Source organism: Trematomus bernacchii, unplaced genomic scaffold (genome assembly GCF_902827165.1).
Source record: "Trematomus bernacchii unplaced genomic scaffold, fTreBer1.1, whole genome shotgun sequence".
Lineage (NCBI taxonomy): Eukaryota > Metazoa > Chordata > Actinopteri > Perciformes > Nototheniidae > Trematomus > Trematomus bernacchii.
Window position 1 is genome coordinate 988,581 of NW_022987573.1, and position 60,948 is coordinate 1,049,528.

Sequence of the window (60,948 nt, forward strand, 5' to 3'; positions counted from 1 at the left end):
TAGTCAAAGAAACGCCCATTCATTCATTCATTCATTTTGACTGACTGCATGAAGAAGATCGCAGGAAATTACGACCGAACAGCTAAAAAAGACATCTCACACCGTGTCAGATTTTGCTTATTTTGGGGAGGTCGAGATAAATCATATTGTTTGGTGAATGCAGTTTGAACCAGAGTAGCAGCATGGAGGTCGGATCGTCACTAAAATAAATAAATAAGTGGTCCGAAAAAAGTTAATGACAAAAAAAATACACATAACCTTCCTCAGGCAGTGTGTTTGTCCTGGGGACAGGAGACACCCCCTTGATGAGAAACTGTAAGAAATGATCGGGGAATCCCTCCGGAGTGGAGTCATGACGACTGGATCTGAATTATTTTGTTGTATTTGGTGGTTTGTGTTCCAGCTGTCGATCAGCAACTATATATCCATAATCCACCAGTTAAAGGAAATACAACTAATGTGTTGTGTTATATTAGCTGTACAATTGACCACATATGGTGTTCTTAGTTTCCATACCTCCTGTGTTTTACGAGCGACTTATCAAGTCTTGGCAAACGGCATAAAACACGATTAAACGTGATAGTATATAAAACCATGCTCGTATCTACAACCTATAGAAATGCAAAACGGCGTCAGTTTAGACGTAATTCTGTCCTCCTGCTTACCGCATCATTTATGAGAAAACATTTCATAACATTAACACAACATATTCGAGGTGGTTTTAAATAACATATCCGTATTTATTTATTTATCCAAGTTATGTTTTTGTGTGCACTGAGGAGTCGCAAACAGGCGTTTGTTTAATCATTTTAAGATTGGCTTTAATCAATGTTTGAAAATGAATTCTTCATATGATAAATGAGAGGTAACATTTATTTCCACATATTTCTCTCCATTCTTCCTTCTGCCAACTGTGTCGCAGTTTCTCGTCTCTCCCGTTGTTGTGCTTAGTGCGTACGCATGGGTTAGAGTTTGCGTGGAGGACCGCACATTTTCCCGTCAAGTTAGTATTTTATAAATCGCAAACATTGCGTAGAAACTGGCGTACGCCATTTTTTGAGCGTATATCCCTTTATAAATGAGGCCCCAGAGCAGTGGCAGACTTTTTATTGTACTAAATTGTGCTAACCAGGAAATAAACACCATATGCATGGAAATCCCATGGTAAATCTGCAGCATAAACGCACCCACGCATATCTGCAAACACATTCTTCACACATAAAATAGCTAAGTCCTCACATTCATACATTTGCATATCCCATTGAAATGCATGTGCAGAATCAGTGTTAACAGCAGTGGCGGCCGGTCCATAGGGGCGCTAGGGGCGCCGCCCCACCTCTTCCCATATTAAAAAATAAAAATAAAAATAAAAAATATATTTTAAAAAATATTTTTTTTTTTATTTTTTTTTTTAATGAACAAGATAAATATTATATAATTGGTATCAGTAAAATGTATAATCTACAATAAAATCTCGTTTAAAATTGTGTTACGATGTCTAAAGTTACTGATAAGTCACATGTTTCCTGCCTGGCCTTGCCCGTGTACCTTCTCTCGTCTGGGCGCTAAGAGAGGAGCCCTCAACCAGTGCAGCAGCAGCCACTAGCAGCTGACTGTTGCTATCTGTAACGTGTAAACTATGCCGCGAAAACATAATTTCAGCCAATCAGCGTCGTCAAATATGATGGTCACAGGGCTCCTACGTGAGCGCCCGGTGCAGTCTGTGAGTTGTTTGGACTCGTATCCAAGGAGACAAAACAGGAAGCTGTCATACACTCTGGAAGCTACCATTTAGCAGCTAATGAAAACTCAGTTTTTGACATAAAAATGGAATTATGGATCATCAATCATTTTTCAAAGTGACAGACACATTGAATTAATTTATGGATTAACCTTCAGCTGCGTTTTTCTCGTTTTTGATCAGAATTGTTATTCTGCAAAAGGTGAGCATATCTCCATGTTTTGCTACCTAAAGCTACGTCGTGTGATGTCTGTATTTGCTTCCCCTGTCGCGAGTTCTGATCGCTCAGTGATGATACTTATATTTCTAGAATATGTGGAATCTCAGCTTGTAAGCTTGTTTGTGCATATCCGATAAGTATATCGATTGATTTATACCTAGAGTGCGTTAGCATTTTTTCGCTCAGGGCTCATTTAGACGCTTCTTGTGAGACTTGTGTTTTGTTTCGGTAAACATGGTTCATATCATCAGTTAGATGCGTTTCCTCTGAGTAGGACACATGAATAGTTTATTACATTTTAAGAAGCCCTGAGACACAGTTTCGTGAGAAAAAAAACGGGGGAAAAAAGCCCCTTAACAGGTTAAATGGGAATTAAATCAGTGTTCCCAAAGCCCCGGTGTTCTGCAGTTTGTGTGGGCCTACTGTACTGTTGCACAGTTTATGCTGTAGAAACTATGTCCAGGACAAGGTGTTTGGAAGTTTTGGAAGATTTATAGCTAACCACACTGAAGTTATGGAGGTATTGATCAGTCTTCTCATATTTTTAAGCCTCAAATTGTCCTTCTCCCCCCCTCTAACATCACCAGAAGTCATGATTTAAGGGGTCTTTTCTCAAAAAATATTACCGGGGGAGCATCCCCCCGGACCCCTCTAGTATTGTTTGATCACCATTTCCACAGCCCCACCTAAAATATTTTCCACCAGCCGCCACTGGTTAACAGTAGATGACCGCTGATTATATATTATCATCTTATAACACCAGGGAGTTTAGTCTATCTTGAATGCAACTGTATAAGGTAATTGAATCCTAACATTGAATCCAAAGGTAAACGGTAGCACACACATAGATCTTCAGGATAAAGTTGAGTTATCTCAATTTGACCAATGTACTAGTATACATATAGATTTATTAGTTAATATATATTTCTGTATCCAGTCTATGGCTTCTGAAAAAGTATATCTTCTGAAATGTTCTTAATGACAAATATACATGGGCTAAATTGTATTACCATGCTCTTATAGTATTATTTATGCTGTATAACAATGTATTAAATTGCATGTAAAGATGCCTATTTTATGAAGTAAGAGGAGGAACTTTATTTATGTTGCTCTCCTCTTGCAGGACGGGCGTTGCTTCGTTTGAATGGGGAAAAGCTAGAGAGGATGGGAATCGTCCAGGAGACGCTGAGGCAGGAGGTCCTCCAACAAGTCCTCCAGCTGCAGGTCAGAGAAGAGGTCCGCAATCTGCAGATCCTTAGTAGAAGTAAGTAACAAGACGGTGTGTGTGTGTGTGTGTGTGTGTGTGTGTGTGTGTGTGTGTGTGTGTGTGTGTGTGTGTGTGTGTGTGTGTGTGTGTGTGTGTGTGTGTGTGTGTGTGTGTGTGTGTGTGTGTGTGTGTGTGTGTGTGTGTGTGTGTGTGTGTGTGTGTGTGCACAGGGAAAGAAGGAGAGCAGTTTGGCTAAATTGGGTGGAGGCAGTCTGAGACCACGCGCTCATACCGTGACATACGTGGAGTTGGACATGGACGTGCAATTGTTTGTGGCTGTGTGGGGCTTTATTGATAGGAGCCCTTGATTTGCTGCCTTGCCGCTGAACGATGGCTTTGGTAAACACTTTTATTATCCAGCCATCAATAAATGGCTCAGTCAATCACCGCTGACCTTGATTCAGCAGTTTCCTTCTTGAAAACCTGTTTCAGCTGTCGTTGTGCTTGTTGTTGGTGATTGTTGTCTATGTTCATTCATGGCTAGGCTACTCATCAAAGTTACATTTCCACACAATTTCCTTCCTCTCGTGCTGGATTTCAAAAGTTTAAATCATTCAGTTTTGCAATGAAATGTCAACCAAAAGTTCCTGGATAGATACATAGGGGTTATCTTTTGGAGAAGTCTACTAAGTCAAAATTGTATTGACTTTTCAATGGTATTAAACACTTATTAAGTCATATTTAATAATTTGATGGATGAGTAGTGTCATGTTTTTTTTTCATCATTTGTGTTCTGAGCCAAATGCTCTTTGACTTCCAGCTTTTTTACTCCCTTATTACTTGGGGACAATAATCTTCATGATCATGACCTTTTATCAGCAGCAGCATCATGAGCTCATGTCTTGAAGGAAGGGATGTGCAGCATTGCTTTAGTGGTTTCCAATGTACGTCAGTAATTCAGTTTTCAAACAATAATGTCTGGAGGTTTTGTCTGCTCTCTTCTTGTTAATGGGGCACCATGGAGTGCAGAACATTTTCTGCAAAAATAATTAAATGAGAACAAGTACTTAAAAATGTTCTCCAAATTGTGCATTCTGTCTTGACATAAATAAGCATTATTAAATGCAGTGCAATGACGTGTTTATGCCACCAACTGTTCATTATGAACTGATAATGTGAGGGCTCTTACAATCACCGGCTTCATTCAAACAAGTAAATGAAGTGGTCTTTGCAATCTGTCATGCTCACACTCTCATTTTCTGATCATTCATGTTGCTCGTGCTGCTACAGTTTCTTTCTCTCCACAGTCTGCATGGAGATAAAAGCTTGACAGAAATTATATAAAGAACTCTTGGTTTGATGCCCATTTTAATCTATCCATGACCCTTTGGGACCTGAATGTGTTTTGTAGTGACAACATCAACAGTGTATGGAGCCAGAGATTTTGAGAGCTCCACAACCCCACAGCAAAATGAGAAGTGAGGGTGAGGAAGACGGAGATCGGTAGATGTGATTTAAAAGATAAGAAACCTAGTGCTACAAACCTGAGATCTATGGAGACTTAGCAACTCATAGATATGGGCTCCTGACTGTGAGCTGACATTTAGAAATGTAATACATTCATCCAAAGACATGGAATAGCACAATATAAAATAGTAATAGAACCATTTAGGAAAATAACTACTGCAATCAAAGAACAATCCTTAACTGTCTGAATGATGAACAAAAAACAGATACTGGACGTTAAGTTATTGATTCTTACATTTACAAAGGCCTTTGATTAGAACCACTTGAATCTCCAATTGCAATTACAGAATAAGATTAGCAGTCATACAAGAAGAACAGCCAATATATGAAGGACTTAATTGGGCTGTTATTCAATTATAATCGACATTAACAAAGACCACACAAAAATCACCCTTTCTTAGAGCTAATGATGATACTGACAATCACAGTTGAAACTGACTATTTTGCTTAAACGTTTAGCATTTCTGCCTCAAAGTTTCACAAGAAAGTGAGAGAAACTTAATGATGTACAAATTGGGATGGTATGCAGCAAAGGCACCTGACCAGTTTTATGTGTCACTTAATGTTTAAATATTGGATCACCAGAACTACCTCAGTGCTAATTTATTGTTTCATATCTTTCGTATTTGCTCATTCCTCTCAAACTTTCCATTGCATTCATGCCAATCCAGCATGTTGAATTTAATCAAACTGAATTAAATTGAGGGATGGAATGCAATTGACTAGTAAGAAGAAATAATTAAAAAGTTGTCGGACACTTCTATTAATAGAGCAATGCAAATGCAATTTGCCAGTTCACCAGGCTCTGACTCTAAGCTATAAGGGCAAGCTAAAACACCTGAGGTTCACAGGGTTGGAGGGTATTCCGAGGTGATAAAAGAAGGACGGTGTGAAGCAGCTGCAGCGGTGATAATGGGGGTTGTTTTAACTGCTGAGTGTGATGAGGTGGTGATATGGTGTTGGGTGAGGGCAGAGAGGACACAAGTGTGAGTGTGGACATGAAAAAAAAACATAATGACCTGTCCTGTCATTATCTACTACAGCATGACAACTGACACGTCAGCTAAGTTTATGCAAGCGTCAGGCTTACTCATGTCTCTGCTTCACTATACTTTTAAACTACTTAAACCCAGCATGATTTTGGCAAATTGCAAAGTGGCTTTGGGGATGGAAATGTGAGTTTGACTACAACTTTGGTCCAGACTGAAAAATCGTAGCAACTATTGATAGATTTCTTAAAACTGTTAAACAGACATTAATGGTCTCTCTACTGGCTTTTGGGCTCCATTGACTTTTCTTCTATCATCACAAGATATTTGCGGTTTTGACTCAAATGTCTCAGAACCACAATGAATTGTAATAACTTTGAGAATGGTCGTGACAGCGCCATCCTCTGGTCAGCGTTTACATTTGACCAATATTTAGTTTTCTAACATATCTGTAAAACTAAAGAAAGTTAGCCAAATTGTGTTTACTTTCTTAAAAACATTAGTATGCTAAACTGAGAGAGTAAACATGGTAAACATGGAGCATGTAAACTGTGCAGCTTCACAGAGCTACTAGCATTGCTGTGGTTGAGAGACTGTAAGATTAAGAAGCAATACATGTGCTGATTTTATTAGAAAAGATTATGTTTCAACAAGAAAATCGTAAGTGATGTGTTTGGAGAAGGGATGGTGATGGTGAAGGTGAAGTGGAGGGATGAGGGCTGGAGCTGAGAAACAAGACGCCACTCTTCGCACAATAACTAAAGCAGTTCAAACTGTAACCTAACACACACTTTCAGCTGTTGTCCCTGAAAGATTCTCCCAATACATTTTCAATTCTGGTGTGATTTAGTGGAGCCTTGTGTCATACTGCCTGTCAGGTCTGATTCATCTGCAATGGATTTACCAAAGATTAAATATTGATCCCACAATAACTGTTGAAGGGAAGATGAAAAATACAAATAAGATTGAATGTGATGTGTGTTTGTCTCTGATCTGAGCCGTGATAGCACGATTCATCACGACCCTTGCAAGACTCAGGGAGCTTTGTAAAAGCTCTTTTCTGTGATTTCTTAAACCTTTACAAGCAGTGTGAGCTCTCCTGATGTCTCTCGAACTCCTTTTGAAAATATAAAATACAAAATGATAAGGACAAATGATAGAAAAGTGAACTAAAACACATGAGAGATGATTTTAATTGGAGAGGGAAGAACAGGAAGAATAGCTAGCACACAAAAAGAGGACACCACTGTGAATAGAGGTGAGATTTGTAAAGATAGGGAAAAAACAGGTGTAGAGATCGACATATTATAAAGAAATGAGACGGGTAAATAGGTTAGTGAAGGAGCTGGAATAGCGAAAGAAGGCATGGTCTGATTTTCATCCCCTCCTGTGGTCCCATACTTTCCGCTCCATGCTAATCTGTCTGAAGCAGGCTCACTGGCTCGAAGCACTGTAATAGCATTTCACACTCAACATGGAATCACATTTCTTCTCTTGAAAATGATTGTTGAAAATGTTGTTCTCCACACAAAAAATGAGAGTAAGAATTCCCAAAAATGCATGTCTGTGACTGCATTTTTTTATAATCTCCAAAAGCATTATTTTTTTTGGTCTGTCTCATGAATAGAAGTGCAACACTAAATCACTGCAGTACCCCTTTGAGGTTTACTGTTGTGACTTCTTAGGTTTGGTGCTTGTTGTCTGTTGAAGTAGCCTCAGGCTCTGAAGAGCACATGAAAACATTTTATACATATATTTTATCAGATCACTTCTGAGAATGCTGTCCATGGGGTATTTCTCGCTGGCTTCTCTAGCACTAGCCACCATGAATGGAAACATGTTTTTTTGAGTTTGATGTTCTACACAGAGTTGTTCAGCAGACATTTTCTGAAAGGAGCAGAAAATCTGAATCACATCTTATTTTCATTTTATTTCATTACTTCATTTTGGACGTGACTGCAAAAGTTTCTTAGAGTTCTTTCATGTTTTCATATGAAATAGTGAGAGTCGCAAGACTAAACTCATACTGCACTCAGTACATTTGGATTGTTTTCCATCTTAACTGTGAATATCAACCGTCCTATTTGCCTTTAGTGGGATGCATTTTTGCTGAAGAACTTTTGGCACCCGTTGTAACTCTAAGAAACTTTTGCAGCCACCTTTCAACTCAACAGGGGCTTAGTGTTTGAAACTAAAAACATAGATGCTTGTATAACAATCCTTTGAAACATACAGCAAAGTTTTAGGTCCTGCTTGAACAACACAACTTACTCAAAGTAAAGTTGAATAAATAATGCATAGATGATATTCAAATCAGATCACCTCAAAGTATTTTGCAAGTGTAAATATTCTATAGTTTACAGTGCATTGTTACACAGTATATTCTTTATTTCCTCTTTTCCTCAACCGGTTTATGGTTGTGAAAGCAGATATAGTGCATGTACAGTATCTTGTATTATTTCTTCACCTACAGTATGTCATGTATTTTCAGCAGGCTAAGCAGTGTTTATCAGTTATTCAGTGAGAGGTAAGGATGATGTCTTCCACGCCCCGGAGCCATAGCTCTCTTGGGGCAGTGTGAACCATGCAGGGGTTGTTGTAACATCTGGAAAGCTTTGGGAGGTAGGATTCAGGTCAGAACCCGGGGGGACCTGCCCTCCTTCTTCTGCTCAGCCTCTGGTTGTTGGTGTATCTTTACAATAAACTGTCAGTCCCTCCTTCCTTCTCAACAAATCCAATTTTCATCAAAGTCATTCTATGCCTTTGTTTGTAGCCATATGCCATGTTTCATGCTTTCTGTGCTTATAAGCTGGAACATTGTGACAAACCTTTGACCCCTACCCTAAATCAAAGATATCTTGACGGCAGCACCTTGGTTGCTGGGGGAGATTTGTCTTGGTAACCTTGTTGCTCCTGTGATGTTACCCATCGCTGCAGAGCTTTACTCATGTGGCGCCTGCCAGCTGAACTGCAGCTCTGAATTAAAATATGAATAAAACTCTGAGCTTGACAGACAGAAAAAAAGAAGGAACATGACATTTCTCTTCAGCTCAAATTTTGCCTGGGTGCTGCTTTCCTATCCACTCCTCCTCTGGTGCACCTAGGCTGTGATGACTCCATCGGGAGCTCATTTAAAAGGTTTTCCATCAGAGAAGTTGTTTTCTCTGTGTCTGTACAAGTCTCTAGTCATATTAGTGACTCTCCGTCGTTTCCTGGTTCAGCTTCACTCCGGTGCCGCGTTACATCTGTCTGTGTCTAGAGACAGGTGGCGCGTCTTCCTGGGCCTTCAGGAGAGGGGGGCTTAGAGCTGAAATGCCAACAGTCTGGGAGAGGAAAGTCTGCTTCCCGCCGACTCCTAGTGTCATCTCAGGATGGAACGAACTGGCTCGTTGTCAGGGAAACCTCCTGGTTGCATCTCTTGTTTCCATATCAGACAGGAGATAATGACATTCAGGAAGAAAGGACTTTTATTACATGCTGATTAGCTTAATGTCATCATTTCCGTCCTTTTGTACACACAGAGCGCTACAATAATGATGTATTAGAAGCATATACTGTCAGATGTATAGATATAGGGAATCTAGCAATACCCCTGTGCTTAAACATTACACTTTTTGAAGAAAATCTCTATTATGTGATTACTAAACATCGTTATATTGATGACAGTTTAGGCTTTTCCTTTAACAGTCTTTTATGTCATTATTTTGTTGTCACTCTGCCAACATTAGCGACAGGCGCAATCTTCACGCACAACATTACTCTCCTACTACAGTCAGCTATTTGTCGTGCTAAATTATTGTTTTTTCTATTAGAAAGGGAGTTGCTCTGTGATTGAGTGCAGAGTGTTGAAGGAAGAGAGGACAGCCACACTGGTTACTTGTTTGATGGCTAACAGAGTCTGGGGGAGTAAGGTGTCGCACACAGATTCAGGGAGGATATGAAGCCCAAACTCTCTCTCAGATGTGCTTTCAAGGCAGGATGTGTTTCAACAATTTCATGGTGCATTAAAAGAGACAGACCAATGCATTTTGACCGTGCAATGAGGCTACAATAGGGCATGAAAAGAGCACACTATTTCTGCACTTTCACCTCAGTTTTTTCCATCTTTGTGAATCCTAATAATGTACCCCCTCTTTTCTCTCTCCTCTCTCTGCAGCCTCCTTTGGAAACTTCTCTTAGCTCATCCATTTGGCAGCCCTTTCCTTCATCCCCTGTCACAATACATCTCCAGGAGCCATGGAAGAGCTGCTGTCTTCAGATATGTGAGCGGAGAATTGCAGAGTGAAAGGGGAAAGGACGAGCCTATAGACCAGATGCCAACCAGTCTGGAGGATTCTCATTGAAGGCGGCCAATTTGGTATACAGACACTGAGACAGAGACAAAGCCCTGCTCAAGGCAGGGGTACCCACTGTATCATTGTGATAAGATGCAAGATTCACAACCCTAGTGATGATGTAGGCCTGTCACTGGTATATGCTTGATCGCAGCAAATCTCCTCTTGGTTTCATGTCACATTTGGATCGGACATTTTTCAGAAGAACACTTGGATTTATTTTATTATAAGCTGTTACATGTCATGTGCACAACCAGGATTCATGTTGTTTCCTCTCTCTTGTGGTTAAGGTCATTACATGAATCACTCATTGGCATGGATTTATATAACCTTAACCCTCAAGCTAAGTGGTCCTGAAAACATGAGGATGATGACTTATATTACACGCAATGCCAGCATGTGGCCATTTGACCTTCAGTTTAAATCAAACTCCTTTTGAAACTGTATCACCAAAACCTGTTCACTAAGAATTACATCTGATCTGGACTCAAGCCAATATAATCTAAATAAACTCTTCATCCACAGGACACACTCACATTTCCCTTAGGACTTAACTTTTGGAAATGTAGGTGTTCAGCATCAACAATAACACTTTAAGCTGAATGTCATTCCAACAATCCGTTCTTTTGTATTGCAACTAATCTGCAGTAAGAAATTAGAAACATATCTAGAGTATGTTGTAGAATAACATATTAATCTACGTACACAGTACCAGTACCTTAGTCTTTATTAATGGAATGGATCCAGAGGACACAGAATATGATAATCACCGACTGTCGACGCTTTATTAAGCAATAACTTAAATGATAAAAGGTGGAGATGAGCAGCACTGTATGGGATAGAAAAATTAAGATGCAAGTATTGGTGTCTGCTGAGAGAAATATAAATTGTATCTGTTACTGGGCAGCATTTGCCAGCCTCATGGCTTCTGCCCTTTGTGTGTGCTACTGTATACTGTATGTCATATCTCGCACACAAATACTAAGTATAAAGGACAAGGCTTTGTTTTGTTCAACCCACTGTCTGTCCCTGGTGTGACACTTTGATTTCAAATGCTCAGAAATTAGAATACTATGACAGCTACCCAGATGTAAGATTCCCAGAGCAACTCGAGCAAGCACCTTTGAGGTCACAGCAGAAGACAGCTATGTAGAATGAAGACGTTTCTGTCTCTTAAATAAATAAACTCAATAGATAAAAAACCTTTCAACAAACATAACCTAACCTTCTAACATACCTTCATTCGTTCTTTGACAAGGAGTCTTTGAGTAACGTCAGTATTTGACTGTTAAAGGGAGAAAAACACTGTATTATTTTTGGATAATGTGATGTAATGTAAATATGAACATTTTTGGGTTACTTTGTCAGATGATTGATGAGCTGTTTTAAATGCAAAAAAGGGAAAATGAAACATATTTATCTGCTTTACAGATATGAAGACATATGATGTGGAATATGATGAAAGCTGTCTTTTTAGAATAAATTAATTGAGATTCAGTGTTGGTCCTGTTTTATCATAGTTTTAACATGATGTCTACTTCATTTTCTATTCATTTTCTTTCACGAGAGGTTAATATGTACTTCAGCTTCAAGAGGTAGAACATATGTCTGATATATACATTTCAAGTTTTTCCAAATGTTTGGAAATCAGTTCTTTTAATCATCTCTTGAAACAATATGGCATATTGTATTCCAGTCTTTGAGAATTTGTTGTTTTGATGGCAGTGTTCCCATCATCAATGTGGATTGTATAAGAGAGTGAAAGAGTGTCCTCTGAGAATGGAAAAATAGCCAAGTCTCTGTGGGGAAGGATAGTTTGTTTATTTGAAAACTCAAAAAATATCAGATCAAAATAAATCATTAGACAATCCAAAAATCAATTAATCCAGGTTTCTTCTTCAGATTTGCTTCTGTCTTGGCATTGAGGGATGACATTTAAAAAAAAAATTTTGAGTAAAAGCAACCTATATTCAATTTCCTTACCATCTTAAAGGTGGGGTAGGTAATTTTGGAGAAACCAGCTCGAGTGCGCTAGAATTTGAAAATACACAGCCGGAAAAAATCTGCCACTTCCTTACAGAGCCCCTCCTCCAACACACAAACGCGCACATGACCAATGAGGGCACGAGATAAGTTTGTGCACAGATGGAAGGCTGACAGGCAGGTAGGCCCATATATATCTATGTATATATATCTATGGGTAGGCCATCCAGTTATTTTAGCCGGGCCGGCTAAAATGATTGGTCGTGCTTTTTACAGTATTACGGCTTCCACAGATGACATTTTTTTATGGATTTTTTGTCAAAGCACTTAAGATATTCATTGCTATCGGGATGTTAAGAGCATTCCATGGAATATAACAAAAAGTGTATCTCGAGCCGGTTTCTCAAACTTACCTACCCCACCTTTAAGCACGATATCCTTATTTTATTTTCTCAAACAGTACTTGTGGCACACAATTAAGTAGAATGTCCTCTTTTCAAATCCCAAGAGATCTAGAAATCCAATCCATATCCAAGAAATGCTGCACTTTTGCTGCTCTTTCTCAGTCTGAATTGTGTGAATTAATTATATTTGTTACAGAGGAAGGGTCTCAAATTTGCACCAGTGCTCTGACCTGTCATTCAGGGTGCTCGAGTCACGACTCAGTAAATTCAAAGTGGAGCTGCTTGCCTGAAGAGACACACTTACCTAGTCTCTGTCTTCTTACTCACGCACACACACACATGGGATCCAATTACTGAGAGACATGAAGCATCTCACAAGTTGATAACAAGGCACATGTATGATAAACAGATTCAGTGAACAGTGGCCTTCTGAACCCTGGCTGAGAATAAATCTACTGAGCAGATGGTTGGATGATGCAGTTAATTGGTTACTGTTTACTGTTAAGTGTCTTTTCTTTTTGAAATTCTGTCTTTTGCTATCATTCTCTAAAATGCAGAGGCTGTCCATCTAGCTTCTTTACTGTTAACTGCTAGCGGCTTTGATCAGCTGGATCTCAGTCCTCTGACAGCTCTGAAATAAAATGAGAAACACTCTGTCCTCTCTCATCAACTACTGTTGAGCAGCCCTTAAGCAGCTGCTCCAGTGGAGTTGCTCAGTGGCGCAAACAGCTGAAGACTGTTATTTCATGGCCAGCGCCCAAGTGTTAAAATTCAGGATACCACAAAGCAAGTCAGTATAGAAAAAAGTGCATGTGTGCTCACTCAACTTTCACTAGAAAGGTAAAATGATAAAATAACACAATCAACTGCTGGATGGACTCTTTAAGAGCCTTTTAGGGCGCAAGACCACTCCAACTGGCCAGTTTTAAAAACTATTAAGTAGCCTTTTGTTCACTCAGCAGGGGAGGAGAGGGAACATAAATCACTACCATGGTGAAAGGATTAATCACAGGTTAAACAAGGCCCTGCGTGAACTATTCATCAGCGACCATTTAAGGGAGCAAGAAGAAGCTTTAACTTTATCAGTTGGGCGGAGTGCAGAAAAATGGCAGTTATCACTCAGTTGAGAGTGAAAAACCCTCGGACTCAGTTTCATGAACCAGCTGATCATCCCTTCAAGTCTTAGGAGATGAGAGTTACACACATGACATTCCCATTAAAATCAACTACACATTTAAGGTGCAAAACATGCTACAGGGCCCTTGTTACCATATGATTTTAGAGCTGCCTGAAACAAATCACAGGACAACACTTCCCCCTTGTGGAAGCTTAATGCAAACAAATATTGACAAGACAGCCAGTAAAAACAACCATGTGTTTTGAAATATTTTATAATGTTCAACTATACAATAACTTTTTATCCTATTCTGTGAAATTCTTAACAAATAAAAATCAGTGGCATGATTAAACATTTGGAAACAGTATACTAAAAGACATAGCAAAGCAGTCTGCAAAAACAGGACTTTAACTTTAAGGAAATTCATTTAAGAGGTTGATACCTTTAAATACTTTAGTACAACGAAATATAAATTGAATGTACTTAAATACACGTTAAACTTGGGTGTATACATCACCACAGTCAATTTAATTCCATAAATTAGCCTCTCCTGCCCTCCACTGGTAATTCAGATTTTTTTTTTTTTACATAGCCTACATTACATCATGGTTTTAAATGATTTCCACTAATAGGAAATATTAGGTCATGACGAATGGCACCAATCAAATACAGGAAGAGAGAGACCTTCTGTTGTTTTACTGAAACCGAGTGAGTTGGAAATTATGCAATAAATGATTCATTTAATGAGCTGTGATACAAGGAAGATGTTGCTTTAAACCATATGTTAAACACTTATTAAAAATTTATATTTACATGGGAAAATGCAAGGAGTGTGCACATAGCCTGTAGTCCACTAACAGCAATTGAAAATCTAATATTTTATTGACTGTAGGTCTGTGTGTGTTGAGGTGCATTTAACATCAATAGGATTAATACATCTATATTGACCTTGAATTTTGGGATTGTGGTATTGATTCTTATAAAAGCATTTCTTATCTATAAGCCTATAACACTTACCGGATCTATTAGCCTATAAATAGATGATGTGAGTGAACTCATTATTAAGCACATTTGCTATTCCAGTGGTTTTTGGACAGGGCTACTTGACGTGACTGACTAAAGCCCTGGCCTTCAGTAAGGTAATGGCATCGAATAGCCACAGCCTGGACTCTAATCATCTGATTTGGTAAAGCCGCTATAGCTGGAGGACACATGGGGAGAACATTTGGCAGCAACTAGATTAAAATACTTGGCGAAGGTTGATTTGAGCAATTTCAGCCCTGACCCTTTTTCGTCAGGAACGAGCGTCGTTACGTCGGAAGAGCAGCACGAGCCGGTATGCAGCGAGTTTAATAGACAGAAACTCCAATATTAATCTACTCGATATCGATAATAATAACGCGAGAGTTTGCAAGTTGCCTCAAGACTGTAGTTGCAACTGTCAAAGGTGGAGTGGATACGCGCATGACCCAACACACATTACTGTAATACTGTACACGGCCGCCGAGATAATATCCGTATAAAAAACCGAAATAATCCCGAGGTAAGGAACCGAGGACTGTACCAAAACCGACTGAGGTTTGGCGTTTCTGCTCATTTTCCTTCGCTTCGTTTCCTTTTACTCTAACCAAGTGTTTCGCTGCCGTCGAAATTACTGCACTAAATTTATTTTTGTGCCTCCCTTTAGTTCCAGCCAGCGCAAGGATTTTTTTTTACTCCTCCTTCGTAATAAAGTCGCCATTTTGCTTCACTGCCTATATAAACCATCCCGTATTCTAATATTTTTCCTCAAGGATTCGAGGACCTACCTATTTTTCCTGGCTATTTCTTATATTTCTGGAGTGTTTAACGAGAAGACAGGGGTTGAAGAAGTGCCTCGTGGTATAGCCTACATATTAATGCAGGGAAGGAGGGGGGGCAAGGCAAAACGAAACTGGGAATGAGGTGAAAGTATCCAGGATTTCTTTTTATGTACAGACTTAAATGTAATTTCTCTTCTCCTCCCCTGCTCCGGTTTTTCTTCCACCTCGTCGTCGTCCACAGAGTGGGGAGACTGGACCACCGTGACGACTGTCCACTTCATTTCTGGCTCCCCAACCTCAGTGTGACCGCTCGTTGACGAACAGCAGGTGTGATTGCCATGTAACACAACATTGGTGGAAAAACGCCCACTTCGGTGTCTGTCTCCTGACCCCCTCCTCCTCCCTCACGTGGGTGACCCGGGGCCACCCGGCCCCTAGAGCTGGGTGACTGCCCGACCCTTCAGGTAGGTGTGGCCGACTCTTTATTTTTACTTTGAAACATAAATAGTCAGTGTTGAAAGTAACTGTACATGTACTCAAGTGCTGTACTTAACTACAGTTCTGAGGTACTTTACTTGAGTATTTCCATTGTATGTTACTTTGTACTTCTACTCCACTGCAATTCAGAGGTAAATATTATACTTTGGCTTTGACATTTATGTGATTTTGCAGAGTTGGATTAATTATGTGAAATATAGTGAACACTTACATAAGACTATAGTTACCCTGCAGTATAAAAAGTAATTAAAACTAGCTGCACCCTTACAAGCTTTAATAACACCTAAATGCATCAATAACTATGATCAAAACATATAATATATATTATCCTCAAATTGGCCAATCTGCATAATTACTGCTACTTTTAAGTATGTTTTGATGCTAGTAGTTTTGTACTTTTACTTGAGTAACATTTTGAATACAGGACTATTGTAAGAGAGTGTACACTGTGCTATTTCTACTTAATTATTACTGAATTACAAGATCTGAGTACTTCCTCCACCTCTGTAAATAGGCAACACGGTAACCTTGTTGTAGTTGACACACAAAGCATGGCAGTGTGCCACGTGCAGAGCTAAAATACTTATTTCCAGGTTGGTTTGTCAGCAGATTGTGAGAGGAGAGTGGGTGTCCCAGGTTTTGTTGTGTCTAGCTAGATGTAGTATGGGAATGTAGGACTGTCGTTTACTTGTAGAAATAATCTTTCATCAAAACACCAGCTGCAATGTTATTTAAAAACATGCAAAACAAAAAAAGTGTTATTTTCCAAAGACTTATTTTATGAATGCCACATTTGTCACATAGGAAACCAGAATATGTGTTGTACAAAAAGTACAGAGGTCAGTATTGAAACTCTAAATTAAATATGACAAACGTATATATTCTCTATTGATAATTGAGCGTTCTATATTCTTGTGTACTTATCTCTCTCACCACCACATTTGTTTATTTTAAGAAGTTGAATGCTCTTCTGTAGTTCTCTTCACACTCTTGACACGTCAGGCAGGAACAGGAAGGTGTCTACTATCGGTGTGTGCAATATTTCTGCAACTTGACTTGAACAGCAAGCTCACCAAATCTAATGAAGTTAAATTGATTACCTACTTCTAATAAAGTGAGCATATTGTCACTGTGACGGATGAGCCATCATCACTTCATGTACATTGAGCGTGTAAACAGACACTGAGTGGCCCCCACTGAGTGACCCTTTGTGTGCTGTTGTAAATTATTAGGAGAGTGACAAGAATGTGTGTTAGGAGGAAGCATGCTGGATCATAATCAGTCCCACTTAGCATAATTAGCAATTGTCAGCCTTTATCCATTATACTGTCCCATGCTGGTACTGAAAGAGGGTTCAGTACACAAAACCCAAAACTGACATGAAGGCTTATTATGGCTGATGGGGGCATTACGTTTTTAATGGATTGGCAGATGATGCCGTGTAATCTATCTAGCAGTTCACAAATGAAGAATAGCTCTCACTTACAGCAGACATAACTGAACTTTGCTTTTTTACCATGTGACTTAATCAAGAGAGGCATCACTTGTTTTCCTAATAAAGAAAGAAACCAGGAAAGTATTATTGAACCCCCGGTCCCCCCCTTTGGCTCACCTTTTGTCTAATGGGCAGAGCATGGAGTTAGTGTGTAAGTAAGAGTATTGATTTTGAAATGAAACATGGAAGGTCACACCCTCATTACCACTGCAGATGATGTGTGAGCCTCCACTCAGATAACCTTCAGTCCAATCACTCCGATGGACGACCTAAAGAAAGTGCATTGTAGAACAAGGGGACAGTATCAAGGGGGGGGGGGGGGGGGGCACTCATAATAATGTTCTTACAAGCAATAGAACGAAAAAGCATCCAAATATCGCCTCTAGCTATCACTCTCTCATGTGTGTTTTTGTACCCTCTCAACTACCTATGCAGGCATGGAGAGCCCAAGTGGCCACAGGCTTGGGAAGCTGTCCTCACCAGGGCTGCCAAGGGGCCGGACCCCCAAGCATGGACATCCCCAGGAGCCTGTCAGAACTGTGCCAGGCCCTGAAAACAACAACAAACACAGTGAGTGACGAGCCGCCACACTTAGTTGAATGGAAACACTGTGTGGACTTTAGATCTATGGATTTTCTTCAAACATTGTTTTAAATGTGGGACCTGGATACACGCAAATGTGAGGGTTGCAATTGTATTCTTGCTAATGGTTCTCTATATTCTAATAGCTTTAATTTGTAGGACTATTGTAATTGTGTTGTGGCGTATAATAGCTCCATGCTGGCTATTCAGGGCTGCAGTTTAGTTTCTTGAGGATTTGATCAACCTACCACACTAATAATCGTCTCTGTGGCTTTTTTGAATGGAGTATATTTTCAATGGTCCCTCAGCCTCTATGTAATTGTACCCCTCCCACCACATAAGGGCCTGAAAACGACACAATCTTCCTTTAGACTGCCCTACAGTGAGAAAACCATACAAATAAGCACTGCCAAGCACTGACATTAGTGAAACCCTAAGCCATCTGGATGGAGATGGAAGATTTTTGGAATGAGAGTGCCAAGCTGAGGAATTAAGTTTCAATCCAATAACCAGCAGATCATCATGACTTTGTTAATAAAGTGAGGCAGAGTAGGAAAACTGGAGCTGCTCTAATATGACCCAGTTGTTTTGGTTGCTACAAAATAGCCCCTCATTCCTAGACACACGCAGCCCCATCGCTGGCCTAGACAATTTGTTTCCTTTCCATATTAATATTCAGCCCTGTAGGCTGGATTTGCATGCCTGTGTGGGTGCGTGCATGTACGTGTGCTTGCTGTGGACAATAATACAAAGCTTATTTTCAGGACAGAACTGTGAGGGCACGAGAGGATTTGGCATATATATTTTTTTGAAGCCGTGTATTAAAGCATTTTAATGTATATTTTTATCGGTTTTGGTCTTTTGATACTTAGCAGTCTTCAACATGCTCACAGTATGGGCCCTAACTTTTTATTGTATATAAGCTGCCGGCCGTGGTGTTTTTGCTTTTGAAGAACTGATTGTAGCAGAACAGTGTATTTGAGTGACATGTTTTTCACAGCAGCCTCTCAGAGTGTTATGTTTTATAGACTTTTCACGCTTTATTACTCAATAAACAAGACGTGTTTATAAATCAGTCGGTGCGAAGTTGGTAGTGAGCGCTGATCGTTTCCAGACTGAAGGCTAAAAATGAAAGAAGCACACTTGGCTGAGGTTCAGTAATGAGTACCGCTGATGGTTATGGGTGCGTGCATGTGTGTGTGTTTGTGCGTGGTGTGTGTTCAGATGATGCTTTCACATGTAATGGTCCTGGTCTTTACGGGACTTTTTCTGGTAACCTAAGACAACCGCTGCGTTTCATTTTCTCTTTCCACAGTTGATGTGATTTGACTCATTAAAGTAGAGCTACTAAAAGCAACCAGTACAGTAATTATATCAGTGGATGTGATAGTGTACGTCTGTGCTAAATACAGCTTCCAGCACTATTTGATTGAACAAGATAAACATCTACTTGCCACTTGGTTGTGGTTGAAAAATGGTCTCGTTTGGCTGCAAAGCCGCTCTTATCTGGAACATTACCAGGGATTTCCCTAGCCTTTGGAGAGGCTTACTTGGTAACCATGCCAGTGGAGTTTTATGTGATTTTGAGGTTTGAAGATTCTCTAAAAAGATCCAGCAACCTTTAGGGGAATCACAAGGCCAATGGGACTCATGCAATAGTGACATGCAACAACAGGAATTGATTCAGACACAAATCAGCGCATAAGAAGTACATTAGGAGTCTTACATTTTCATCTAAAGAATGCACTCAATAACTGTGGCATTTAGTATTCCCTATCCACCAAACCAGAGCAGCTGTGTGTTATGATTCCACAGGGGTAGTAAACGCTGAAAAGATATTCATTGATTTTGATGGGACTTCTCAAGCAAAACACAAACTCTGCCTACATCTTAGTCTGTTTTCAAACAACAAGCCATCTTTTCAAACCTAGCCTCCTTTGCTCATTACTCATAAGTGTAGGTCATGAGCATTTGTAATGTTAATGATGAGGAGAAACGCTACAGTGCTTATCATATGGAGCCTGGAGCTAGCTTGACTGTCCCAGGGGAACTGTGATTCTCAGTTTGGAGAAACAAAGGCATCAATATCTGAGCTTTTCTGTGGAGCTTTTTCAGTGTCCATTGCACACGGTGTGCCCTTCAGATAACCAGGTACCGTATTATCTGCCCTCCTCCTGCTGCTCGGCTTTCATTTCTCATTACATGTCTCTGGAAAGTTTGAACTTTTCCACCTTGTTGAAAAATAAATCTCTCATGATAATCAATAAACGTCCTATTCGGAAACTTTGCATGATGTAACAATAAAGAAATCCTGAATGTCTGGAATGTTTTCTTTGTGCTATAGTGGTTTCTTGAAATCCCTCTCTGATTTTAAGCATGGATACAAAGACAACTGCACATCGGGGTTTGTGTGCTTTCCTAGAGTGGTGCGGTGGAGCTGTCACCTTGCCACACCAGACAACTTGCAGGAGAGGATGTGGTCCTTGAGGGTGACTTGCTCTGCCTTTGTTTCTCTCTTTTCGCTCTTGCTCTCACATTCCTTTCACATTAGCATCTTATTAGAGCCCTAGTTTTGTCATTTTTTCTCCACCAGCGGTCTAAGCTGTTAAACAACCCGTAGTGAAAGTATTTGAACAAAAATAACGCTGCTCTGCCAAATGCTCTCAGCAAGCCCTAAAATTAGGCGCCTTTCTGCAAACATTATTGCATAATTGAGTTGAGAATAAGCTTGTGTGTGTGTGTGCGTGTGTGTTTGTCGACTTACCCTCCTTCTTCTTCGATCGAGAGCAGTGCAGAACCTGATCCTTTGACACAATGTCCACTGAGCAGGCCATGCGTTCATGAGTTGTTAAGAGCTGTCTCATTCAGTCTGGTCTGCATAGGTTTCTATGCTTGTGGCTATGTGTTGATGTTAATTGTGATAGTTTGTGCCGTTTTTTGTTTATGTTTACATGTCTGCATGTGTGTGCAGAGTAATGAGTGTTCTCAAGTGACAGTCCAGTAACTGCAGGACCTTCATTTCAGGCCCACAGACACCATCAGCTGACCTTGCATATTTGCCTCAGCAGCAATGTCTCGCTCTCCCTCTCCACCTATTACCGCTCCCTCTCGATCGTCCCAATCTCTATGCATAACTGTAACTCCTTTCCATTGTATCCTTTCTCAAACCCCTCATCCTTCTCTCGTCTCATTTATTAGGGAGTTTAATCACCAGCACTATCCCGGCCACCTTATATCTGTTCCGTTCCGTTCCTGCGTCCGCGAGTCCCACACTTACTATCCCCATTGCCCATCCTCAAGCTTCTCACATTTTGTATTTCTTATATTTTGTAGTTCTCGCCTGCTGATGCTTTGACTTTAGGAAAATGGTGAAATACCAAACGACGCCATCGATAAAGAGCTATAGATTTGAGAATGTTTGTTTTGGGATGAAATTGAATTCTGGTGCTTTTCTCAGCCTGATGCTGCATCTCGTTCTGAAGAGAGTCCTTTGTCATCTTTGTCACACCTTTATTTGGCAGGCTTGAGGGTGGCATATGAGAAGGAGTACATGGAAATGGGAGAGGAGAGAGATTGAGTTGGTGAGTCACTGTCCATAAGGAGGGCACTGCAAACAGTCTGGAGCAGGCATTGTCTGTCTGGCATGTATATACTATATGCGCTATTGCATAAACACATGCCTCTTCTCAGTGTGTAAACCACAACACTTTTCAGTGCAGAAAAGTCCACTATGCTCTTTTGTCCACTCAGAACTACTAGATTTGAGTTGTTTTAATCTCCGTTTTGTCAATTCACGTGTCGGCATCATCCTGCAGGAATTCTGTTGTGCTTGGATGTCACTAAACATACTTTGGGCCAGCGGCCAAATGGGCATCAGGCGATAGATTAGCTTTCCAATAATAGGCATGCCGCTGATGTGGAAGGCTGTGCAGAAATCAATGCAGGTCTGAAGAGGCTGTTGAGGTGCTGTGAGTCACCAGATTATGTAGCAGTAGCAGGAATCCCAAGCCCAAGCTCTTTTCTTTTATTTGGCTTCTTACAGTGTGGTTTAGTGGTGTTAGTAAACGGAAGTCTACCACAGGTCTCTGCGGTGTTTCCTGGATTCCCAGTGATTCCCTGTACAGAAGTTCAGACCACTGTGTGCAGTGAGCATTGTTTTCTTATGGCTCTCACAGTTCTTAGACTGGGTGCTTATTCCGAGTTATTTAGCAAAAGGATCTATCACTTCCAGTCTGCTTATCACTTAATCATGAAGTTACACACATTTTGAAATGGGCTAAACCATGAATACATGATGCCCAAAACAAATAGATATGTCAAAGCCCTCACATGTACAATCAAAACATTCTTAACTTTGTATTCCTTATGTAGCAATCAAATAGTATACAATGCACATTCATGCTTGTATTATTCTTTATTCATGTTACAATCTGTCAACCTGATTGTCAACCCATATTTGTGTTATTCTATGTTGGTCCATTCTTTATACTTGGCATCTATTGAATGGCTGTGATGGCAGAGGTATGCCTCCTCTGGTCCTGAAAAAAACATTAAAGAACTCTACAAAATGGGAGGATTCAAATGGAATTTAAATTAGGAAATATAATATATATATGAATGACTGTTTATACTGAGGAAATCTTTGGTCAATTATGGCCCAAAAGTGATCATAACCCACAGAACCACTTAATGTCATAGAAATAAAGACATAGATGTGTATCAAGTAATATGATAATAACTCAAAGGATATTCTTCACAATCAAATCCAAGCAGATTGTATTAATTTAGATGCAATTAGAATTAGTGTAATGGCAACACAAAACTGTTTCTTTGTGTTTTAAAAAAGAAGTTCACAAATGAGTCTAACCATGTCTGTGTGTGATTGTGACATCAACAAGCATATCCGTGTTAGAGATTAGCATATATACTGAGTTATACAGAAAGAGAGAGAGAGAGAGAGAGAGGGAGGACAGGAAGGACAGGAAGAGAGAGAGAGAGAAAAAAACAAAGACAGAGAGTGAGAGTCAGACTCAGTGAGAGAGTCTGGTTTTCTTTCAGTCCGGCAGCGCCTGCGTCGCAACACTCCTTCTACTTACTCACTGTCTGGAACCAGGCCCGACTGGGAGGGAATTATGGGGACGTCTGCAAAGAGAGGTCCGTATAACATGGGAAGGTGCTGTGTGTGTGTGTGTGTGTGTGTGTGTGTGCGGTGTGTGTGTGCGTGCGTGCATGTGTGTGTGTGTGTGTGTGTGTGTGCGGTGTGTGTGCGTGCGTGCATGTGTGTGTGTGTGTGAGAATTTAAGGAAATTAGGCTACATTAAAAAAAACAGTTTACAAAATAGTGTGTGTGTGTGTGTGTGTGTGTGTGTGTGTGTGTGTGTGTGTGTGTGTGTGTGTGTGTGTGTGTGTGTGTGTGTGTGTGTGTGTGTGTGTGTGTGTGTGTGTGTGTGTGTGTGTGTGTGTGTGTGTGTGTGTGTGTGTGTGTGTGTGTGTGTGTGTGTGTGTGTGTGTGTGTGTGTGTGTGTGTGTGTGTGTGTGGTGTGTGTGTGTGTGTGTGTGTGTGTGTGTGTGTGTGTGTGTGTGTGTGTGTGTGTGTGTGTGTGTGTGTGTGTGTGTGTGTGTGTGTGTGTGTGTGTGTGTGTGTGTGAGAAAGGGCTGACGTGCAGAGGGGAACGTTTTGAAGAGCTAAGTAAACACTCCATTGATAAACTTTAAAGTAATAATGTAGAAGAGGCAGTAAAGTCCAGCGTTTGCATTCACTGTGAACCAGGATACACACTTTAAAGAGACAGCTTCGCCATCCACTGTCTGCCCAGGTATCCATTTCTCTATTGTCCATTGAGATTGAGTGTACTGTGTGTCTTTCCATGCGGTTGTGTCTGTTGTGAGTGGTGTTTTTATTTGTGTGTGTTGTCTTTCTCCAAACTACACTATGTATAAACCCCACTGTGCAGACACAGACAAAGGTTCCTGTGTGAGTGTTTGTCGAGGAAAACAAATGACTGTTCTTCTGTGTGCGCACCCGTGTGTGTGTTTGTAGGTAATGTGTGCACCCTTGCACTCAGGGGGAGTTGTTGCCGGCGTAGCTAGGAGAACGCAGAGGTTATTTGAGATCATTAGGCAGCTGCCAGCACTCCTGGGTCCTGGATCCTTCTCTTCTCTTCTTCTTCTCTGCTGTCAGGCTTAGGCAGTGTGGAGCAACAGTTGCAGACAGCTGGGAGCGAGTCATCGTCTGACATTAGTTGAACAGCTGTTTTATCCCCGTGGCCCGAGCCTAAGAACCGGGTTTTAGATTTGACACAATGGCCCCGCTTTGTTTCATACCAAGACAATGGTTGTGATTGCTCAGCACCAGAGTGTTCTACCCATACTCAAGCAGAGCGAAGTAAAAGATACTGAAGAAATGTTTGCATGTTTTCCCCCAGGATAGGTTGAAATTTTAATTTTTGCAGTTAAGTTTTCACCCCCACGTGCGCAGCTTTTGCTCTTTTTTATTAGTTTTGCTTGCTTCACTGAAAGAAACGAAACATTGACTTTAATTAAATGTATTATGTCAACAAATTCCACATAACTGTATTTGGTTAGTTGAAAGCAATATTATTAAGTTGAACCTAATTTTCTTTATTTAAACTCAATGTTATTGCTTTCAACTAACCCAATACAGTTAAAGGAAATCTGTTGACATAATACATTTAATTAAAGTCAACGTTTTTTCACTGTGGAATAAGGTCTCTGGTAGTGGTAACTCAGACAAGTGGATCCTATTCCCATAGCAACAAGAACATATCTTTCCCAAGAGCAGCATTCATTAATTATGCATTTCTTTTACAAGACCTTTATTTTACAAGACAGGAATTAGAATGCATGCTCAATTTCCTCCTCAGCACAAGAGCTGCATCACCTCCCCAGCTGCTACCCAGACAGCTAATAGAGAAATGCTTTGTCGCCCTGAGAATATTAATACACTCATATCTATGCACACACAACACACACACTGGTAATGGTTTTGTGTAGTTGTTTGTGTGTATCAGTGTGTGCTTTTATGCATTTGTTTGCACCTTGTGTTATTGTATACCTTGTGAACTATTCCCAAACACAGCCAGCAATGCTGTGCTGCTTCTCATTCAATCTTATTTACACTTGCATTACTTTCTTTCTACCTTATTACTGTGAGCCTGAAGTAAAAGATTACATATAATCCGTCAGCCTGCGTTGGTGTCTGTGCTTGAGCGGGAAACAAAAAGAAGACAAATGAGGGGAAAAAGAGAAAGTTGACATTGTGTAATAAAACTGAGGGAAAAAGGAGGGGGAAGGTCTAACAGGTTATGACCGGATTGTCCTTTTTATACACATTAACATCACTGACAGAGATATTTTTTGCCAAATGCTAAAATGCCTAAACCATTTTTATAATCCCAGTAGGCACACAGAGTGCTCTGACACAAATGAGCGGCACCAGGCATGTGTGCGTCCTGTCGCTGCTTGTCAATGAGTTTGCAGGGGAAGGCAGTTGGCAGTTTCTCAGCGTGGCGAAGTAAAACCGATCCAAATCCATGCCATACATTTGCTGCATTCCACCTCACAACAAAGCACTATCATATCTTCTTCAATAGTTTCCCTTTGAACATTTTCTACATCTGAAATGACTGAATAGGCTGTAGCAGCTGTCTCCTGCTCGCCTTGTTTCTGCTGCCGCTCTCCGGTCCTCCCAGATCAATGCAAAGGAGTCGAGAGCACATGTAAAGATGTATTCATTCTGAAGTGCAGAGCCTCAGCGTCTACCTGCTGCCCTGTCATTCAGTATTCTGCTTGGTCAGAAGAAGAAGGCATCTGCCTCTGCAATTCTCTCCTGTCTCCCTCAGCATCCTAGACATCCCCACCCCCACCTGCTCTCCCTTATGCATACTCTCCTCCTCAGCTCTCTCCATCTTCCCTCCCTCTCTCAAGTGTAGCACTGTACAGAGGAAATAGAGAGCAGAGGTGTAATTGTAGCGGAGAAGAGAGCAGTAATGAGCCAGTGCACCGCCTGTCCTCCAAAGTTCACATGGAGAAGGATTTTGGAAGGGTGTGTGGAGGAAAAAGGAAGTGAGAAAGCTAGACATGAAGTGAGAAAAGAGGGGGAAGCGTCAGGATGAGAAATGGAGGGAGGGAGCAACGGGGAGCAGAGAGAGAGAGAGAGCTGAGGCAGTCGGTCTGCTGTGTGCTGTGTCAGGTTCACACAGGCACTAGCGATTTATAGCTGATCTATTTGGCTGAACAGAAGGCCTTTACCCGCACTGCCATCTTTCCCACACATTAACACACACACATGCGCTCTCTTGATGACAATCATTGGGAAAATCCTAACACTTCTCCATAGTTTCGCCTTGGTTAACTTGACTTATAACATTCACACTGTACATCATATATTTATATTTAATTGAATATTCCATTCCATGCACACTCTATGTAAATAATAACCTGCTTGTATTGTGTTAACAGAAAATTGGCACTTCAATAGTGTTTTTATTTGTCAGATTTTTTATCTACACGGTCATCTGTATATTTTTCTTACTCTGCTGGTTCATTTCTATTTCTATTTTGAGATGTTTCTATTTTAGAATTGTTACTCTTTTAATTTGTTATTATGTGCAATGCCTTGTTTTGTTTTATGCTGCTGCAACACAAATGTTTCCCAAATTGGGATTAATAAAGCACATCGTATCTTATCTTATCTGAACACTTCTCAATGTCCAAGCTATATATATTTGCTTTCACCAATTGTGTCTTTAGTAAGTTTGAATATCGGAGATTCAGGGATTTTGGAGGACTGTATTTGTGGACAGATGTCAAGAACATATTTAGAAGTGCTAATATAATTGTATAAATTAATATTTCCTTGCCATGCATATAAAGCACTGGCAGTATTCCATGTTAACTCAGAGATTCTTCTCTCATTTCACCCGGTCCAGTGTGTGATGAACCAGCAGAGGGGAAGAGGAAAGGTCGCCCGAAAGCAGAAGTGCAGGAACTGAGAAGCATCCCTGTGAGTATCTCTCTTTGAACCGAGTGGGTGTTTGAAGTGGGCTTCATTTTGTCCTGCACAGAGTAGGCAGCTCCCCATGAATATGCACGATGTACAGTAGAGTATAGCGATAATCCTTGCATGTATTGAACTCTCTCCCCCCTGAGCAGGCCCATATGATAGTACAATGGAAGGAAGAGTTTAAGCGCCGCTCCAGGGTTAAGTGTCCGTGTTCAGGCTGCTGGTTAGAGTTTCCCAGCATCTATGGCGTCAAGTACCACTATCAACGCTGCCAGGGGGTGAGTCACTAACCTCTGTTCTTTCCTCTTATGCGGCTATCGCTACCATATGCTTCAGAGAAGTCTTAAACAGTAGACTAGAGTAAAAACATTGAAGAAAAACATCAAAGGGGGCCATGACAGTCTGTGATAAGTTGAATCAGAGTTTAAACTTCCAATGAACAATACTCACACCTTCAATATTTAATGATTATTGACAGTGCATGGTTGTTTCAAGAGCCTTTGATAACTGAATGCTTCCAGAAACAGCTACCCACTCTCAGTGTATCGCGTAGGGAGGGAGCTCACTGTAAATCCCCCCCCTCCTCATGTCTGTGTTTGTACCAGGCCACCGTAGCAGAGAAGCTGAGTCACGGCTGTCCTTACTGTGAGGCAGTGTTTGCCACAAAGGTGCGCCTGCAGAAGCACAAGCTGTGGAACCACCCAGACAGGGTTAGTATGGAGGCCAAGGACGAGCAGACCAAGCTTCAAAAAACCCTCGTGAAGGCCAACACCAAGAAAAGGTGACTGGGATTTACAGCTTAAAGGTCACCTTTTATGCAAAATCCACTTGTTCATGTCTTTTCTACATCAACACGTGTCTCCTCTGTGTAAAGAGATTCTGAAAGTTTCAGGAAAAAAGATTCTCTCTCTTTTTGTCCTGATCCATTTCTATAAAAGAACCTGTCTGAAAATGAGCTGATCAGATTTTGGACACTTTATGATGTCATAACGATGTTTTGGCTTGTGTAACCATTAGCCAATAACCAACCAAGGTGACACCCCCCCCACCTTATCACCTGAATCTCCTCCTAGAGCACCTTTGTGTTCTTTTTAACCAAATATCTCTCAGAGGGGCGTGGGGAGTGGCTCCTTATTTTCATCTAAAGTAACAGACAGAGAATCAGCACTTTTGAAACAGGGCTGAAACAGAGAGGATTATGGGATGCTACAATGATCGGTTTGGTATTTAGAGCCAAATACTTCAGAGACATGTCTTGTATATATCTGAGACCTATAATATATTGATGAAAAACAGTATAATAGTGGACCTTTAAATTCCCCACCCACTGTGACCCACGTAATGGTGTTTGTAACGTCATAAACATCATACTCACTGCCCAAAACTGTCCTCCCTCTGTCAATTCAGGCCCATGGAGAACAGTCCACCCTCTCCGATGTTCTTCAAAGTGAAAAAGACCCACGAGGTGTCCACGCCCTCTCAGAACGGGGAGCTGGCCCACCAGAAGAGTGAGAGGAAACAGCACAGCCACAGCCAGCCTTCCCAGCAGATCCACCAGCCAGTCCAGCCTCAGTCCCAGCAGTCCCACAGCACGTCTTCCGAAGCCGAGGGTAGCGAGAGCGAAGGGGACAGCCTTCCCGCTTCTTTCCCCGACGAGGACCCAGAGCGAATGAGGCACAGTAAGATTTTCAACATATATTTCGTCTCGTTCCACCATGTTCTCCTTTAATGCTTGTATGTGTTTGACTATTCTTTGTTCTGTGTTTTTCTTTTGAGCTAGGACGGAAGCAGAAAACGCCTAAGAAATTCACTGGAGAGCAGCCTTCAATATCTGGGACATTTGGATTGAAAGGTAAATACCAGATCATTCTCTCACTGCTCCCTGTGGCTGACAGTACATTTTCTATTGAATACTTTTCTCAAAAAAAAATAAAAAAGGCTTGTCCAGTAATCTCCTGTGGTTGTGAACATAATAAGTGAGTTAACAAAGTTCTGAAGAAGACTTGGCTGATTCATCATTGATTACTGACAATACAACAGCAGGCCACAGGTTGATGACTCACTGATTATTGGAAACCATGGGAGAACAGATATGAGGTATAAGGATTGTGGTTTGTAGCCTCATTCAAAAGAACTCAACATCGTATGATTGAAGTTATTTTGAATGCTTCCTGTGGTTTCTGATCAATGGTGCTGGTCTTTCCACAGAGCTATGTTGCAACTGTAGAGGTGTTTCCATCCCACTACATGAATCAGTGACTCACACACCCATCACACATCACATAGACACAGCTTTCCAGTATTTCTCTGCTTTTCTGTCTCATTCATATGCTGAAAATGTTCAGTGACTCATATAGCATACACGGAGCAGTAAAGTACTTATCAAACAATCCATCCGCAGTGTGCAGGAATCAATGCTTTCTCTTGCTTCCTTTTCAAACTGATTTTCCCTGTTTCAAAACGACATCCTTTCTTTTCAGTTTATTCCCCCTTCTAAAAATGTTTTTATATTCAGTATCCACTTTCTTTATGTCAGCATTTCTCTTAGTCCGCATTGTCCTTCATCTATCCATTCTGCGTGTATCTCACATTTTACCTTAAATCATTTCAATGGAAGTTTTGATTTCTACAGTGTGTGTGTGTGTATGTGTGTGTTTTGTAGGCATGACTAAGGTGGAGGAGAAGCTGAAGGCGGGCCGTGTGAAGAAATCAGAGGGGAGTGGGTTCAGTGAGGAGCCCCAGAGAAGACCTACTTCAAGTCAGTCGTCCAAGAAAGACCCAGCTACAACCAGCTCTGGTGAACAACTTCAGAAAATATATTATTATCCCACTGATACAACTAAAATGTAGCTTGTGACAAGAAGACAACAACCTTTTTTTTTGTTTGGGTTTGTGGAAATCGTCTCATAAGCGATTATTTCTATATTATCACATGCTAAAACAAGCATAGAATCAAACATAGGGAATGAGTACACAAATGGAAATGCAATACCCACGAGACAAAGTACCAGCTATATGTGATCAGCTATCTGACAGAGACTTCCTGTTTCTAAGGTGCTGACACCCAATGGCAGCGAGCAATCCACGACCGAGGTGAAGTGGTGTGTCCCACCTGCTCCATCGTCACCAGGAAAACAGTCCACGGCCTCAAGAAACACATGGAGATCTGTCAGAAGGTCAGTGGGTCACAAAGCTGTCAATCAGCCTGGGAGCTGTGATAACTTCTGATAGAGCTCGCTGTGAATCTGAAAAAAATGATATCCTATCAGACAAGTTAATACCTTCACTGCATTTACTCTTAGAGGAGCGTGTCTACTGAAAATGTCAAACCAGACATAAATGCCTTAAATATCAAACCGTCATAATACCTGCTGAATGTGGTGGCGGTGCAGTTGGAAATAAATCTTACATTTGTACAGTTCCTGTGTAAATCAGGATCCAGTAACATGTGACACTATGCAATACACATGATGTGCTAATCTATGGCAGCCAATTTGCATAAAGCCTCAGTGAAATCAATGTCTTATATAGATTAAAAACAGTTTAGATATTTTCCTTAACCGCGTTAGTAAGTATGAAATAAAGCTCTCTCAACCCAAAACTGTCATTTCCACTTTGGATTATAACTTTGAGTGCGCCGTTATAAGATACCCCTCCCTGAGGTCTCCATTGAGTCTAGGGAGCCTTTACAGTAATGATATTGATTTGAAAGCTGTTGAAATAACATCGGGCAGTATCTCAGTCCAGTAATCTCAACCATGTTTCCCATGTAATATCCTTTACTCATCTGCTCTCCTATGAAAGCTAATATCAGTTGAAATGGGTCGAGGGAGAAGAAACAGTGCACTTCTGCGGTTTGTTTGTTTGCACTGAATGGTGGTCTATAGCAATTATAAACGAGAATGGTGGAAATAAGGATTAAGTTCATCCAAGTACATTATATTGAGTTTTACTGAAGACAAACCAACCTCTCCGGGCCCTCAGAGAGACGTGTTCACACAGCCACTTTAATGGCTCCTTGGCCCACTGGCCCGTGTGACTCCATTAAAGTGACAGTCTGTCGTAAAGCAGTGACAGAATCACCACATTACAGCTGGGTCACTCACCATAAAAACAACTCTGTCTCCAAATCAATACTGAGGCCAGGAGAGTCATCTACGAAAAGGAACACTTGGTGTAAAATTGGCTTTTTTAGTCCCAAAAGTTGCATTTGTCTTGACCAAAAATGTCATGCCTCTATTAAGTTACAGATATAATGTCTTGCTATACTGATAGAGCATAGCCTGTAATAGTGGGTAACTTGTTATTTGATCCTGTGTACTTGTTATTTGGCCTTTACCCCCCCGCAGCTCCAGGATGCTCTGAAGTGCCAGCAGTGCCACAAACAGTTCAGGTCCAAGGCCGGCCTCAACTACCACACCATGGCTGAACACAGCACCAAGGTACAGAGCGCTCAGAGAGCTAATGTTTCACCGCTGTCACACTGACCCACTAAACGAGTTGTTAGTTATTAGACACTACAGCAAAGCACTACACACATTCAGGAGGCGACACACTTACACTTGTGACTCTCGCATGGAAATCCACCGTACGCTACAGCTAGTGTCACTTTTCACCGTGTCTAGTGAAGGGTGTCTTGCTTTTTGATTCACACAAAAAAAAGCCTGTTTCTCCCATGAGTTATATTACATTTCTCTGGTGCGTATTCATTGTGGGTTCTAAGCCCCGTCTCTAAAAATCTCATCTTGAGGTTTGTAAACGATCAAACATTTGAACTGTTCATGTTGATCGCCCTTGAAGTGCTCACGTTTCTGTCTGCAGCTTTCTTAACTCTGACAGCAGAGAGCTTCATTAAGACATTATCATGACGCTCCTGCATTAGAGCGATGGCGCTGCTATGAAGTTTGCTAAATTATTCAACACTGCCTTGTTCGGAAAAGTCCATGAAAGATTAATGAATGTACGTGCACCAAACCTTCTACCACATGTGTTTGTGTTTTTGTGTGGTAACGCTTTCCAATAGTTTATGATAATTGGGCATATGCATGTATGTGTAAGGGGCTTTGTCTGTGTATGTTTATCATTTGAATAGTGAAGATAGATGACTGCACCATGTTTGACATCATCATTTGTCTTCAGTCTGGACCTTTGGTGGCTGTTTACCTTCTTGGCGGCATTCCAACTGAGAAAAAGCTAATCTCTCAGTGTGTAAAAACTAAGCTATCCTCAGGTACTCTTCCTCAGCAGACTTCCCAGCAACATTTCTCATATTAGGTTATTAAAAACGTTTGTGACAAGCTGTGCCGTCTGTGATTGTGCTCCAGACTCAAGTAGCTGCTGATTAGAGAAGGCTTTCATCATTAGCAGGTTTCACTTGTGTCATTCTCTTGACAAGAACTTTTTAAACAGCAGTTCATTCAAAAGCAAAAACCTAGAAGAATCAGACGCACATCATCTTAAAACATATCCCTCTTAGAATCTAGGTGGAATTGTTTACTTTGTTTTCCAGTAGGATGTATGCTGTCCTACTGTGACGTATGAGCAATGTGTTTGGGCTCATGTTTGCGAGCAAGTTAGGCATTGTATTTATATATAAAGTATATTATTAAAAGCATTTAAATGTATGAAGAAGACAGTTATTTTGAGTTTTTTTATTGGTGTAGAGACATTTATTTGTGTGGCCACAGTACACATGCTTGGTGAGATATGCTTTTGAGAACATAAAATGTGTGTTATTCCTGTAAATACAATAAGATATTGTATTTTCCAGTGTTCCAATCAATTGCTACAGCATCATTATATCGGTAAATCAATGTGTTTATGTACTGGGCACTGTAAACAAATACCTTACTGAATTATCTTTGCTTGTTTTCATTGACTAAGTCTCTCTCTTTGTATCGTTTCTTTGAAAAGCAGATTTACTTCAACCTTGTATAAGCTTTGTTATGATTTGATTTGGCGTTTGCACTCTCCCTGGCTCCAATGCGTTGTCAGTGTAGTCACGTGGCACAGCCCAAGTGCAGTGTGGGAAAAATACAGCGAGCACAGGGGTCACCTTTTGAGTTTGACCTTGCAGTTTCTGCCCTGATCCCACCGCCTCTTCTTTCACTCATCTTTGCTCTTTTGCTGTCTCTGATGGAGGCATTAAGAATACATGCTGATGTAGTTTGATGTGCTCTCCTCCTGCCAGTGTAAATCAATGGCTGAGCTGGTGTCTGTTCTCTTACCTCCAGGCATGAGCTGTATTTATTTGAAGTGTTGAAGTACTCTGGCAATATCTCCTTTCCTTCTTACCCTTCCAGAAAGCTTAGGTTGTGTCTCAGTCATGTCAGTGCTTTCTTTGTGTGTCGACATGTAAGAAAACACATGAAGTCCGCTCCACTGGGACTCCTCACTAAGGCCAGACTCTCCACAGTCCTCTGCACTTGCTGCTTTCTTCTCCCTGGCAGCTCTGCCATCTGTTGTTCTGGTCTTGGCTGGGGTTTGGCACCAGCCGACACTCGGGTGAAAACACGAGTTTGACAGTTGTCATAAACATGCCTTGAGTAACAGCTTCACCACGAAACCATTTAATGATCCTGGCACAGTGAGAACAACCCGAGATGGAAAACACACAATTCTCCTCACAATTTTGTTCAAAGTCAGGAGGGATGGGGAAGTGTTGTGGTGCGACACGCTTATGCGGCGTTGTGTTTGTTCCCCCGCAGCCCTCGGGGAGCGAAGGCCAGACGGGCGACGAGCTTGAGGAGAGAGAAAGGCTGCGCCGAGTGCTCAAACAGATGGGACGAATCAAGTGTCCTAGTGAGGTATGCGCTACGTCTTTCTTCCTGTGTCCCTTTCTCTTTTCCTTTCTCCCGTTCCTTTCTACTCTTGCTTTCTTGTGTCCTTCATTTCTATTTGTCCAACTTTCCTATCTTTCATGTCACATCTTCCTCTCTCCTCGTCTGCCAGTTTCGATTTTCGTTCTCCCTTTTCCTCAGGCTCTTCTTTTTGTGTCTGCCTCCTCTTACCTCTCTCTCTCCCTTTTCCTTTATGCCTTGTTCTTGACATGTTGCCCAAAACCACATCAACACTCTGCTTCCCATTACTCACACTACAGTGCAAAAAGCAGAGAGAAAGAACTGCAAAAAATAGACTCTCTACTGTGACATGTTCTCACACACAGAAAAATGAGCAGTTTCCTCCTGTTTTTCGTTCAACAGTAAAGACAAAATATTGACTTATTGCAGTAATATTGTTACATTTCAGTAAAAGTACACGTTATTATGCTTAAGCAGTTTCTTAATTACTGTAATGTGTGTTTTCATTCTGTCCTCATTTCTGTTACTGGCCTCACACAATCACACAAACACTATTTTGTGCAAACTCACACACATGTATACAGGGCTGCTCAGCCCACTTTTCCAGCCTGATGGGCTACCAGTACCACCAGAAACGTTGTGGAAGCGAGTTCTCTGACGATCAGAAGCCTGTGTTTCTGTGCCAGCACTGTGGAAAAACCTACCGCTCCAAGGCTGGCAGAGACTACCATGTGCGCACCGATCACTCCTCAACCATTACCACCACCACCACGACAGCCACCACCAACAATAACGGCAAGGACTTTATCACTGACACCAACAACAACACCGGGAAAGATAAGGTAAGATCATCATGGAAGCCTTTTTCCCAATGTTTACAAGCATTTTTACTAGTTAGTCATAACTAGCAACAGTTTCCCCATTTTCCACTCAAAGAGGTGTCCTACTGCTTCCCCAGGTTGTCTCTGAGGAGTCTCCATCATTAGGCCACAAGGAGCCAAGTCCACTTGAGAAAGCACCATCGGGCCACTCTAAGGAGAAGGAAAGAGAAGCCAGGGAAAAGGACAGGGAAAAGGAGAAGGCGAGGGAGCAAGTCAAAGAAAAGGTAGCACAGACTGCGAGCCAGGGGGATGACTTCGACCGGACGCCCAGTGGCAGAGTGAGGCGCCGCTCTGCTCAGGTGGCCGTGTTCCACCTGCAGGAGATAGCAGAGGACGAGCTGGCCAAAGACTGGGGCACCAAGCGCCGCATCAAGGACGACCTGGTGCCTGACAGCAAGAGGGTGAGGACACACCAGACATTCCCAGCAATTAACCAGACATTCCCAGCACACATAAACATATGCTCTCACACTTAACACACCTGCAAATGTACAGATATGGTGCAGCAATGTGAACTGCTAGAAGACACAACTATCATCACACACAGCAACACAAACAGGGTTAAACACACATCAAACCCAACACTGTCATTAAAATGTTCCTCAAAGACACCAGATTTAAGTGGTCAAATAAAGCAAAAAAAGATGTCACTGCGTATTTGTTTTTAAACACTTTAAAATTGTTAACATGCATACTGATACAGATGTTCTCTTTTATGTGTAGTTAAATTACACCCGTCCTGGCCTCCCAAACTTCAGCCAAGAGCTATTAGAGACCTGGAAGAACCAAGTCAAGGAGAAGGGCTTCATCTGCTGTCCCAATGAGGTAAGAACAAGTACTGCTTCACAGTCATCTGTCATTATGTATAGAAAGATACTAACTGTATTAGGAACAAACAAAACGCTGTGTTTATTTCTGTTTTGTCTCAGAACTGTGAAGCTGTCTATTCCAGTGTATCGGGACTAAAAGCTCACCTTGCCAACTGCAGCCAGGTATAAACACTCACCTGGAGCAAAGCCACAAACCTGATTTCATTTACCTCTGTAGTTATTCTAGTAGATATTAGAATACACACACAGAGTTTCCACATCATTTTAACAGATGGTTCATGTTGTAAATATACGGTTTTTTTTATATTTAAAAGGAGGTTACAGACGTTGCCTTTTTTATTGCTCTATTGTTTTTGTATTGCAGGGAGGTGGAGAACTGGGAAAGTACACCTGTCTGATCTGTCAGAAGGAGTTTAGCTCAGAGAGTGGTGTGAAGTACCATATCAGCAAGACACACTCACAGGTGGGTCCTTCTCAGTGTATACTTCACAGACTTATATATTATTTAGTATGACTTAAAGTACTCTCTTATAGGCAGAACTTTCATGTCTGTTAACGTACAGGGAAAACAGTCACGGAGGTTGGTATTTATATCTTGTGAAGAAGGTGTTACTGTATGCATATCATGTGAAAACAGGTTCTAAACTTGTATGGACAAGTTTATATAGCGATATTGAGAAAACGTCAATAAAACTCCAAACTGACCAAGTATTTTCTGACAGATAAATATATTTTGTAGATACAAAATAGCAACAGACGCTCATATTACTGTATAGAGACATGTTTTGCGGCACCACTCACTACAGTATAAATGTTACACAGTTATACACATGCTTCTGACAGTGTGTTTATGGCTTTAGAACTGGTTTCGTGCAGCAGTCAGTCAGGTGGTCTCTACTACCAAGAGTAAAGCGCCAGAGGACAATGGGATCAAGGCTGAGGTGAGGAACGGTGCCACGGCTGGTAAGAAGAGGGGCCGCAAGCCCAAAGAGCGCCCCCCCGTGGTTGCACTTCTCCAAACAAAAACTGAAGCACCTACTATTTCTCAAAACTCAACCCCTGCTGTGACCCCTTCACAGTCCCCATCCCCGCTCCCCGACCCATCGGACAGTGCTGCCCCAGGCCAAAACAGACAGCCCCTCCCCTCCAGCGCCAGACGAAGCAAACCGTAAAGGCTGTTATTGTCAGAGTAGCTCTGCTTTTGTCCCCCCAGGAGCCAGAGAGGAGTCTCGCTGTAAATGTTGTGCCAGGAAGCTAAGAGACCTTTCTAACTCCACAAGGACTTGGCACTGAGAAGAAAGTAAAATCAACCCTTAAGAAGTAAAACATTTAGTACAGACTTTTTGAAATCCCAGCGTAAATGTGTCTACTGTTATAAACGATGCTCATGTAACAGTGGGGTTTTAATTCTCCATTCCACTTTTGTCTCCTTTTGAATACACATATTTCAGTTTCTGTACTCACAGCAGGGGTGTCAGTAGTATTTCAAGATAAAATCCTGACTACTACATGGTTAGCATTTTCTAAACAGAGGTAGTATTCCAAACAGAGGCAGAGTAATTCTCACTACAATATCAATGTTGTGTTTGAGAGGTTTTAAAAAGGATATTCTATTAGCATGGTGAAGTCATTTAATGATAGCTAGTGTTTTCACATTTTTTCCACAGATATACTGTACTGTGTACATAAACAATATCTATATCTATATATCTATATACTCAAAGCAATGATGCCATCTGTCATTCTAAAGCCTGACACGTCCAAGTAGATCATGAGCAGTCAGAATCTTTTGCAGTGTGTGCTGTAGTGCAATGTTGCTTTTACATTTGTTTTTTCCTTTCTTGTTTCTTCGTTTTTTTTTTACTTTTTATTATTCAAGTAAGCAAATGTCTCATAAGCTAAAATATTGGTCAGTTGTTTATCGTTTCACTTCAGTGATATTTACTTTTTGTTTTATCTGATTTTCGGACATTATGGTGAAAGGTATCTGCTTAGACGACCATAATTAGGTGATCATTTCTATACTTCTTTTACACTGAAATTAATTAGCAGAATAACCCAAAAAAGTGATTGTTTGAGATTTTCCATTAGAAACTTATATGTTAATAATTAATATGGCATTGTTTAATCGATTTTAAACAAAAAAAAACTTGAATCATATGTCTAAAATAGGACTGGCAAAGCTTAATGATGGACAGAGGGAGGAACTTTGTGTGAAGCTTGTTGCACCATTGCAGCACAATCAAATGATGTGACACCATTTTAAAGGAGGCCATATTTTGGCTACTGCTTTAGCTTGAATCAAAGAGCTGAGGAGAGAATACAAATATCTTTTATAGAGGTTGAGGGAAATAATCTTTTATTAAACAGAAAAATTTGCAAATGAAGATTCACTTTTAATGATGTATATGAATTAGTTCCTGGATGCTCAAAGTTATTGCCTTGCACTTTAACCCTTAAACCCCTCTCGCTCCCGTCTTGTATTTTTGCACTCCAGGAGTATTCAACCTTAACCTAGTGGCTCTCAGGCACAGGAGCGGGGATATTTAACTCTTATGAAAAAGCTACAGAAAACTACATTTGTCTTTACATGGGTAATAAGCAGCATGGTTAACTCTTTCTAGATAGAATCTGTAATCTAACACAACCGTATAATTATAACTCACAACACAAAGCCATAACAGGTCATGGCTGCTTTACCGATTAAAGTTAGTTTAGTTTAAGATTAAAACAATTATTATTATTAAATACAAAATGTGTGCAATCAAAGAATATTTTCACTGTAACATCTCTAAAGTTAATACTTGAATCCACAGTTTTATTAAAGATTTGAACAAATTAAAACTCCATATATATGTGATTTATATTTGGAGTTTGTGTCCATACAAATAATGCTTGTTAAAAAAAGACAGATTGTAAATCTATTTTATATTCTCTTGTGTGTATAACCCATATAGCAATCTGATAGCTTTGGATACAGTTGTGATGTGGGGATATTCTGGTAAGATAACAAGGGTGCTTTACTTGCCACTCTACCTTAAGGACCTAAACTCAGTAAGTCCACTCATCCATCCTGCCACTCTCTCCTCACTGGCAAGTCATCAGAATGTTGCACCAACAAATGTCAATGTCATCATTTAAATGGAGGATGTCAGCAGAACATTTTCAAGAAACATTGAATTTGAAATAAATGTGTCCCAGGTGGTGTCATCCCTACGCCGTGACCTTTTATATTGTAAAGCAAATATAGGAGCTGAATTCCTCCACGATTAATCAGCTGATGGAGTTTGTTCAGGTGGGGATGATTATGCATGTGTCCGTCTCTGGTAATGGGATGGACCTTTATCTTCTATCCAGGTTCAGCAGACGGAGAGGATAAGTTAGACAAGCACTGATGGGTCTTTGGACCTTTTCGATATGAGTTATCCTGACCTTGTGTGTGAGCGTGTGTGTGTGAGCGTGTGTGTGTGTTTGTACAAAACAGTTAGCACCTTTGTAATGACTGGATGTCAGAAATGGTAACACTTTTTGTTGAGTTTAATGCTGTGGCACAGAATCAGTTCATCAGCTGCTTGTTACTCGTGTCATTAATGACGTCACATTGACTGTGTTTACCTGACAAGCTTTGGTGTTGCAATATGATAGTTAGGCACTGCTTTTAACAGTGGGTATTTTATATTTTATCTCACCCTTTACTATCTGTCTTCCTATGATGTGGAAAACACATATCTATCCCGCAGTGTAAGCTAACTGCAACATCTTTAGATAGTACAGCAATACACCATATTTAGCTGGTTTTGTTGGCTTGCTGATATTTTGATATTGATGTGTCTTCTCAAAAATGTATGGCTTTTTCACTTCCCCTACTTTTATTTCTTTGCTTTTTAAATATTATTAACTCTCAAAAAAAAGGGTGAAAAGATTTGTAGACCACAAAGAACATTGTAAGCCCATGTGTCGGCATACACTGTTATTTTATCCATTTTGATGATGCACATAAATTGATCTTTTTCAGTACACATTGACAAACACATTGAGCGAGTCCTTTACTTGTTATCTATTCAATATGGGACAACAAGGCATATGTATGTGTGTTTGTTTCTGTATTTAGTGCACTTACTATACCATGAAATAGGCTTGAAATAGGAGTGTTGTTGGAGCTTTCTAGTTACCCTGACTGTGTGTGGTGTGACTTTTGTACCTGGGAAAACAGCAGGCTCAAGTGTCTTCCCTTTGTCAGCAATGTTATTTCAAAACCAAGGTTAATCCCTAGACATCCCATTAGAAAGCCTGAGAATTGTACCCTTTTATTTTGACAACTCTCGTTTGTTTCTATACAATACAACCTTCTTCAAAAGCAGGAAAAGGCATCCGCGCCTGTTGTCAGGGCCATTGTGACAAAACTGTTGAGAGTTTTAAGAGATGTTGTAGCTTATAAATGGTTATGATATAAAGGTAACAAGTGAAATGAGACTAATGATGTATTAAAGATTTCCATATCTGAAATTGAGCTGTATAGATCCTAACATAGGAGGCATCAACACCTCCTTTGAGTCTGAACTGTTAACATTTTTCTCCCAAACTTGTTGTATTACCTGTGCATTAATATCCCTCGACTGATTAATAAAGGTTTGTTGACTAAATTGTGTGTAAACTGTGTCAACTTGTATTTAAATTAAGCTGTCAACATCTAACTATAGTTGTTTTAGTTTACCTTAATTTCTCACAGTGATAATTTTGAGAAATCAACCACTTAAGGGCAACCTAAAGTGCCATGAATAAACCTACCTTTTTATTTGGTACATGAAAAAAACCTAAAATAATGTAATTAGCTGTAGCTAGCTAGTTTGCGGTTATAGATAAGTCATGCAGAGCAATGTAGGTAGCAGACATGATTGCCAAGGACTCATCAGTAACAGTTGGACTATCATCAATATTGGAAAAAATGTAATGACTTTTTTAATACTAATTCTATGTAAGATATTACTTTATTGTGTATTTTTAGATATCTTTCTTTATCAAACAGAAATGTATTCTCGCCTTAGGTGTCATGAACACCCTGTATAAGACCAATGTGCTAAAAGGAAAATATACACATAATTTAATAATAAAGCTCATAGTCAGGCCAACAGGTGTTTAAAGGTTTGAGTTATTTCACAATTTCATAAAAGTGTGAAGTCATAGAAATATTTTTTTTAATGTTTATGATAATTATGATATAGCAGCACTGAATCACACAAAAGTTAATACAATATGCCCATGTATTTTGTAAAATACAGCACAATGATAACAGTCTGTATCAGGCGCGTCGCCTGGCAAGCCCCGGATGTTTTTTCTTTAGCCCCAGACAATTCTCCCTCAATAATGTAATACATTAACCGTGCTTTACCTGAACCTCATCATGACACTAGAGAGGACGGCAGGATTGTAATTTCCCGTGTTCAGTGAATGCAACAGAGGCAAGACACCAGACCAATCACCAGAGAGTTGCATGGAAATAAACGTGTCTTATTGGCTGACAGGTCCTGTGACAATGTTTAAACTGTCAGTCGGACTCGGAGTTTTTGAAGATGGACATAAGAAAATGTTTTCTTAAAAAAGACGACAATTCTCAAGTGATGGCTCACACAACAACCCCAGAGCCACCACTTGCGCCAGGTAAACAAGGTATGTAAATGTCAGTAAACTTCCAAGTTATGCAAATTATAAATTGTAAATAAGTCATCTGTATGTCAAATATGTCTTATATGTCTTAAATGATATGATGAATTGGAAATGGGGGACCCTGATGTAAACAAGACGAAAGTCTTTCTCTGGTCTGCATCCCCTTAACAATTGTATGTTTTGAGCTGTACTGTACTGTACCCAATATACAAGCTGTTAATAAACTTTTCAATCAATCAATCAATCATGCGAACATGTAAGCAAAGCATAAATTACAGCTACGTTGTTGACGTTACTTTGAATCGTGCGAGTAAGCTAAACCGTTAGCAAGTAGCTATAGCTAGCCAGAGATATTAAATTAACACTTTGTCATACAATATAAATGTTATATTTTTTAGCGTTACCTGGTGATTTAAAAAAATCCTCTCTAAATGTTGACTTACTGTCAGTGTTCAGCTACCTTACATTACACAGTCACAGGGGAATGATTTGTAAAATATCCATAAAGACAAAGAAAATCTGTTTACAGTTCTGTTTTATATGGGTGTTGAAAGATGTATCCATATCTCTTAATTTTGCTCTCAAAGTGCACCAGATTGATGCTTGTAACTTCAATATTTAAAAAAAAAAATCTTCCCGGGGGAGCATGCCCCTGGACCCCCCTAGAGGAGGTGAGGACCCCCCTAGAGGAGGTTAGGTCCGCCCCCCACTTATAAAAAATAGCACTTTACCCCTGCTTACACCTATATGCCGTGAGCTGATTATCGAGCTGATTATCGAGCCTAACAGACGCAGGTGTACTGTGTATGTGCGTGTTCCCCACACGTTGCAGTGTTGCAGTAGACATTTCCACTGTAGCGCCCGGTACCTTAATGTAATGAACTGTGGGCTAAGCCCCGAATGTTTCCAAGTCCAGGAAACGCCCCTGGTCTGTATTCAGTTGTAAAATCTCACACGTGGCCTGTTGAACCTCACCAATTGCCAGCTGTTAGGAAGGCGCTGTGTAATGTGTGTGTGATACTGTAGCCAACACACTGCTGGCTGTAGATCGAAACTGCAGAACAGATGCATTCTGGGGCTTGAAGTCCATACGCAGGACCAACGCTGAGGTTGCCTCGGAATGGTGACATATGATATTCCTACAAGACCCATGATGCCTCAGCACTAACTCTGCCCTCTACAGCTGATTGTCAACAGCAGTGTCTGCCGTTAGCAGGGAAGAAAGGCTCTCAAAGATGGAGAACGAAGAGATAACTTCTTCTGTGTCGAACAGGTAAAACTGTTACAATTAAGAGTGTTTTTTAAGACCATTGACTTCATATAACACGACTTTTTTAGCCGACTTTTATAAAATAAAATGCACAGGCAGTTGGTTAGGCTAAACATCTTTACGGAAACACGACATGTCACACTGTGCCTTCATTGGATCTGTCACTGTAACGTTACCATAAAAGTAGTTAACATGTCGCTGTCATGGCAGGGACGAGGTATAACTGTTAGTTTATTACATATGTCATATCAACGCAGTATACTTCAAGTTCTTCGTATTGTCCACTCCTTCGCTTAGTTGTCATATTTTACACGAGGTGCCCCTCCTTTCATAACTTCACAGTCATCTTGTCAAACCAGAAAAACATAAAAATATTTAACATGACCTCAAACATGCTAGTGTGACGGTTGTCCCAATAGACAAATCAAAAGCCTCGATTTAGCAATTACATGCATTTTTCTTTGAGCAGTGGGAGGAAGCATGGCATTTTCTGCTGGCACTGCAGCATAAGTAAAAGGCTATTTCCTGATAAACAAATGTCTTCCTTCTTGGGGAAACGAGGCTACAAATAGAGGTCACATTTGATTTAGGTGACTATTACTGTAGCTGAATATACATGACGTCATACTGTGATATTGACCCAGTTAGACCAATAGTATGTTCCTGTAACCACCCACAGCAATAGTAAAACAACTCTAAACTTGGTACACTACTGAGCCACAAGAGGGTGTTGCTGCATTGGTCTATCCACTGAGGGGTACTTCCTGTTTACACTCACTAAACCTGTTCAAAAAGCATTATGTTTAACGTGGCAAAGCCTTATTGGAATGAATATTCAGGGTGGAGTCAACACACTAGCTTTAAAGTATATTTTGACGACGTGAAACTGGCAGAAATATGTGAGCACAAATTACTGATAGCACTTTAAGTTGTTAAATATAATGTTATCCAACAAGAAGCATTTTAATCCACGCCTGAAAACATAAACAAAACATATTTGCAAATACTTAACTTAGCACCATTATGGTTAGTTATTTTGTCCACCCCAAATATCTACTTACATAACTCTGTCCTAGTTTCCAAACAAGATAAGACAGGCATTTGAACTTTGGATCCTGTTAAAGGATATCTTGTACCTTTATGGCCCATGTGACTTGTCACTTCCTTTTTTTCATTTAAGACATTCACTTTCATTAATGACGAAATTATAAAAGTATTGCTGAGACACAAATAGATATGTTCATGGTTATAGGTTGCATATAATCTGTAGTCTAGTATTTCTGTCACTGTACTTACAATATTAGCAAATGTCCATTTCGCTTGGGCCTATGACCCTTCAGAGTGTCTCTGTTGCCAAAGAGAGACAGCTGAATGTTTGGCATAGCAACCAGTTCAGGCTTCTTGTTTCGAGATGGCTTTCTTGCTCTGCAGCTGTCCCTCGACGGCAGTTTAAAGCAACAGCGACAGTCTTAAAGCTGCAGTGAAGAGAGAAACAAAAACACACTAAAGTACCATGGTTCCCCCCCTGTGGTTTTAACAAGGAAGTTAACCGAAATGAGGTCTTGTCAAATCCATACTCCAAATTGGAAAAAGCTTTTAAATGTTGGTTTAAATCTTATTTAGTAGCGTCTCTAAACCATGTGGTTCTTGAGCTGTGGCCTGCTCGGTTCTAAAGTTTGTTTTTGCTGCACTGGGAAACAATTAGTCTGTCTCCTCTGATCTCTGAGAATAACGATTTGTTTGTCTGTGCAAGTTGTGGCCCGGGAGGAGTGTGAGTGTGTGCATGTGTGACTTTATGTGTTTTGTGTGTGTGCATTGCCTCGGGTTGTTCCTCTGTCAGCTGATAGAGCAGTAGTGTTGGGTTTCATCATGCTGTTTACTCCCCAGCCTTCACTGTGAGTGAAGTTAGGGAGGGGACTACACTCTGTTTGTGTGTGTGTATGTTTGCTATGTTGTGCTGACGTCTCCAGAGTCAGGCTCATATAGAGACATGGCAGCTCCCTGCAGGGCAAAAAGCACATTGCCTCCCTCTCTGCCCTTCCCTTCTGTCAACTCTCTCCCTCTGCATTCCCCCCTCTCTTCTCACCCCAGCACAGCCTAAAGCAGATTTGTTTTACCCAGCTTGTTTAGCTATGTCTTTATTGCTCTTTCCTGGTCCCTCCTTGACTTCTAGACACATATTGCAACACTGACTGTCACAAACAGATGACCCGGGCTTGGCATGTGCGTATGTGTGTGTACCATGAGTGGGAAGGTCTGGCTCTAACCTGGCGCTATTAATACCACCTAATGAACATAATCTGTAGGGTAGGTTGTTATCCTCTTACATTTGTTGGCCGGACGACTGAGGGGAGGAGTAAAGCGCGAGTGAAAGAGGAGGGAAAACTGTGCTGTAGTTTCACATTGAGGTCGCTCTCTTTACCAAGCTGCAGTGCCTTGTCTCTCCCTCTATTGCTCCACTGAATAGAAGAAATAGAAAGCTAAACAGATGTTAAAAGTTTCGTTTCTCATCTTATCTAATTCCCCTCATATTGCCCAACCTCTAACTCTGTCTCTGGATGTGTTGCATCAGAGGGCAGTGCTGTTAAATGCTCTATTGTGCGTGAGTGTGTGTATATATACTGAGTATACTTGTTGGCAGTAATATTGGATTAAAACACAGACTGCGTAATACACACAGTGGGAGCCTCCCATATATCTTTCTCCAGTTATGAACTGTCTACCATCCTACTCAGGAGCTAGAATATCTGGTTGTTGGACTCTAAGATCTGATGGCGGGTAAGTGCATTTTATTTATTTATATATTTCATATACTGTTTTTGTGTGCACTGTAGTTACTTCAGGTGTACTTACCAATTGAGTATTTTTGCTGTTCCATTCTGTTAGAGCTTCTCTCTTTAAAGAGTTCATAAAGACAGTCTGAAGCTCGCTTTGATACGGCCCTAAGGTTTTTTTTTACATTCTTTGGGAATATTTGCATCTGTCATGTAACAACAGGAACTCCATGCGAGTGACTTTTTTAAAATGTTTTTGTCCGGATACCCTATGTTTTTGTGGAAAATGCGAATAAAAAAAATATAATGTTATAGATTTTAAATTGTTCTGTTACACAAATGAAAAGGAGTCCATACAAATTTAAATTAAGTAAAGAGTTAGTTAAGTTGTGTTTTAGGTGTTTTGTATGAAGACTGATGCAAACAGTAGAATGGAGTTTAGATTTACTTATTTCAAAAACGTGTCATGGTATTGTATATATCTGATTCAATTTCAAAGAAAAGTAATGCTCCCTAGATTTAATGTTGGGGTTTTATCAAATGAATTTGCTGCCTTTAAGTGATATTTGGCACCCTCTTCAAAGCAAAAATGTTTGGGATTTCTAAGAAGGGAAAACAAAACATGTAGCGTAAGCCAAGTCCTTCTGAGTTATTTACTGCTCCTGTTCCTGCTAATAGATGGTCTCTACCCTGCAATCAATCCAATCCACTTTATTTCTATAGCACAGTTAAACAAAGTGCTGTACATCATCAACTGTATAAAAACATAGCATAAATACATAAAAAAACAGACAGGACATGAAACAAATGTAAGACACGAGACAATGAAACCAGATCAGAAGCCACAGACTGAAAAACTCTCCTACATGACGTAAAAACAATACAAAACACTAGTAAGATAAAAACCCAAATTTAAAAGCACAAGTGTAGTACCTGGCCTGTAAATGCAAGGGAAAATAAGTGGGTTTTTAAGATTTAAAAACAGGCAGAGTTGGAGCAAGTCTAACCTGGAGGGCCAATTCGTTCCATAATTTTGGAGCTGCAAAGGCTCTGTCTCCTCGCTGCTTCAACCTTGATTTAGGGACGACCAGAAGGAATCTGTCAGCAGACCTCAGTGACCGTGTGGGTGTGTATGGTTTCAAAAGATCTGCCAGGTACGGTGGGGCTAAACCGTCTAGGGCTTTGTATGCGAACAATAACATTTTAAATTGTATTCTAAAATTGACTGGTAGCCAATGTAAAGAGGCGAGTACAGGCGTAATATGTTCACGCCTGCCTGTCCTTGTAAGGAGGCGTGCAGCAGCATTCTGGACCAGCTGAAGGCGAGACAGGGAAGCCTTGCTTCCTCCAATGTACATTGGCATTGCAGTAATCCAGTTTAATGGATATAAAACAATATATTACTCTCTCAAAGTCATTAAAAGAAAGGAAAGGCTTGACCTTTGCTAAAAATGTTAGCTGAAAGAATCGGACCTCTTGACACCCTGTTTCTTCACAAAGAAGCATTTCACTAAGCATTGAGTAATGTCACTGTACTTCCTACACAAGGGAATGGTTCAGCACATCCAACTAGGCTTATCTTTTATGGCACCTGGGTTTGGCTTTAACTGATAACTCAGGTGGAGTGTGCTCTGCTCGATGATCTATGTGTTCTCTCAATCGTACATGATCAATACTGAAGCCCACTCCCCGGCTCCATCAAAGCTCAGGTGACCCTGGTCCCATTTGAGCAATCTTTGCTCTCTCTTGTTTGCTTTTCGTCTGACTTGTGACACTCCAACTGGAGATGTGTATGTACACAAAGAGTTGGAAGTTGAAAGGTGACTGCTAAATAAACGTACATCTAGGAATGTTTTCTGACACAGCTTTTTATCAAGTTAGGGTATCAAGCTGTTTACAACCCTTACAGTTTGGAGGACTTGAATACTGCTTTGTGTTGCTAGAAACTGTCACTCAAAGAAACTTATATGACACTATACAATAATACTATGTTGTCAAGATTCAAGTTTCAAAGCTTTATTGTTGCTACAGTTTCTATGGCAAAGACAACATTATGTCCCAGGCTCCTCCAACAATGCCTCACAAATAACACATAAAACAATACAGAAATAAAATAGTGCAAGATTAAATTACAAGACAAATGTGTAGGTACATGCAGAAGTAAACTATATACATGTTAAATAAAATACAATAATCTAAATGTTGAAAGACCAACGTGCAAGTAAATGCAGAGGTTTATATCCATTTAAAATAAAAAAAAGATAAGCAAATACTAAATGTAAAATTAATGATTGTGCAGTGGAATAAATACTGCTTATTGTAATAATAAATACATGTATGAACTGCAAACAGATCAATGCTATAAAGTTGCTTCAAAGTTGTCAAAACAAGTCTGAAATGTTTCTTCAATCTCAGCAGCTTTATTTGCAACATCATCAAGGACACATGACAAGAAACAATAAAACAGACATTTCACATACTATTACAATCACTGAAGACATTATTTGAAAGACCATTTATCATTAACTAAGTTGTTATCTCAGGATTGACTGGGGCACAATAAAGTGATTCCCTGTTCGAGGCATGGTAAGTGTGCCTGGCCAGCCTTCAGTAGTTGTTATGGTAGGTTGATTCATAAAGTTCCTCACAGGGTCTTTGAGAATGTTTTTATTTACATAACTTGAATTTGTGGTGATGCTTGATCGCCACAAATCCTTTCGGCTATTTACTATTTATGACATCAGTGTTATAAAAGTGATTGCAACACTGTTGATGTCCAAGTATTTTGTGTACGCCAGCTAATGCGCCACAGAGACCACAGACCTCGTCAAACTAAACTTTTGCAAGAAGTTCTAGACGGGTTTGTCAACAATAGACGAGTTCTTTGCATTGTTGTTCTCTGCCGTGAATTTGAATTAGTCACAACCATTAGCTGGATGTTCTTCAGCACCACAGGAATGCTCTGCTGTTTCTGTTATGCTCTTTTTAGTTTTTTTAATTGTTTAGTTTTTCTTGTGCAGCATGAATGGACTTGGAGCTACAACTCAATGTTTGTTGTGAAACCATGATCTGCAGAAGGACAATAAACGAGTCTTTATTGCAATTTTCTTCACTTTCCTGTTGTAATGTCCCACAATAAGAACTATTGTTCTCTATGTGGAACAATAAGTTAGCCAGATACTGTTACGAGAGTGCAAAAGCCATTTGATGCTGTTGAAATAATAGAACAATTGCACAAGGTACATGCATCTTCCTTAGTGGAAATGTACTGGTATTGTGTTGCACAGAAGACATGATGCCCAACCTGTTAAGTTTGAATCGTCAAACATGCAAACTCGCTCTGTACCCGGCTCCCATTGGAGGCTTATACCTGTTTTGAATGTGCTTCTTTTACTTTCTTTATGAGGGCCTTTTTTTAGTTTTGTTGTCTGTCAAAACACGGCATTACGATGGTCCTTGTTACTGGTTACACCCTTAGTGTGTTGCAAATACTGGAGGACAGTAGTCATGTTCTTCAACCCAGTTAACCCAGTTAGTGTACTTTGATGCCTGCGGAAGTCAGTAGGTGTTTCTCAATGTCGAGTACGCTTGCTTGGTAGCACATGTCTTCCGAGTCACTTGCTTCAGAAGCGAGGCAAGAATACTTCCTGGCATTCGGAAAACGAAGAGTGGAACAGGCTAGCAAGCGTGCAGGTGTGCGTCATATGAGAGGCCCCGCCTTGCATTTTCCGCCACAGATTTGGGGAAATTGGTCCATGCGCAAAGCATTGTGGGGATTTTAAGACCGCGGAGTCTACACATGTGCAGCCTCGAAATGTCTCGCTACGAAGTACGCCGGGCTCGGTAGAATTCCAAGTATGCTGGACATTGGAACATTCCTTCGGCGGCACTCGATGACGTAGTATGCTTGAAATAGTGGCTCTGCAGCAGCTTTACTCGACATTGAGAAACACCCACAGTGTACAGTATTGGACAAAGCTCACCTGTTAAAGATGTTTGAACATAAACCCACGAGAGGACGTAATACCTCTAACTCAGGGACCTTAATTGTCAGTTTACAGGGTCACTTTTGTCTCTCTGCATTTCTATCCAACAGTTGCAAACACGAATTGACAGACTGTCTGTGTGTTTGTTTGATCACTTTTATTAAAGGATTACTTCTCCTGTAGATTACATTTTCATCGTGATAGCTATGTTGTTCTTGCCATGCCTTATTGGCTGTTTAACACCAACTATCACCACTGTCCAATGGGACACTCATCAGCAGTGGTTGTGCTGTCAATCAAATGGTTTACTAAGTTAAATGACAACCCCCATCCTGCTGTCAAGCAAAAGCCCTTTTGTTATATAGCATTTGATCAAATACAAGTGTTCATATTTATGGGGATTTAGTTCACGTCTGGGCAAATAAAAGGTCAAGAATTAGTAGTTCTCACGATCTATCTATCTACGAGTTGTATGCTTAGTCATTAATGTGTTCAGTTCCATACAATAAAAAAACAAGAGGACAGAAAGGTAATTGTATACTTTGTTTTGTTTTTTGTTGCTTTGCAGTGGAGGTGGTGAGGGATCACTGGACCGGCTTCTCCCCGTGGTAACCACAGGCCTTTCACCCAGGAAACGGACCACCAGCCAGTGCAAGTCTGAGCCTCCTCTCCTACGCACCTCCAAAAGAACCATCTACACCGCCGGCCGCCCCCCCTGGTACAACGAGCATGGAGCACAGTCCAAAGAGGCCTTCGCCATTGGTAAGACACAAGGAGTTGCACACCACAATGTAACAGCAGTAATGGTTTCTTATCTTGCATATCTTTGCATCATTTTAGAGGACTTGCAGTACTCTAGTAGTTGCATTGTCATAGAGAAAAATGCATACTGACACATAATACCAATACATATTCTTTTTAGTGAGTTTTAAAAACGGGAGGAAAAGCAGCCCTACACTAGATCATGTGCTTAGTCTAAGTAGTCTTAGTGCTTAGAATTGAGTCCCTTACTGTTGCACCTTGGTAAGATCCCTGGTATGTGTCTCTGCCTGTCTCACTAAATTCAAATAATAGCCTGAAGCCACTTCAAAATGAACTTAATTTGCCCTGTCAAGCTAGCGCTAGTAATTTATATCCCAACCAAGCAAAGGTATTTTTTAATACATTTTGCGGTTAAACTTGTATGCAAATAATATCTGATGTCTTCAATGTTTTGTCACAGGTCTGTGTGGTGGCAGCGCTTCAGGAAAGACAACCGTAGCCAGGAAAATAATTGAAGCTCTAGATGTGCCATGGGTTGTCTTACTCTCAATGGACTCTTTCTACAAGGTGTGTTTTAAACTATACGTTGTGTGTCCATTTATCTGCCACACACTTTCTTAGGAGGGTGGTTTTGTTAAGAGTGTCTATTATTTAGAATATAGCTGGCCTGAATTCTGAGATGTTTTTTCATATCTTGACATCAATCCAAATGCTTTCAGATTCTAGAAATAAAAACTTCAGGACTCTACTAAACCACTTATCCTTTTTTTTTTATTAAGTTGTATCTATGACTGATCTGGCTGCAGTGCCCTGAAGGAAGGGAGAGAGTGAGACTAAGTGCAGAACGCAGAGTGAAAGAGATAATACGAGTGCCTTTGGATCCAAGAGGGGGGATTTAGGATAAGGGGAGTGAATGGAGAGAAAAGAGACGGAAAGGACTACATTTAAAAAGGCAGATGAGTCAAAAGAAAAGCACAGTGATGGGCAAAGTGGGAGAGAGAAAAAGCTTTACGGAGGGCAAGCAAGCAAGAGCCATTTTTCTTGCCCTTGTATTCCTCCTCCGGTATCCGGTTATGTAATCCTGCCACCATCTGACAAGCTGTGCGGAGTAGGAGGGATTTACCCTCAGCTAATGATACTGTAGTCCTCAGCAAGGGGCCGGTTCGACCTCAGTATTCCCAGAGGTCGCCATCCCAAACATTTAGCCTGTCCAAAAGAAACATTTCCTAATCTTCTGTTACGTTTTCTTCATGTTGGTTCAAATGCCCCACGGTAACACCAGTTTATAATTTTTAGAATGTATTCAGTTCACTTGAGAAGGGGGCGTTGCTGTTCTGAAACTGCCAAATACCATGTTGTGGTTTTAATGATAGACTACCCTAGGGTGCTCACACACACACACACACACACACACACACACACACACACACACCACCTGGTACAGACGTCACAGTGGCGCATGATGTTCTCCTAAATTTAGGTCTCCTAACTTCAACAGCTCTTTAACAGTAATCTGTGTCTAAGTGTTTTTGCATAAACTGGTGTAAATTATATGGCAAACCATTACTTGAGCATGTGTGTCAAATTGTTTTATCAGTTTTTTTTTATCATATGTTTGATATGCAAACGTTAATGTGTGCTAATAAAAATCCATAAACTGAGAGACAGGACATTATTTTTCTCATGAAATCAGTTTTTAAAGCATCTTTGCAAGTTTGCTGTAATTGAATGTCAACATTGTTGTGATCCTCAGGTCCTGTCCCCAGATCAGCAGACGATGGCTGCCAGTAACGACTACAACTTTGACCACCCTGATGCCTTTGACTTCGATCTGCTGAGCCACACCCTGCGCAAACTCAAGCAGGGCAAGAGTGTGAAAATCCCCGTGTATGACTTTACAACCCATGGGAGGCAGAAGGAGTGGGTAAGGCTGAACGCATATGTTAAAACACATGGCAATGCACTTTGTAAATTAATGAATAAGCTTGCTGGCGTAACTGCATATAATCTCAGTTTCTCTATTATCTAAGAGGTTTTTAATCTCCCTCACCAGAGAGTCACATTTCAAATCTGCTGCTCCAGATGGTCACTGACGAGCCATTTTTTGTATTCTTGTTTTAATACTTTCATGTCCAACTACACTAAGACATTCCCGCATCACCTGCATCTGTCAACGTTTGATTGATCATGATGATTGTTAAAATATAGACATGTGCTTTCTGTATGACCATGTCTGTTCTACTCTAATAACACCTGCATGTGTGTCCTCCACAGAAAACTGTGTATGGAGCCAGTGTTATCATCTTCGAGGGAATCATGGCCTTCGCCGATAAAAAGCTCTTGCAGGTAGGGCAAGGTTAATCTCCTCTAACTTGTTTAACTAGTCATCGTAACGAGCTGGTGTCAGATTCATTCTGATGCGTGCTTCTGTCAAACATGTTGTTATTTGCATAATATGGGAGGTCACTTTTTACTGCTGTTCACATAAACCAGCCAGCGATGTTTATGCAAAAACAAGCTCATCAATTATTTTCACAAATCCACGATTTATATATAAACACATTCAAAACATGAGATTGTATCTTATATTACTGATATCTGCATATTCATCGGTTAATAAGTGCCGAAGATATGCCAAAGATATTTTTGAAGGGACAAACTTTCTCCACCAGAGAGCACTGACAAGTTCAATTTTCCACTGTAAAATGTTGTTTATTTAATAAGCTTTTATCCTTATCTATTACTTCCAAATTGATTTATTTGGATTTGATTTGATTGACAGTTAATGTTTTTCAACTGCTGTTAAAAAGCTGTCTATTGACATCAGCAGATGTTAAGCATTCAACTATAAATAGTTATAATCATTCTTTAAAAAACGAATTGCCATTTTGCCACCTGTTCAATATCATGCTGTGCTGTATATATGAATGTGAATAGGGTTGCTTTTTAAATCACTAAAAACACTGCCCCCTTATTCTTGCTTTTAGACATAAGTAAGTGAAACACATCTGTGGTAAGGGGATGCAAAACTAAAACTGAATAAATTACAGAGAATGAATAAAAGTCACCGCACACGTGCAGCTCCAATGTGATGTTTAAAACAAAACTGAAAATGTTTCTACAGCTGAATTCTCTTCATCAAGGATACATTGTTGCATATTTAAAAACACATTTTTTCCCGGAGTTTTTCAAACTGATTGTCAAGAAAAATAAATATCCATTTCAAGCACGGGTAACTTTTCTAATTCACAATGACTTCAAATATCTTGACGCAACAGGAACCACACGTGATCCTAGAGTTTTACACACAAATAAGCAGAAAGAGTATATTTTCTTTTCTTTTTCATTTAGTTTTCATGTTCACATTTCCTCTCTGTTCCATGTTCTCCTGTCAGTTGCTGGACATGAAGATCTTTGTGGACACAGACTCTGACATCCGGCTGGTGCGTCGGTTGAGGAGAGACATCACAGACCGAGGCCGAGACATCGAGGGCGTCATCAAACAGTACAACAAGTTTGTAAAGCCAGCGTTTGAGCAGTACATTGAACCCACCATGCGGCTGGCTGATATTGTGGTGCCACGGGGTACGTGCATTCTCCACACACACACATATTGAAACACACATGTATACAGGTATATTATAGCTTATGATGTCTTCATTGAAGGAGGACCATGCATACAAATAAATGTATCTCAAAAGGAGAAAGATGATCTTATTTCCATCTGCAGTCCTTGGGCAGGTTCACACAAAACCATCAACAAAAACATTTCATAGTCTCGATCACAAACGGTTAAATGCAGATCAAAGTACAGGTCTATAAACTCAAATACAGTACAAGTATATGACAATTCATTTCAACTAAACATTCAAATTACAGTCAAATTAGTTGGCAGGACTGGTTGCTTAATATCCATTTGTTTTGCACCATGGGGAAAAAGAGTGAAAGTCTGTTCACTATTAAAACTCAGGTTACTATTACAATGACAGGGAATAAAGAACAATTGTATTGTGTTAGGAATTTGATCAACATTGCATTTCACTGCTGTTAAATGAATAAGACACTGTATATTTTTTTAGACCTATGATTCTAAGTTAACATCATGCCACCTTGTTTTTGTCGTCCCTGCAGGCGGTGGCAACATGGTGGCCATCGATTTGATTGTGCAGCATGTCCACAGTCAGCTGGAGGAGGTAAGAGAGGTCTCACTAGTAGACCAAAATACATGTTGTTTTAGATTGTAGACATGTTAGTATAGCATTCATTTATCCTCCCTGATTTCTGTTTTCTGTTGGGATGCTCCACACTCAGATGTGTGTAGCATCAACCAGCCATCAGCTCTGTCTGTAAATACAAGCTCCATCACTCCCTCTGGTGGACAGAAGATGAACCACACTAAACAGATTAAAGCGCAGGATAAATGTGATAAATATGCATGTGTTTCTGTCTGGTTTAGTGAGTGTGAAGTTAGATATAGATGTTTTGAAGTATTGTGATGGCAGTTATTGTAGTCCCTATTTTTAGTCTGTTTCAGGATTTACTTATTTGTTTTACTTTAAGTCCCCAGTCACGATTTTTTACTTATTTGTGTCTAAAATTAGTTAGAACTTTATTATTCCCGAGTTGCAGCCCTAATTGTAAAAAAAACAAAGTGAACCTGAAACCAAAAGATTGAATTTTCATTTCTGGAAAAGATTTTGTAATGTCTTTTGGTAATTGATTACATTTTCTAAATCTGGATTTTGTTGAGTTTTTCTGCTTCTCCATATTCAACTGGTTAAGATGTCCTTCAGGTCAATCAATTTAATTTAAGCCTTTTAAAAAATGAATTCACATCATGGTAACGTTGATGATTTACCTGCTGTAACGCGGAGTCGGCTGACAAACAAAAACAAAAAAATACATGTGCAGTTAAATAAGTGATTCTAACTTTTACCATTTGCTTTAACACTATTCATCTTCAGTTGATAATCATCCATATCATACTAACTTCAAGGCTTTACTTGAAATGTATAAGTGTTAAAAGCTTTCAAGTCAATTATATGATTAAATATTTGTTCTGAAATAATTCAGTCCTGATGAACAAAGAGGTTTCATCAGTTGCACGGCCCTGATAGAAACCCATCCTTCAGAATAATCCCTTCAACACTGATCCAGAGTGTGCTGTTTGACTTTTGGATTTGTTTTACAACCTGCACTAACTTTCACCAAAAGCCCATTTTAGCTCGTGGGGAGCACTTTGTTAGTTTGCTCTGTTTCTCCCCACCATACACACACATTAACACACATGCTGATGTACTGCTTTCTCACCCTCTCTCCCCCCCACTTCCCCCCATTGCCCCCATGGCTCTCAGCGCGAGCTCAGCGTCAGGTAGAGTGGCCTTTATCCTGTCTATCGTTCTCTCCTCACCATCTGTCCCGTTCGCCCAGCTTCTTACGGGGAGAGAGAGGAAAAGAGGCCAGCTAAGCCAACCTCGAGCTTCCACTGATCTGCTGGCTGCCATGGCACCTCACCATGTGGCGCTGTCTTATCTGTACAGCAAATACCACTAATTGGAGATCAGTCACAAGAGTATGAGACTATGCCAAAATATTGTAGTCCACCCTGACTTACTATAATAACTACTTTAAAACCGCTGCCAACATTAAACTTAGATCAAAAGTTTGGATGTGGTGTGGTGCAGCCAGCATTTAATGTCAAGACGTTGGTTTTTCTTCTCTCTACCTTTTTTAGAGAAATGACAACTTACACTCTTCCTGCCTGCTGTGTCTAAAAATACACCAATGAGTCAAGTCACTGACCCCTCCTCTCAGTGGCAGCACGAATAGGAGAGAGAGACTATAACAGAAGAGAGAGAGAGAGAGAGAGGAAGCTCTTGCTACATCTATTGTTGACTATCACATACCTCAGCCACACAGAAAGTTTCCAATACCCTGCTACAAAGCGCTGAGTTTTTCCATTGAATGTTGGCCACAGTATCTGAGACGGAGAGAGAGAGAGAGAGAGAGGAAGTGAGCTTGGTGCCTGTCTTTAGACACAGGATGTGCCGGGGCCTGTGAGCTGAAATACCAACCTTTACTGTTCTACACGGTGAAAGAGTGACAGCCGCACGACAGCTCGTGCACCTCCCACGCAGCAATTGATGCACGTCTATAGATATCAAAATCTGATCAAAAACTTATTTTTCCACACAATCTGTAAATAGCTTTCAAAGCATGTCCTGTTGCTTAAATCATCCACTTCCATCATGATATATAAAATGTAGAGATATTATTTATCTTAAAATGGGAGAGTGCCTCTGTCGCAAGCACATCTGACAATTGAAAGCTTCAGCTGTCACACTTTTCACTGCGTGTGATAATCCCTCCATCTCTCCATCCACCTGATGTTGTCTCTTCTCATGTTTCCCTCCTTTCTGTTTTTTTTTTTTTTTGTCTTTATGTCCCGTGTTGTGATTGTTGTGTTTCGTCGAAAAAACTCCCTATAGAGGAAACTCCGCTGGGATATGTGAGCAGATTTGCTATGATTTCTCTTTTCTTTGCATCTGGCTAGTGTGTACTCAGTGACATAGTGGATACTGTAGTGTCAACATGACTGCATCACTGAGGATGTGTAACAGTGTGTTGCTCTAGAGCCAGGGTAGACCCAGCTAACTACATATTCAAACCTAATGTTAATGTGTGGCGTCCGAGGGAACTATTACAATAGTAGAGACCTATTGTGGAAAATGTCCATCATGCATATATTCATTATACACAGTGACATTTCCTTCCATATACATTATGTTAATTTAACAACTGATCAGTTTTAATTTATTTTCCATTATCACGGCCTCTGCTGTTGTAATTTCCCACAGAAATACTCAGGCACTGTGAGCTTTGCAGTTTTGTGCTTCTGCATTTCCCCCCAAGCAATCCTATAAAGTGGTTACACGGTACCATTATCTCTGCTCTAAACTACTCCTCAGAATTTCTTTGTGATATACTTTGTTTTCTGCATGTACTTACACGTCGGTGTGGGTTTGTTTGTTTTCTGAATGTGCATACAGTACGTGTGTGCACGCTTGGCTGCACACTTCATTGTAATCATGTGCATTGTATTCATGCTTCTGTCCATCTTCCCTCTTTCCGCTGCTCTCACCCCGCACCACCCCCGCTCTACTATTTGTTGCCGTGGTTACAGAGCAGCACTGGCTTCTGCACACCAGGCCCAACCCCTCCCCCAGACCCTCAGTGTTCTGGACAGCACACCCCAGGTTAAGGGCATGCACACCATCATCAGGTATGAGCTAAGAAACCCACATCAACATCTGTTTCCAGGAGAACAAAACGGTTGTGGACAAAAGCTGCCATCATCATAAATCCTGTACCGTTCTTTTGTTCATCACCACATTTAGAAACAAGGAAACCAGCCGCGATGAGTTCATCTTCTACTCCAAGAGGCTGATGCGTCTGCTGATTGAGCGAGCACTCTCCTTCCTCCCCTCGCAGGTGATAAACTTATGTCATGGTGCTGCATGAAGGCTCTGTAATCTTTTGCATGAAGCAGGACATTATTGACTATGAACCATTAGATATCTGGGCGTAGATGGAGACAGGAGAAAGAAAGGGTGATATTACCAATGGGTAGGAAGAAGCTGACAAAGCTTCACAAAGCCAGTTCACCTCCTGCCCTGCCGTGGTGCCCTTGAGCAAGGCACCGGACATCCCCCTTCCCCCCCTCACTCCCATTGCTCCCCGGGCGCTGTACAATAGCTGCCCACTGCTCCTAGTACTAGACTCCTGGTACTAGGATGGGTTAAAAGCAGAGAACAAATTTCACTGTGTGTGTGCTGTGTGCTCTGCATGTGTGACCATTAAAGAGGGTTTCATCCCTCCCTATTCTATCTATCAAAGCAGCAGAGTCACATACAGTACAATGTGTGGCCTTGAAATGGTGAAAGAGAAACGCAAATGGGAGCTGAATGGAAAAAGAGTAAGTGCTTGTATTTGCTAAAAAGAGAGTCCGATGGAAACGTATTGAGTCACCACAATAGAAAGTTTCCATACCTTAACCATAAGATACAGCATTACACACGTGACTGAAATTCGAAAATGAAATGATTGACTTCTTAAGAACACTACAGTGCTGTGATCAGCATTGTGCTCACACTGTTATGATTTTTTTATATTATCTCAGGTCCACTTAGTGCAGACCCCCCAGGGAGAGGATTATGAAGGCAGGACTTTTGACGGGAGGAGGGTGAGTGAACTCCATTTACTTCCTTTTAATTTTAAGGACCATTCAAAAGAGTTTTGATGCAATTAACCTCTGTTTAAATTATTATTATTATTTGACTTTCCATTTGTTTTTCTTTAGATCACAGGCGTGTCCATCCTGCGCGCCGGGGAGACCATGGAGCCCGCTCTGAGGGCGGTGTGCAAAGATGTCCGCATCGGCAAAATCCTCATCCAAACCAACCAGGACACAGGAGAACCAGAGGTACAGATTAAAAAAATGCAATTTATGCGATATATCATTTGTGTGAAACATTTTGCATTAACTTCACTTTCATCTACTTTTATTGTCCTTTTTCACATATGGAAACTTTAAAAAAAAAACATGAACAAATTCTTTAACAATATTTTACAATGAGTTTCTTGCCATTAGTCATGGTCCTGTTGTTCCATCCTACTTTTTGCTCATATCATACATTAAGATGTAGCTACAGGATAGTACTTATCATTTTAAATACATGTTAGTTTTAACCCACTTCCTGTTAAACATTTTCAGCTTCATTACCTGCGTCTACCAAAAGAAATCAGTGAAGACCACGTGATCCTGATGGACTGCACTGTGTCCACGGGAGCTGCTGCCATGATGGCTGTGCGAGTCCTCCTGGTGGGTGCGCCTGATTGGTCACAAGTCTATGCTGCATGCAATGAATCACTTCCCTCATGTATTCTTTATTCACGTGTGTGTGTTTTCATTCCCAGGACCATGACGTTCAGGAGAACAAGATCCTGCTCGTGTCCTTGCTAATGGCAGAGATGGGAGTCCATTCGGTGGCGTACGCATTCCCACAGGTCAAAATCATCACCACAGCTGTCGACAAGAAAGTCAACGACCTCTTCCACATCATACCTGGCATTGGTGAGTAATGTTGAAATGAAGATATGCTGTTATTGCATTATATTTACCGTCTTTCCCCGCATTATCAATACTTGATGTCAATTATATTTCAGTTTAAATTAACGCTGATGTTTTCTCTGTTGTAGGAAACTTTGGGGATCGATACTTTGGAACAGATGCACCCCCCGACTGGAGCGACGAAGAGATGGATGAGCCCAGTTATTGATTGCATTTTTAGCAGTGTACTAAGTTATTAGGTGATTCAGAGCCGTGCATTTTGGAGGACAGTATGAGGACGTACCCTTTGCTGCTGTTGGGCTGTAACGTGTCCTCCAAACCAAACCAGGGGCCCTGACAAATCAACTGAAACAGAACAAAACATTGCTTTGTACAGTCACCTTGTTTGAATTTTAAAGTATATTATTTGATCTCATGTTCGCTGTTGTGAAAAGTTGAGTTATTTTTACATGTACATTTAGTCCAAATATTTTATTTTACTTTTTCAATTAATGCAATCTCTGAAATTTGCTGGCATGTTGCTTCGAAAATAAATCTTTAGCCTTAAGCCGTGTACTGTAGACGACACCGAATGTGAATTTGCACGTGCCGTAAAAGGAAAAGACATCAAGCTTTTAAGGTTATTTTAAACCATATACCTTCCTCACAACTTTATCAAAAGTAACATCGGAACATGAACTTGTGTTGCTCAACTTCCACCGCCGTAGGCACTTTCTGAAGACCATTCGATCGAAACAATGCGTGGGTGTAGCCGTCTTTCTTTCAGCTCTCTGGTTCACACTTTTTCCACTTTGTGAATGCTGACCCAACCAGTTAGGTTAGAAAAGCCTTTTTCATTTTACAGCCAAAAGTATGCACATGTGGTGTATATTTATGCAGCATATCATTCATTTACATATTTCTATGTATAGACCTGACCAGTCAGCAGGCAAGTTATGTATCTTTTTAGCTGCAATGAAAATAGGTCATCTGCATTCAATAAAAACCGATTTAGTGTTTATTTCAGTGCAACCCCTCCTGATGAATGCCTCTGTGTGCTGCAGTAGCTGGCATTTGTTGGTATAAAAAGGGGCTGTTGAGTCAGGGATGCATATGAACTCGGAACATCTACATGTCCTGTCAGTGCCTGATATTTATACTTAGTATAAGTATTGAAATTAATGAGGTCGGTCTGTTAAAGTTGGTGCCCCTTTATCAGTTATTTGAACTGTTGCAATGAGAAATCAGAAGAAGAGGAATGTTGAATATTCATTTTGAAATTGAAATGTAGTTTCATTAATAGGATCTTCAACAAGTTCACAATTAATTATAATTATTATGTATTGCATCATTTGTTTACAAAAAAATCATTATATAGGCCTTTATATATAAATATATGATTATTTAAAAAGCTATTTATTTTTACTTTTTCTTTTTACATTACTTAAAACAAATGTACACCCTCAAGGGGAAAAAATGCAAACGTGAAAATGCAACTTGTAGCCACGTTAGCTACAAGCACTGTTACTACTGTCGGCTCACCATTTCTCCATGCAGTCACCTGCCACTGTGCGCCGGTTACTGCTGAATACAACTGTTAGTGAGTCATTGAACTGAACATTCATCCATTGTGTTTGCAGCCTGTTTGACTGCGTGCTGTTATGTGTTTACTGCTGCTGCATGTTTTTATATGTTAAATAAAAGTGCAGTTTAGCTTTTTGAATTGCTCAACGTGTATTATTTTATTGATGTCATATTTTCAACAAGCTCACCCCAGTTAAAGTCTTTAGTGTCAGTTAAAACCATGAGGTCAGGGTTATTAAAACACACATAGCACTAAGCGTATACCTCTCACCTCTATATTGTTTCCCTTCATCAAACATTGTAACACCAAAAATGAACAGGAAGGATATTGTGGTTGTCCTCTTCTCATGGAAAGGAACCTTGA

General features: G+C 40.4%; 3 protein-coding genes across 13 annotated transcripts in view; all 3 read left to right on the plus strand.

Moving 5' to 3' along the window:
- samd10b (sterile alpha motif domain containing 10b) overlaps positions 1-11,513 on the plus strand; it is a 58,295-nt gene extending 46,782 nt beyond the window's left edge. Inside the window, exons 4-5 of the mRNA XM_034126396.1 lie at positions 3,085-3,225; positions 9,841-11,513. Coding sequence (XP_033982287.1) covers positions 3,085-3,225; positions 9,841-9,863 — 164 coding nt within the window. The 3' untranslated portion in view covers positions 9,864-11,513. The remainder of the gene's footprint in view (positions 1-3,084; positions 3,226-9,840) is intronic.
- Positions 11,514-14,950: 3,437 nt separating this feature from the next.
- znf512b (zinc finger protein 512B) lies at positions 14,951-40,078 on the plus strand. Of its 8 annotated transcripts, none has more exons than XM_034126399.1 (18): positions 14,951-15,100; positions 15,566-15,788; positions 17,753-17,887; positions 26,851-26,924; positions 27,074-27,202; positions 27,530-27,705; positions 28,332-28,603; positions 28,699-28,776; positions 29,587-29,721; positions 29,979-30,100; positions 31,274-31,366; positions 33,632-33,730; positions 34,309-34,566; positions 34,683-35,006; positions 35,329-35,430; positions 35,535-35,597; positions 35,800-35,898; positions 36,296-40,078. In XM_034126399.1, exons 3-18 carry the CDS (start codon positions 17,755-17,757, stop codon positions 36,605-36,607), a joined length of 2,469 nt encoding a protein of 822 aa, XP_033982290.1. In that variant the 5' UTR covers positions 14,951-15,100; positions 15,566-15,788; positions 17,753-17,754; the 3' UTR covers positions 36,608-40,078. The 8 variants fall into 8 exon arrangements, with proteins under 8 accessions (XP_033982290.1, XP_033982288.1, XP_033982295.1 ...); XM_034126397.1 differs by having other exon boundaries at positions 14,951-15,065; XM_034126402.1 differs by having other exon boundaries at positions 14,952-15,065; positions 34,411-34,566.
- A 2,195-nt stretch (positions 40,079-42,273) lies between these two features.
- Positions 42,274-60,727, plus strand: uckl1b (uridine-cytidine kinase 1-like 1b). 4 transcript variants are annotated; one of them, XM_034126439.1, is made up of 15 exons: positions 42,274-42,372; positions 49,698-49,891; positions 50,352-50,458; positions 51,645-51,815; positions 52,166-52,237; positions 53,287-53,476; positions 54,023-54,084; positions 55,246-55,262; positions 57,075-57,173; positions 57,289-57,382; positions 58,071-58,133; positions 58,251-58,373; positions 58,665-58,772; positions 58,868-59,024; positions 59,150-60,727. In XM_034126439.1, the coding sequence occupies exons 1-15, from the start codon at positions 42,335-42,337 to the stop codon at positions 59,227-59,229; spliced, it is 1,575 nt and encodes a 524-aa protein (XP_033982330.1). In that variant the 5' UTR covers positions 42,274-42,334; the 3' UTR covers positions 59,230-60,727. The 4 variants fall into 4 exon arrangements, with proteins under 4 accessions (XP_033982330.1, XP_033982329.1, XP_033982327.1 ...); XM_034126438.1 differs by lacking the exon at positions 55,246-55,262 and adding an exon at positions 56,380-56,399; XM_034126436.1 differs by lacking the exons at positions 42,274-42,372; positions 55,246-55,262 and adding exons at positions 44,785-45,147; positions 56,380-56,399.
- The last annotated feature ends 221 nt before the right edge of the window (positions 60,728-60,948 follow it).

What these genes read in the sequence shown, in the direction of transcription:
- znf512b (XM_034126399.1), top strand. Translation starts at nt 17,755, where the DNA reads ATGGAGAGCCCAAGTGGCCACAGGCTTGGGAAGCTGTCCTCACCAGGG. An exon ending in CCCAGAGCGAATGAGGCACA is followed by an intron (nt 28,604 to 28,698) that starts GTAAGATTTTCA and finishes GTTTTTCTTTTG; the next exon opens with AGCTAGGACGGAAGCAGAAA. An exon ending in TGGTGCCTGACAGCAAGAGG is followed by an intron (nt 35,007 to 35,328) that starts GTGAGGACACAC and finishes TTTTATGTGTAG; the next exon opens with TTAAATTACACCCGTCCTGG.
- uckl1b (XM_034126436.1), top strand. Translation starts at nt 45,080, where the DNA reads ATGAACTGTCTACCATCCTACTCAGGAGCTAGAATATCTGGTTGTTGG. An exon ending in TCTCCTTCCTCCCCTCGCAG is followed by an intron (nt 57,383 to 58,070) that starts GTGATAAACTTA and finishes ATATTATCTCAG; the next exon opens with GTCCACTTAGTGCAGACCCC. An exon ending in TGGCTGTGCGAGTCCTCCTG is followed by an intron (nt 58,773 to 58,867) that starts GTGGGTGCGCCT and finishes TTTCATTCCCAG; the next exon opens with GACCATGACGTTCAGGAGAA.